General features: G+C 34.9%; 1 protein-coding gene across 1 annotated transcript; it reads left to right on the forward strand.

Moving 5' to 3' along the window:
- The first annotated feature begins 17,797 nt into the window (after nucleotides 1-17,797).
- LOC129938580 (uncharacterized) lies at nucleotides 17,798-46,148 on the forward strand. Its single transcript, XM_056046225.1, has 5 exons — nucleotides 17,798-18,665; nucleotides 18,720-18,904; nucleotides 19,115-19,433; nucleotides 19,542-20,362; nucleotides 45,792-46,148. Exons 1-5 carry the CDS (start codon nucleotides 17,798-17,800, stop codon nucleotides 46,146-46,148), a joined length of 2,550 nt encoding a protein of 849 aa, XP_055902200.1.
- The last annotated feature ends 25,941 nt before the right edge of the window (nucleotides 46,149-72,089 follow it).

Here is a 72,089-nt window from a genome sequence, read left to right on the forward strand (position 1 = left end):
AGTGGTTTAGTTATTCATTTCAATTTTCATTGTTTCTTCAAACTTCGAGGGAGTAAGTCGACCCCAAACGCGATTACCTAAACTAAAAGTGCAAAAAAAAAATTAGTATAAATTAAAAAAGTGCAAAAAAAGGACCAAAGGATAAAATATTGGTATGTACATAATTGTGTTTTTATACCAACCCTCCTAATGGTTTCAACTATAAGATTGAGAGGAGTAAATAAAAAAGTTTGGCGACCATCGAAATCGGAGGTAAGGGATAAGAATAAAATCAGTGGAAATCAACATCAATAAATACCAGCCATTGAGTGGTTCAAGATATTTATCTTTACCAAGAAATATTGCGGGCAAGAAAGCCATTGTCAATGTAGAGAACAAAGATGAATTTTGTTTAAAATGGGCAATTATATCTGCTCTTCATACAGAGCTTGAGTCACAGGTTGAGAGAACATCTGCCTACTATCCAGTATCTGATATATCCAGAGATATAATTGCCCTTGACAATATCATTCTGGATTTCACAGGGCTTTCATTTCCCCTTGAACTACCAGAAATAAAAATGTTTGAAACTAAGAACAACATAAGCATCAACGTATGAATTTCTGAGGGAGAAAAATCACAAATTGAGGGCCCATATTACATGACAATGCAAGAGAAATACAATCATGTTAATCTCTTACTCCACATGGATAAAGCATATCAGTCGGTTGATCCCAAGTGAAGTATTGGAAAGTTCAAGAAGAAGATTATTGTTCCGTAATACTTGCTTGCAGCTTTTTTACAATGACCGCTCATTTGATAAACACAAGGGAAATGCTCCAATGAAATGCTCCTTTGATGAAACCGAAGACTTAATGCGGACTTTTATAGGTAATATTTAATAATAACTTTTTTTTTATCAACTAAATTCTTATATTTTTTTTAGGGGAAAACTGTGCTAGTAAGTTTATTCACAGTTTAGTTGGAGATACAATTCATCAATACAATAAGCATATTAAATCCGTGACACCGATGAAATCTCTCTCAGCGATGCAGGCATCTTGCTTTGAGAAGGCAACAATATGCATAATATGCCGCAACAAAATCAACATACTACTAGGAGAAATAAAGGTAAGGGATCATTGCCACTTAACAGGTGAATATAGGGGGGCAGCCCATAATCTTTGTAACCTTAAGTATAAGATGCCAACATTTTTTCCAATTATGTTTCATAATTTATTTGGTTATGATGCACATTTATTTTTCAAATCGCTTCGAGAAATCGATGGTGAAATTAAAGTGATACCACTTAATAAAGAAAAATATATTTCTTTTTCTAAGAAAATTTCTATTGATGAAAAACATTCAATAGAACTTAGTTTCTTAGACTCTTTTCGCTTTTTGGGTGATAGCATAGATAGTTTAGCTAGGAACTTAGTATCTTCAGACTTTACAATAACCCGAAACAGAGCAAAGTCTGGAATTAGTTAAGAGAAAAGGAGTATTTCCATATGATTTAATGGATTCTTGGCAAAAAATGTCTGAGCCATGTCTTCCTGAAAGAGTGAAGTTTTTCAACAAACTCACGAATGAGGAATGTTCATTCGAGGATTATCAGTTGGCCATAAATATATGGAATCATTTTAACTATAATAATCTAAAAAATTGTATTGAAATATACTTAAAAAGTGATGTTGTATTGTTAGCTGGCATTTTTGAAAATTTCAGAAAAGTCTGTAAACATAGATACTCTCTAGATCCTTGTCACTACTATACAGCTCCTGGTTTATCTTGGGATGCTATGTTAAAAGTGACAAAAGTGGAACTGGAACTCTTGACTGACATTGAAATGTACAATTTCTTTCAAAAAGGGATAAGAGGTGGTCTAACCCAATGCAGTCATAGATATTCCAGAGCCAATAATAAATTTGTTGAGTCCTATGACTCTGAAAAACCATCTTCATACTTGGTTTATTTAGATGCCAATAATTTATGTGGATGGGCAATGTCTCAGAATCTTCCTTGTGGAGGTTTTGAATGGCAGAATCCACAAGATTTTTCTCTGACACATATAGAAAGTCTAAATGATTTAAATGTTGGATATGTTTTAGAAGTTGATTTAGAATATCCCGAACATCTTCATGATATTCATAATGATTTGCCTTTTTGCCCAGAAAATATAGCAATACCAGGCTCTAAATTCAAGAAATTGGTGGCAAGTTTTTTACCAAAAGTGAACTATGTTATTCACCTAGAGAGTTTAAAGCAAGCTCTGAAACATGGTTTGATTTTAAAAAAAGTCCATCGTGTGATTAAATTTAGACAATCAAAATGGCTAGAACAATATATTTCCCTTAATACCGAACTTAGAAAGAAAGCTAAAACTGATTTTCAGAAAAGGTTTTTCAAGCTAATGAATCTTTCTATTTACGGAAAAACAATGGAAAATATTGAGAAGCGTACTGATGTTAAAATTGTTACACGATGGGAAAATAAAAGAAAATCACTGGGTGCTAGAGGTTGGATTGCGAGACCAAACTTCCATAGTTCCTTACAATTTGCCCATGAAGATGATCGAGTATGTAACCCATTGTTGGCTATACAGATGAGTAAATGTAATGTTACACTTAACAAACCGATTTATCTAGGTTTCATAGTACTTGAGCTCTCAAAAATTCTTATGTATGAATTCCACTATGACTATATCAAACCAAAATGTCATGAAAATGCTCTTCTCAACTATATGGATACTGATTCCTTTATTTATAATATAAAATGTGAAGACTTTTATTCTGATATTTTGGATGATATACCATTAAGGTTTGATACATATGACTTTGATCCCAATAACCAACATAATATTCCTAGGATGAATAGCAAATCTTTAGGTATGTTTAAAGACGAGACCTGTGGGAAAAAAATGTTGGAATTTGTTGGTTTGAGAGCTAAAATGTACTCTTTCACCGTACAAAATGATAAATCTGTCCAGAAAGTGAAAGGAGTCAAAAGAACTGTCAGCAAACGATAACGATTAGATGACTATAAAAGGTGTCTATTTAATAAAATTGAAAGATAAATAAAAATTGTTTACCTTTGGGAGTAAATTACATACCCAAAAAACCCAAGCAACAATTTAAATCGCCGGGTATAACTTTACTGTGGGTCAAAAATAAACCTTCAAAATCTCTGGTTGTTATATGGTGTTAATTAAGTTATTTCAACACTCTAAGTTTACTTATAGTCTAAAATAAAGCTTAATTATAATTCTAGTTTCACCTGGGAAAAGTTATTACATCATTCTAACTTTGAAGTTTACCTGGGGTAACGTTTTCACCCTATCATAACATAAATTAAATTTCCGTTAGTGAATTTGCATTTTATAACTTTAAGGTTAAATTATGGAATTTTGTTTACTATTTCCTAACTGTTCCCTTTTTTTTTGGTTTAAGGCCAACCAATTATAAATCTACATTTGATAAGAGTGATTTTTCCTCTCATTTCTAGACAATTTGAAATTAGCAAAGCTTCATCAAAACTTCCCTCCTTGTTTGCGGAGTATAATAATTTAATGTCGACGATGCTAGCAGACTCAGGTAGGCAAAAAGTTGTTACAAACAAAATTTAACTTTTATAATTGTTATTATTGTACTATTTGTACTAGAATATCAGCTTATTTTATATTTAATTTACCAGGAAATCAATCTTTCCACCCCTCCGATGACACCCTAGAAGCCGATGTTTCATGCACACCCTCTCCCTCGTGTCAAATCGAGGATCGTCCTCAAATTTTGAGTGTAATTAAAGGTAACAAAAATAATCTGTTAATTATTAAATATTCCTTATTTATAGTTTATTTCCATCTTTTTTCAGTTCCTGCATCTCCTCTTTTTGCTTGCTTTGACCAATACGAAACCATTCAATGCTGATACAGCAGTTAACTATCCATTCGGATAATTAAATCATTTCCCTTTACAATTAAATCCTAAACACAATCCCAATAATAATCTTATGTAAACAGACAAAATAAAGTATTGCATTCCATAAATACTAACAATAACAAAATTAAATATATAAACAACTGAAACCATATCCCATTAACTTTTTACGGCTCTTGAAAATATAAATATGTGTGACATAAAAAAATATAAATGTAAACATCGATCGTTGCATTCAAATACGATCGATGCTCTGAAATAAAGATATTGATTAAAAAAATAAAAAGTCGAGTTATATTTTTATTAAAGATTATAAAAAGATCAATAATAAAACTTGCTCCAGGGGCATCTGAACAAACACAGGTCCAGCTTTTAAGTGAAGTTAGAAAACTGGCAGTTGAGGTGGAAGCCATAAAGTTACTGCTGCAGCAGTTTATGGCAAAAACTGAAGTCTCCCTCACCTATATAGTGGAGAAAATTTGCCAAAATGTCGGCCGAGAAATTGTGGCGGATCACCTCCGCTGAATGCTGTCAAAACACTTAGAACAATAGCAAAGTTATTGTTTAAGGATGAGCTGCTATCACTGTTCACGTGGAATGGAACATACAATAAAAAATGTTTCCACCACAACCATTCCATTTTTTCGGCCATTGTGGAAGCGGTGAGGGTTCGATGCTCCAATTTTACGGATGTGGAGGGCGCCACATTTTTTAAAAATTATATCAAACATGCACCTTTTCGCATGAGCAAGCCCCAACTGTAAGTAACTTATGTGTTTTTAGTTCCTTCAATTCAATAATTTTTCTTTATGTACTTAACACTCGGTAAATAATAATTCAATAAAATATTTATTGTTTGTGTGTGCTTTTTATTTATTTAAAGCAATAAATCAGCTTATAGAGTTATATAACACAGGTTAATGGACGGTCTATTTACCGTATTTCAACTTCAAAAGTTGGCTCTAAGTTTTAAGGACCCAAAAAGATTTATGTATGCAGATAACATCAGCATCCATATTTTCTTTATCTTTTCGTGTCGTGTACCGTGGATAAATGGCCTCAAGGCCTCCAAGACAACCAATACGACCTCTTTTATAAAACCACAGACAAAGACCAAGGTAATCCCAGAACTTGTATTTTAGTTAAGAAACATTTAAAAGGTTTGTTATGTCCAAATTTTAGCACTCCCTATTTGACAGTTGTCAGATTTGAAGATAAGAATACACAGGGTTTGCTGTTGACCTCTTTGTACTCTGCCCATAATGCACCATCACCTCCAGTGGAGGTGTGCAAAATCAAAAATATTATATCATATTGTTAAATCTCTGTTAAAAAGGAAGATTGTTTGAATACAAGTTAATTGAGTGGAGATCCTATCTAGGTATCGGAGAGAAGCAAATTGATAACAAATATCAACAGAAAACTTCGATTAACAGTCAGGGCCTGTTTCATGTCTCAGCCCTTCATATATGTCCTTGGAGAAGATGTATTGAACTTTCAAGAGATATATGTCCACTTTGACGGTGTCAAATTTCCATTCGTATCGTTTTGTAGGGCAGTAGACATTTGCTTAAAATGTTTGTTTTTTTTCTTGACTTAAAGTTTCCTACTGCATCTTATAGCTTTTGGAATTTTATTGAATCCTTGTATTTCAGCAGTAAAAAAAATCAATGTTCAAAAACTCATATACTGCTCAACGCAATAAAACTGATATATGTATGTGTATGTGACTAAAAATATGTTTTTTACTTTCATATTTTTCAGAAAAGTATTCCAGAAAACTTATTGGACGTTGCTATAAGAAATTCACTTGGATATATTACAGAAAACGTATTGGACTTTTCTAGAAAAATTACTTGGCTATATACAAAAAAACGTTTTGCACGTTTATATAGTAAAGGAAAACAATTTTGCAAATTTAAACATTATTTAAATGTGAAACTAAATGTGTAGAAATAATATAGAAAAATATTATAACAGTTAGACTAATTAGTGCTTTGAACACGGAACCCTTCATTTCTAAATTTGGCGGCGAGTAATCGCTCTATTCAATTAGAATCATAACTCTAAATGAAAATATTTCGACTCTGAACAAAATCAACGACCAATTTTTGGCCTATGGCAACAAAAGTCTTGACGCAAATATTGATCATGAGCACGGTGTTTCGATTCCGAAGAAAACAAGAAACTCCAGAGAAAATCGAAAAAGTTTACTATCGATAACCACGAGTCAATTTGTACATTAGATGTGAAGCAGGCAACTAACATTACAGTATTCTAAACCGTAGATGAGAGTAAAACTTCAGTCGATTATTATTGTTGTCGGTTAAAAGTTAAATTTTCAAGACTTAAATTTTAATTTAAAAAGTGATAATTAGTGATAATCAACTTAGGAATTTAAATACTATGATTTAAATACAGTAAATAATAAAGATATGAGCAAAATAAATGATGTTATTAATAATAAATAAAAAGTAAAGTGAAGTAGGCACTTTTATTAAAGAAAATAACAATTCGAAAAACACCACGTCGAACGAGAACGGCAGCAGCGACGACGACGATCGGTGCAATTTTCTCCTCTAGTTAGTTTAGTTGCATATAAGAAGCAAGCGAAGAAGCACGCTACAGTGAAAACAAACAAACGTAAAAATAATATTTGGAAATTAAAACATAAGTTGGATTTTCGGAATATTTGTTAATTTCCATCAATTTTTGAAAATTATTCAGCACTTTGTTAACTAAGCACTCTCTTTACGAGCTCAACGTTTCTAAAACAAGATCCCCTAAAATAAAAGGTTGAATTCAATGTTATGTTGGCAAGTTTGTAGTCAATTTAGACTGAAAGAAAATTTCGTTGTTACCGAGCACAGTTTGTTACGATAATTAAGAAGCCAACATGTATTTTGAAGAAGAATATTCCAATAGAGGCTAACGAAATAATCAATTTCAAACCATCAAAAAAAATATCTCTTTACGAGCTCAACGTTTCTAAAACAAAATCCCCTAAAATAAAAGGTTGAATTCAATGTTATGTTGGCAAGTTTGTAGTCAATTTAGACTGAAAGAAAATTTCGTTGTTACCGAGCACAGTTTGTTACGATAATTAAGAATCCAACATGTATTTTGAAGAAGAATATTCCAATATGGGTTAACGAAAAAAGCAATTTTAAACCTTCCAAAAAAATATCTGAACGCGTTGGCAAGATCGCATTGTCGCAGATCTTGGAGAGTTTGTAGTTCGTAAAAAACAAAGAAAAAAATATATACATTTTTCTGGTCCTGGGGACCAACCTCTGCCCTGAGTTGGCCCACACAGATAGGACACACGATTCCTTAATTTGAAACCTGGTCGTCCTCACTTCACTTGATAAACCCCACAGACTCCCGACCACACGGATCAATAAGCCATATATACCAATCCACGATGACGGAGAAAGATGAAGAGGTGACAATAAGAACTATGCCTGCGCCTAACTCGACTTAAATTCCTGGCTCAACAGATACAGTTCTCTTCTTGATGGATGCGTCTTCTACATCAGTGCCTTGGGACATACAAATCAGAGAACTCAGCATCCCAGTCTATACAGGGAAATACCCTCCTTCACTAAACAGAGCTGCAAGAATCTGCTCTTGTCAACTTCGTCACCGCCTGGAAAGATAGTATTCAACAGAAAGCATACAAAAAATAAAGTAATTTGTAATTTATTTATTTCTAAGGACTTTTCTACCTCAGAGATGTTCCCAACTGTTGGTAAGCACCATGACAACAATTGGGGGAGTTGGCTATGTCTTAGAGATTGTAAGTTAAATCGGTTCATCCCATGAATTAAAATTTATGAAAAGTAAATAATAATCCAATGTTTTTCTTTGTATGGTATATGCGTACAAAGAATAAGTATATAGATATGAACCAATATAAGAGTTCGATACTTAGAAATGTCTGGTAGTTTACTTGAGACCACAGTAGCGTTTGCAAGATAAAGAAAAAGAAAAAAATGGAAATTGTGAACGATGAAAAGTACCATAGAAGATTCCAGGGCATTGAGGAACTAGATTTGTACTGTCCAAATATCAACCAAGAAAGAGTGGATTTGGGACCAACTTATCGGTACGAAGAATCACTTTTTAACCCATTCACTAGACATGCTACAATAAAGCAGCTAGAAAACGAATATGGACCAAACTATTTTGATCCTGATGAACTCTTCGGCGATGAGGAATACAAAACAAGTACGCTTCTGGAGAAAGTAATACTGGCAAAGTTTCGTCCAAAAAGGAAAGAAATTCCAGATCCTTTATTGAGAAAATACCTAGGATATGATAAAAAAATAAAAAAATTATAATATTCATTTGTAAATAAAAGACAAAAAATGATCACTGTAACAGCGATGCTGGTTACTAACTAAAATATGTAGTGCTGCCTGGAGGAACTCCTAGCTAACACTGTAATTTTAAGTTTCGCTGTAATATAGTTCACACTCTGTGTTCACCTCAATATTATTAAATAATCATAGAAATTGTATTACATGAATTCGAAAGTTATTAAAATAATACCTTTTTAAAAAGTATTAAGATTTACTTTCAATTTTTTGGAAACGTTTTAAAATTTTAATACCTAGTTAGTCCGGAGTTCCTTCCGACGACCAGTATACAATTCATAAAAAGGGCAGTGTTAGCTAGGAGTTCCTCCAGGCAGCACTACATATTTTAGTTAGTAACCAGCATCGCTGTTACATCACGAAACCAAAGTGCTAACAGTTTATAAGGAGAACGTAAATAAAGAATTCATTAATTAAAAATTGTGTAATTTCCCTCTCAGTTCAAAATAAAAATGAACTGGATGCTAAGATATTTCTTAATTCGAATAAACCAATGATGCATGAAATTTTAAAAAATCTTTACCAAAAAATAAGTGAACACCAGTCTATAAAATTCAACTTGGAACTTTTTGCACAGTACGTACAAATAAGTCATGAGGAAATGAAAGCAGTTTTTCTGGAAGTGGAAATAAATCCTATTCAAGGAAATGTTCAAGATTATCCTAATCAAAATGGATGAATTGCAAGAAAGGGATAGTAGATAGACAGTGATAAGAATAAAATCAGTGGAAATCAACATCAATAAATACCAGCCATTGAGTGGTTCAAGATATTTATCTTTACCAAGAAATATTGGCAAGAAAGCCATTGTCAATGTAGAGAACAAAGATGAATTTTGTTTAAAATGGGCAATTATATCTGCTCTTCATACAGAGCTTGAGTCACAGGTTGAGAGAACATCTTTCTACTATCCAGTATCTGATGTATCCAGAGATATAATTGCCCTGGACAATATCATTCTGGATTTCACAGGGCTTTCATTTCCCCTTGAACTACCAGAAATAAAAACGTTTGAAACTAAGAACAACATAAGCATCAACGTTTTTGGAATTTCTGAGGGAGAAAAATCACAAATTGAGGGCCCATATTACATGACAATGCAAGAGAAACACAATCATGTTAATCTCTTACTTTACATGAGCGGTGAAGTTACGCACTTTATGTGGATAAAGCATATCAGTCGGTTGATCCCAAGTGAAGTATTGGAAAGTTCAAGAAGAAGATTAGTGTTTTGTAATACTTGCTTGCAGCTTTTTTACAATGACCGCTCATTTGATAAACACAAGGGCGAGTGCAAAAAAATTGCAAAAATGCCAGCAAATGATAACAAGATGATCAAATTTTCAAGCTATGATAAACAAATGATGGTTCCATTTGTAACATACGCTGATTTTGAATGCATCATAAAACCGATTGATACATGTTTACCGGACCCGTCAACATCCAACCTGCAAGAACACGTTCCGTGTGCATTTTCATACTACATGAAATGCTCCTTTGATGAAACCGAAGACTTAATGCGGACTTTTATAGGTAATATTTAATCAACTAAATTCTTATATTTTTTTATTTCTTTTTTCTTTATAGGGGAAAACTGTGCTAGTAAGTTCATTCACAGTTGTGTAATGTGTATTTGAAAAAACGCGGCGTCAGTCCTCAGTGGTTTAGTTATTCATTTCAATTTTCATTGTTTCTTCAAACTTCGAGGGAGTAAGTCGACCCCAACCGCGATTACCTAAATTAAAAGTGCAAAAAAAAATTAGTATAAATTAAAAAAGTGCAAAAAAAGGACCAAAGGATAAAATATTGGTATGTACATAATTGTGTTTTTCCTGCATAGATAAATAAACTGTAGACAATTTAGTGTGTGAAAAAAAAATCCAAGCTAGGTATTTTGCTCTAATAAAAAAAAAATCGTCATCTACTCGGCATTTCGTTTTCCAGTGACAGAAAATACAAGCAATATTGGAGCATTCCTGCTTATACCAACCCTCCTAATGGTTTCAACTATAAGATTGAGAGGAGTAAATAAAAAATTTTGGCGACCATCGAAATCGGAGGTAAGGGAGAGCTTCATCACTCATGTATACAGTGATGCTGAAGTCGATCAATCCATTTCCTTGAGGCGGGAGGAACTTCAAGAACTTGGTCTAACACTGCAGCCTTATATTTTGATTGTAGGTACGTCTCTTGACAAAATTAAAAGCTATTTTGTAGTTATAAATGAGATAAAGTATGTTTTTAATTCCATTATTGAAGCGGTAGATATATGCTTCAAAATTATATTTATGATAAACGCAGAATATCCAGCGGAATCCAAATCTACATGGATGTTTATTCCAAAAGCTTTTTTTAAATTATCAACAACTTTCGATAAAGAGTCCACCGCCGCCAACACCATGCTCGCCCAATTGGGAATCGACGAACAATAAGACAAACTCCGTTTGTTTCTTACATTTAAAGAAAATAACAATTCGAAAAACACCACGTCGAACGAGAACGGCAGCAGCGACGACGACGATCGGTGCAATTTTCTCCTCTAGTTAGTTTAGTTGCATATAAGAAGCAAGCGAAGAAGCACGCTACAGTGAGAACAAACAAACGTAAAAATAATATTTGGAAATTAAAACATACGTTGGATTTTCGGAATATTTGTTAATTTCCATCAATTTTTGAAAATTATTCAGCACTTTGTTAACTAAGCACTCTCTTTACGAGCTCAACGTTTCTAAAACAAAATCCCCTAATATAAAAGGTTGAATTCAATGTTATGTTGGCAAGTATGTAGTCAATTTAGACTGAAAGAAAATTTCGTTGTTACCGAGCACAGTTTGTTACGATAATTAAGAAGCCAACATGTATTTTGAAGAAGAATATTCCAATAGGGGCTAACGAAATAATCAATTTCAAACCATCAAAAAAATATCTGAGCTGAATGCAAACATTAAATACACAGCTTGTTACGATAATTAAGAATCCAACATGTATTTTGAAGAAGAATAGTCCAATATTGGGTAACGAAAAAAGCAATTTTAAACCATCCAAAAAAATATCTGAACGCGTTGGCAAGATCGCATTGTCGCAGATCTTGGAGAGTTTGTAGTTCGTAAAAACAAAGAAAAAAATATATACATTTTTCTGGTCCTGGGGACCAACCTCTGCCCTGAGTTGGGCCACACAGATTGGACACACGATTCTTTAATTTGAAAGTAATTTGTAATTTATTTATTTCTAAGGACTTTTCTACCTCAGAGATGTTCCCAACTGTTGGTAAGCACCATGACAACAATTGGGGGAGTTGGCTATGTCTTAGAGATTGTAAGTTAAATCGGTTCATCCCATGAATTAAAATTTATGAAAAGTAAATAATAATCCAATGTTTTTCTTTGTATGGTATATGCGTACAAAGAATAAGTATATAGATATGAACCAATATAAGAGTTCGATACTTAGAAATGTCTGGTAGTTTACTTGAGACCACAGTAGCGTTTGCAAGATAAAGAAAAAGAAAAAAATGGAAATTGTGAACGATGAAAAGTACCATAGAAGATTCCAGGGCATTGAGGAACTAGATTTGTACTGTCCAAATATCAACCAAGAAAGAGTGGATTTGGGACCAACTTATCGGTACGAAGAATCACTTTTTAACCCATTCACTAGACATGCTACAATAAAGCAGCTAGAAAACGAATATGGACCAAACTATTTTGATCCTGAGGAACTCTTCGGCGATGAGGAATACAAAACAAATACGCTTCTGGAGAAAGTAATGCTGGCAAAGTTTCGTCAAAAAAGGAAAGAAATTCCAGATTCTTTATTGGATGCAAAGCGGTTGACAGCTAGAAAATATTTTAAAGGAGAAAATACCTAGGATATGATATAGCAAATAAAAAAATTATAATATTCATTTGTAAATAAAAGACAAAAAATGATCACTGTAACAGCGATGCTGGTAACTAACTAAAATATGTAGTGCTGCCTGGAGGAACTCCTAGCTAACACTGTAATTTTAAGTTTCGCTGTAATATAGTTCACACTCTGTGTTCACCTCAATATTATTAAATAATCTAGAAATTGTATTAGATGAATTCGGAAGTTAATACCTTTTTAAAAAGTATTAAGATTTACTTTCAATTTTTTGGAAACGTTTTAAAATTTTAATACCTAGTTAGTCCGGAGTTCCTCCCGACGACCAGTATACAATTCATAAAAAGGGCAGTGTTAGCTAGGAGTTCCTCCAGGCAGCACTACATATTTTAGTTAGTAACCAGCATCGCTGTTACATCACGAAACCAAAGTGCTAACAGTTTATAAGGAGAACGTAAATAAAGAATTCATTAATTAAAAATTGTGTAATTTCCCTCTCAGTTCAAAATAAAAATGAACTGGATGCTAAGATATTTCTTAATTCGAATAAACCAATGATGCATGAAATTTTAAAAAATCTTTACCAAAAGATAAGTGAACACCAGTCTATAAAATTCAACTTGGAACTTTTTGCACAGTACGTACAAATAAGTCATGAGGAAATGAAAGCAGTTTTTCTGGAAGTGGAAATAAATCCTATTCAAGGAAATGTTCAAGATTATCCTAATCAAAATGGATGAATTGCAAGAAAGGGATAGTGGATGGGCAGTGATAAGAATAAAATCAGTGGAAATCAACATCAATAAATACCAGCCATTGAGTGGTTCAAGATATTTATCTTTACCAAGAAATATTGCGGGCAAGAAAGCCATTGTCAATGTAGAGAACAAATATGAATTTTGTTTAAAATGGGCAATTATATCTGCTCTTCATACAGAGCTTGAGTCACAGGTTGAGAGAACATCTTTCTACTATCCAGTATCTGATATATCCAGAGATATAATTGTCCTGGACAATATCATTCCGGATTTTACAGGGCTTTCATTTCCCCTTGAACTACCAGAAATAAAAACGTTTGAAACTAAGAACAACATAAGTATCAACGTTTTTGGAATTTCTGAGGGAGAAAAATCACAAATTGAGGGCCCATATTACATGACAATGCAAGAGAAATACAATCATGTTAATCTCTTACTCCACATGAGCGGTGAAGTTACGCACTTTATGTGGATAAAGCATATCAGTCGGTTGATCCCAAGTGAAGTATTGGAAAGTTCAAGAAGAAGATTATTTTTCTGTAATACTTGCTTGCAGCTTTTTTACAATGACCGCTCATTTGATAAACACAAGGGCGAGTGCAAAAAAATTGTAACAAAAATGCCAGCAAATGATAACAAGATGATCAAATTTTCAAGCTATGATAAACAAATGATGGTTCCATTTGTAACATACGCTGATTTTGAATGCATCATAAAACCGATTGATACATGTTTACCGGACCCGTCAACATCCAACCTGCAAGAACACGTTCCGTGTGCATTTTCATACTACATGAAATGCTCCTTTGATGAAACCGAAGACTTAATGCGGACTTTTATAGGTAATATTTAATCAACTAAATTCTTATATTTTTTTATTTCTTTTTTCTTTATAGGGGAAAACTGTGCTAGTAAGTTCATTCACAGTTGTGTAATGTGTATTTGAAAAAACGCGGCGTCAGTCCTCAGTGGTTTAGTTATTCATTTCAATTTTCATTGTTTCTTCAAACTTCGAGGGAGTAAGTCGACCCCAACCGCGATTACCTAAATTAAAAGTGCAAAAAAAAATTAGTATAAATTAAAAAAGTGCAAAAAAAGGACCAAAGGATAAAATATTGGTATGTACATAATTGTGTTTTTCCTGCATAGATAAATAAACTGTAGACAATTTAGTGTGTGAAAAAAAAATCCAAGCTAGGTATTTTGCTCTAATAAAAAAAAATCGTCATCTACTCGGCATTTCGTTTTCCAGTGACAGAAAATACAAGCAATATTGGAGCATTCCTGCTTATACCAACCCTCCTAATGGTTTCAACTATAAGATTGAGAGGAGTAAATAAAAAAGTTTGGCGACCATCGAAATCGGAGGTAAGGGAGAGCTTCATCACTCATGTATACAGTGATGCTGAAGTCGATCAATCCATTTCCTTGAGGCGGGAGAAACTTCAAGAACTTGGTCTAACACTGCAGCCTTATATTTTGATTGTAGGTACGTCTCTTGACAAAATTAAAAGCTATTTTGTAGTTATAAATGAGATAAAGTATGTTTTTAATTCCATTATTGAAGCGGTAGATATATGCTTCAAAATTATATTTATGATAAACGCAGAATATCCAGCGGAATCCAAATCTACATGGATGTTTATTCCAAAAGCTTTTTTTAAATTATCAACAACTTTCGATAAAGAGTCCACCGCCGCCAACACCATGCTCGCCCAATTGGGAATCGACGAACAATAAGACAAACTCCGTTTGTTTCTTACATTTAAAGAAAATAACAATTCGAAAAACACCACGTCGAACGAGAACGGCAGCAGCGACGACGACGATCGGTGCAATTTTCTCCTCTAGTTAGTTTAGTTGCATATAAGAAGCAAGCGAAGAAGCACGCTACAGTGAGAACAAACAAACGTAAAAATAATATTTGGAAATTAAAACATACGTTGGATTTTCGGAATATTTGTTAATTTCCATCAATTTTTGAAAATTATTCAGCACTTTGTTAACTAAGCACTCTCTTTACGAGCTCAACGTTTCTAAAACAAAATCCCCTAAAATAAAAGGTTGAATTCAATGTTATGTTGGCAAGTATGTAGTCAATTTAGACTGAAAGAAAATTTCGTTGTTACCGAGCACAGTTTGTTACGATAATTAAGAAGCCAACATGTATTTTGAAGAAGAATATTCCAATAGGGGCTAACGAAATAATCAATTTCAAACCATCAAAAAAATATCTGAGCTGAATGCAAACATTAAATACACAGCTTGTTACGATAATTAAGAATCCAACATGTATTTTGAAGAAGAATAGTCCAATATTGGGTAACGAAAAAAGCAATTTTAAACCATCCAAAAAAATATCTGAACGCGTTGGCAAGATCGCATTGTCGCAGATCTTGGAGAGTTTGTAGTTCGTAAAAACAAAGAAAAAAATGTATACATTTTTCTGGTCCTGGGGACCAACCTCTGCCCTGAGTTGGGCCACACAGATTGGACACACGATTCTTTAGTTTGAAAGTAATTTGTAATTTATTTATTTCTAAGGACTTTTCTACCTCAGAGATGTTCCCAACTGTTGGTAAGCACCATGACAACAATTGGGGGAGTTGGCTATGTCTTAGAGATTGTAAGTCAAATCGGTTCATCCCATGAATTAAAATTTATGAAAAGTAAATAATAATCCAATGTTTTTCTTTGTATGGTATATGCGTACAAGGAATAAGTATATAGATATGAACCAATATAAGAGTTCGATACTTAGAAATGTCTGGTAGTTTACTTGAGACCACAGTAGCGTTTGCAAGATAAAGAAAAAAATGGAAATTGTGAACGATGAAGAGTACCATAGAAGATTCCAGGGCATTGAGGAACTATATTTGTACTGTCCAAATATCAACCAAGAAAGAGTGGATTTGGGACCAACTTATCGGTACGAAGAATCACTTTTTAACCCATTCACTAGACATGCTACAATAAAGCAGCTAGAAAACGAATATGGACCAAACTATTTTGATCCTGAGGAACTCTTCGGCGATGAGGAATACAAAACAAATACGCTTCTGGAGAAAGTATTGCTGGCAAAGTTTCGTCCAAAAAGGAAAGAAATTCCAGATCCTTTATTGGATGCAAAGCGGTTGACAGCTAGAAAATATTTTAAAGGAGAAAATAGTAAGTACAGTCTGTAGATATGCATATGTTGTTATTATTGCTTACTACTCTACTCGTTGTTAATCTTGTTGTCGTAGGTTCGTGTTCGGTCAGTGCGTGGTAATTTACTTTCGTTTCGATGGTGCGGTATATTTTATTATTAAATAATTAAATTCAGTGAATTAAATCAGGTAGTTATTTTATTCATGTTGAATGATTAATGAGAAAATGTATGCATATTTGTGTTTACGAAGTGAGCGCGCGCGCATTCGGTTCCGGAATTAATTTTGTACGCGATCGCGGTATGTGCTGAGTTGTGTGAGTGCATTTTTGTTTGTTTGTTTGATATTTTAAAATATATTTTGATTATTATTTGGCTGTCGATGCCTATTTTATTAATATAAAATCAAATTAACATATTCATATTGCACAAGTAGAATAAGTCAATCACTCTCGACCATTAGGGAAGAAAGGTTTGTTCACACCAGATTCAGGAGAATAAATGTGGGTTTTTTTCTATCCCTTTTCCCATAGAAAAGTTACCGTCTTTTATTTCGATCGGACTTTATAATGGTGCGGAACATTATGGAAGTAATCCTATATACCCCCACCAAGCCATGTGCAAAGAATATGTTGACGATCCAATAAGTTTTAAAGAATCAAGCATTATAAACAACTTACAAAATGATTTGTCATTTTCATAAAATAAAGTTTGCTAGTTAGCATTCAACACTTAAACAACAAGGAACTTCAAAAATGGACTCTGTCAAAATAATAAAAGATATTTTCGATTTTTTAAAAACAATGAGGAATCAATATTGGATGAACACTATGAAGAATATACTAACTGTATTTCAATGGTAAGTAAATTTAAAAATACTACATACACATACAAGTTATTGGTTTTCTTTGTATGGTATATGCGTGTAAGGAGAAGGTTTAGAGATATGATCCAATATAAATAGGCTCGGCACTTTCAAATGGTTAGAAGTTTACTTGGGATCACAGTAACGTTTGCTACAACAAAGAAAAAGAAAAAAAAATGGAAATTGTGATCTATGACGAGTACCATACAAGATTCCAGGGAATTGAGAATCCAGATTTGTACCGTCCAAATCGCAACCAGAAAAGAGTGCACTTTTTAACCCCTTCATTGGACATGCTACCATAAAGCAGCCTAGGGGACGAATATGAACCAAACAATTTTGATCCTGAGGAACTCTTCGGCGATGAGGAATACAAATCAAATACGCTTCTGGAGAAAGTAATGCTGGCAAGTTTCGTCCAAAAAGGAAAGAAATTCCAGATCCTTTATTGGATGCAAAGCGGTTGACAGCTAGAAAATATTTTAAAGGAGAAAATACCTAGGATATGATATAGAAAATACAAAAATTATAATACACATTTGTAAATAAAAGACAAAAAATGATCACGAAACCAAAGTGCTAACAGTTTATAAGGAGAACGTAAATAAGGAATTCATTTAAAAATTGTGTAATTTCCCTCTCAGTTCAAAATAAAAATGAACTGGATGCTAAGATATTTCTTAATTACAATAAAGCAATGATGCATGAAATTCTTTACCAAAAAATAAGTGAACACCAGTCTATAAAATTCAACTTGGAACTTTTTGCACAATACGTACAAATAAGTCATGAGGAAATGAAAGCAGTTTTTCTGGAAGTGGAAATAAATCCTATTCAAGGAAATGTTCAAGATTATCCTAATCAAAATGGATGAATTGCAAGAAAGGGATAGTGGATGGGCAGTGATAAGAATAAAATCAGTGGAAATCAACATCAATAAATACCAGCCATTGAGTGGTTCAAGATATTTATCTTTACCAAGAAATATTGCGGGCAAGAAAGCCATTGTCAATGTAGAGAACAAATATGAATTTTGTTTAAAATGGGCAATTATATCTGCTCTTCATACAGAGCTTGAGTCACAGGTTGAGAGAACATCTTTCTACTATCCAGTATCTGATATATCCAGAGATATAATTGTCCTGGACAATATCATTCCGGATTTTACAGGGCTTTCATTTCCCCTTGAACTACCAGAAATAAAAACGTTTGAAACTAAGAACAACATAAGTATCAACGTTTTTGGAATTTCTGAGGGAGAAAAATCACAAATTGAGGGCCCATATTACATGACAATGCAAGAGAAATACAATCATGTTAATCTCTTACTCCACATGAGCGGTGAAGTTACGCACTTTATGTGGATAAAGCATATCAGTCGGTTGATCCCAAGTGAAGTATTGGAAAGTTCAAGAAGAAGATTATTTTTCTGTAATACTTGCTTGCAGCTTTTTTACAATGACCGCTCATTTGATAAACACAAGGGCGAGTGCAAAAAAATTGTAACAAAAATGCCAGCAAATGATAACAAGATGATCAAATTTTCAAGCTATGATAAACAAATGATGGTTCCATTTGTAACATACGCTGATTTTGAATGCATCATAAAACCGATTGATACATGTTTACCGGACCCGTCAACATCCAACCTGCAAGAACACGTTCCGTGTGCATTTTCATACTACATGAAATGCTCCTTTGATGAAACCGAAGACTTAATGCGGACTTTTATAGGTAATATTTAATCAACTAAATTCTTATATTTTTTTATTTCTTTTTTCTTTATAGGGGAAAACTGTGCTAGTAAGTTCATTCACAGTTTAGTTGGAGATACAATTCATCAATACAATAAGCATATTAAAACCGTGACACCGATGAAACCTCTCTCAGCGATGCAGGCATCTTGCTTTGAGAAGGCAACAATATGCATAATATGCCGCAACAAAATCAACATACTACTAGGAGAAATAAAGGTAAGGGATCATTGTCACTTAACAGGTGAATATAGGGGGGCAGCCCATAATCTTTGTAACCTTAAGTATAAGATGCCAACATTTTTTCCAATTTTGTTTCATAATTTATCTGGTTATGATGCACATTTATTTTTCAAATCGCTTCGAGAAATCGATGGTGAAATTAAAGTGATACCACTTAATAAAGAAAAATATGTTTCTTTTTCTAAGAAAATTTCTATTGATGAAAAACATTCAATGGAACTTAGTTTCTTAGACTCTTTTCGCTTTTTGGGTGATAGCATAGATAGTTTAGCTAGGAACTTAGTTTCTTCAGACTTTACAATAACCCGAAAATGCTTTGAAACAGAGCAAAGCTTGGAATTAGTTAAGAGAAAAGGAGTGTTTCCATATGATTTTACGGATTCTTGGCAAAAAATGTCTGAGCCATGTCTTCCTGAAAGAGTGAAGTTTTTCAACAAACTCACGAATGAGGAATGTTCATTCGAGGATTATCAGTTGGCCATAAATATATGGAATCATTTTAACTGTAATAATCTAAAAAATTATATTGAAATATACTTAAAAAGTGATGTTGTATTGTTAGCTGACATTTTTGAAAATTTCAGAAAAGTCTGTAAACATAGATAATCTCTAGATCCTTGTCACTACTATACAGCGCCTGGTTTATCTTGGGATGCTATGTTAAAAGTGACAAAAGTGGAACTGGAACTCTTGACTGACATTGAAATGTACAATTTCTTTCAAAAAGGGATAAGAGGTGGTCTTACCCAATGCAGTCATAGATATTCCAGAGCCAATAATAAATTTGTTGAGTCCTATGACTCTGAAAAACCATCTTCAAACTTGGTTTATTTAGATGCCAATAATTTATGTGGATGGGCAATGTCTCAGAATCTTCCTTGTGGAGGTTTTGAATGGCAGAATCCACAAGATTTTTCTCTGACACATATAGAAAGTCTAAATGATATAAATGTTGGATATGTTTTAGAAGTTGATTTAGAATATCCCGAACATCTTCATGATATTCATAATGATTTGCCTTTTTGCCCAGAAAATATAGCAATACCAGGCTCTAAATTCAAGAAATTGGTGGCAAGTTTTTTACCAAAAGTGAACTATGTTATTCACCTAGAGAGTTTAAAGCAAGCTCTGAAACATGGTTTGATTTTAAAAAAAGTCCATCGTGTGATTAAATTTAGACAATCAAAATGGCTAGAACAATATATTTCCCTTAATACCGAACTTAGAAAGAAAGCTAAAACTGATTTTCAGAAAAGGTTTTTCAAGCTAATGAATCTTTCTATTTACGGAAAAACAATGGAAAATATTGAGAAGCGTACTGATGTTAAAATTGTTACACGATGGGAAAATAAAAGAAAATCACTGGGTGCTAGAGGTTGGATTGCGAGACCAAACTTCCATAGTTCCATACAATTTGCCCATGAAGATGATCGAGTATGTAACCCATTGTTGGCTATACAGATGAGTAAATGTAATGTTACACTTAACAAACCGATTTATCTAGGTTTCATAGTACTTGAGCTCTCAAAAATTCTTATGTATGAATTCCACTATGACTATATCAAACCAAAATGTCATGAACATGCTCTTCTCAACTATATGGATACTGATTCCTTTATTTATAATATAAAATGTGAAGGCTTTTATTCTGATATTTTGGATGATATACCATTAAGGTTTAATACATATGACTTCGATCCCAATAACCAACATATTATCCTAGGATGAATAACAAAGCTTGAGGTATGTTTGAAGACGAGACCTGTGGGAAAAAAAGTTAGAACTGGTTGGTTTGGGAGCTAAAATGAAATGTACTCTTTCACCGTACAAAATGCAAAATCTGTCCAGAAAGTGAAAGGAGTCAAAAGAACTGTCACCAAACGATTACGAATAAATGACTATAAAAGATGTTCATTCAATAAAAATGAAAGATATGAAAAAAAGTTTACTTTTAGGAGTAAATTACACACAATTTACACCCAAAATTTAAACAAGTTGGCTCTAAGTTTTAAGGACACAAAAAGATATATATGTTTAGATAACTTCATGTCGCAATATATTAAAAATAAAATGTTAAGTATTTTAGCAGAAAAAACATTAAACAATACCAATTAAATTGAGATTACTTCAAAAGTATGCGAAAATTTTCCTATAGCTCAAAGCGTTCAGGTTTTGTACGAGAACATACAAATCATCCACGTTTTATTCTCGAACACAAGAGAAGCAGACGCCTAAAGTTGAAGAACCTTCTCAAACATTTTCTTCTTCTTTTCTTGCGATACATTAATGATTGTTGTCGATGAACAAAAATGCCAGTATTTTTAAGTTTGGGGGCTTCAACCATGATTTTGTTGACAGTGTTGGTGTTATCAAACTTCAGAACCATTGTAGTTTTTTTTGTTTTGCGGTTAGTGAATTCTTGTGAATTTTGTATATTCAAAACCGTATTTTCGTTGAGACCAAGAAGGCCTTTTTACATGAAATATCGGCAGGTTTAGTGTTAATATTTTGACGTTGCATTATCAAAAATATCATTCACTCTAAACAATTTATTTAATATGCGAAATTATTTAAGCAGGGAACCGATGATGAGGACATGCTATCTATTAACTCAAAAATAACATTTTGGCAAAACGTATTTACGATGCATTAATATTCTATTGGAAAGGTAACGAAATTGCATTGACACTTGCATTTTCGGGAATTGCTGCTACATTATTAGAAGGTGGTCGGACCGCACACTCTGCATTAAAATTGCCATTGAATGTACGGGTGATTGAAACTCCAACTTGCAATATATCGAGAAATTCTGCTATAGCAAAAGTTCTGCGATTAACGTCAATTATTTTATGGGATGATTGCACAATAGTGAATAATAAATCAATAGAAGTATTTAATGGAACAATGCAAGATTTACTCGGTAATCAAATTGCTTTTCGGTGCGTCATTCCTCGATTAAGTCGTGCTTAGTAAGATAAACGCCTGTTCTAAGTTATTAGTTCTTTGGAGATATAGGTTCAACTATTCAACCATTTATTGTATGTAGGTGGTCAAGATGACTACAGTATTCATGAATATTATGTTTATTTAGGCAAAACATTGTTTTTTAATAGTTTGTTGGAAGTGAAAGTCTCAATTACGGATGCGCTGGAGAGTTTTGCATTGAGGATTCCATCAATTCAAACATTTGTTGTTGTAAATGTTGATATTGAGTTGTGGATTGTATTTATTCAAAATGAAGTTGATCAAAGATTATTTTATTATAAAATTTACAATGAATAGAAATTTCAGAGTAGATTATTGTAATATTCGTTGGCTAAGGCTGTTCAAGCACAAAAGTCGAGCTAAGTTATTTCTTGCACTCCAACATCACTTCAAGAGAAATGTAACTCATGATATTGTAGAATTAAAAATATTATAGTAAGCTGGACTAAAACTGAGCGCACGATGTCCAGATGCATGTTTGAAGACATTTTGATCATCGAAAAGGGAGATTAACTAACTTTAGCAATGCGGAGGGATTCGCATACATAAAAACGTACTTAAAACAGGCCCATTTCAGGCTAGGAAAAAAGTAAGTGATTTTACCATAATTTCTTTTTATATATAAGAAATCCGGTCTAAGTTAAGTTTTAGGCAACCAAGAAGAGCGTTGTTGTCAAATTCATAGTTTCAAGTTCACAGTAGTCATTCTTGTTCCGAAGAGATTTTAATACGAGTTATCCTGATAGAATTAGACATCTAAACAGGAGCTGGTTAAAAAGAAAAAACTTTTGTTTATGTGAAAATAGGCTGAAGGAAGCGATTTTAAAATCGCAAAATAACAAGGGCAACAAACCGAAGGATATTCATACCAATGCCATTAATTTTCAAGGATTCCATCAATTCAATCATATGTCAATAAAAGTGAACTGGTAAACAAATATAACATGGGTACAACTATTCAACCATTTATTGTATGTAGGTGGTCAAGATGACTACAGTATTCATGAATATTATGTTTATTTAGGCAAAACATTGTTTTTTAATAGTTTGTTGGAAGTGAAAGTCTCAATTACGGATGCGCTGGAGAGTTTTGCATTGAGGATTCCATCAATTCAAACATTTGTTGTTGTAAATGTTGACATTGAGTTGTGGATTGTATTTATTCAAAATGAAGTTGGTGTAATTTGTAAACAATTATTGATCAAAGATTATTTTATTATAAAATTTACAATGAATAGAAATTTCAGAGTAGATTATTGTAATATTCGTTGGCTAAGGCTGTTCAAGCATAAAAGCCGAGCTTAGTTATTTCTTGCACTCCAACATCACTTCAAGAAAAGTGTAACTCAAGATATTGTAGAATTAAAAATCCTATAGTAAGCTGGATTAAAACTGTGCGAACGATGTCCAGATGCATGTTTGAAGACATTTTGATCATCGAAAAGGAAGAGATTAACTAACTTTAGCAATGCGGAGGGATTCGCATACATAAAAACGTACTTAAAACAGGCCCGTTTCAGGCTGGGAAAAAAGTAAGTGATTTTACCATAATTTCTTTTTATATATAAGAAATCCGGTCTAAGTTAAGTTTTAGGCAACCAAGAAGAGCGTTGTTGTCAAATTCATAGTTTCAAGTTCACAGTAGTCATTCTTGTTTAGAAGAGATTTTAATACGAGTTATCTTGATAGAATTAGACATCTAAACAGGAGTATAAAACGCTGGTTAAAAAGAAAAAACGTTTGTTTATGTGAAAATAGGCTGAAGGAAGCGATTTTAAAATCGCAAAATAACAAGGGCAACAAAGAAAAGTGTGTCAAATTCAAAGTTTCAAGTTCACAGTAGCCATTCCTAACCAGGGGTATACGTCAACATCCGCATATCTTGCAGTTTCATGGCATGCATGCTGTTGAGAATGTTATCTTACCAAAAAATTTCTATGGAATGGTCGCTGGTCTTGATTGATAGTTAAAATAACAATTACAAAAACGAATATCATCTGTATACAAGTATTCTGTATCATCTCCTCATTTAGTATACAAGTAGAACAGTTGTATAATTATTTTGAAGTCTAATTTTGGTTCACCCAAAACATCCGGGTTTCAACTCCAAATTGTGTCTTCAGTAAAAATTTACCTATTTCAAAAAATTCTCTTAAAAAAAAAAACAATGTAGAAAAAAGGTTGAAAGAAGCGGTTTGAGAATCTCAAAATCGCAAAAAAATAAAAAAGTATTGTCAAATTCATAGTTTCAAGTTCACAGCAGTCATTTCGATTTGAACAAAAGACTAGTATAGTTACCAAAGACTTTGAAAAAAAAAACGCATTACTATGCACGTTAAAAAACAATGCAAAAGGCAATTCCAAAATCTCAACAAAAAATTAGATTAGATAACAAAGATTTAAAAAAAAATTTATCTTAACATATGTAAAAAAGACTGCATTTTGCAAAACGTAAAATATTATCGAAAATCCATCAATAAATATTTCTTGAAATCAAAAAGATCTAAGTACCTATTTCATCATAAAACAAATCATATAAATTTGCTATGATCATTCGAAAAACTTATCATAATGTGCAGTTTCAAAAATTAATGAAAATCTCCCGATAGTAATTCCAAAGCTAGTTTTGTATACGGCTTTAACTTAAAATTGTAGTTCCTTAAGCATGAAATATAAAATTATACTATGAAATTATTTATTTATCATTTTTGTGTGATTATTTAACCTATTGATTCTAATTGTTTGTTTAAACTTTAATAAAACAAAAATCGAATGAAAACAACCAAGTATATTCATTAAACTACAAAAAATTTCATAAAGAGAAAAGTCTTGATGTGACCTTTGGTCATGCATCCAGTTGGGCGAATCACATTAACAACAACGAACAGAACTCAAAATTGGGAGAATCACCCCCGACCAACTCCAGACATTAAGCTACTACTCACTACCACAAAGTTGAAACTCCACCAAGTGATGAAGCCATGTATACTGGCAACGAACGAAGCAGTAAGCCAGTCCAAAGAACAATTGGCCAGAATTTTGATTTCGCTGGATTCATACCTCTTGTAAGACAAGTTCACGACCGTATTTAAGTTGAAGGCCAACGGTTGAGCCGTTCACTCTGTTCCCTATATTCCATTACGCAATGTTTGTATTTAAACAAACCCAATTATTCACTTGTTGAAGAGAACAACAACAAATCTATTACTTTAAGCAGATGCAAACGAACTATCAAATTTTTCAAAATGATTTCTGCCTTGTTCTCACAAGCAATATTTCGGACGCGCAAACTATTTACCGGCGTCAATTTGTTGTTACACCCTATATACCACATTTTTTTCACTCACAAGCCAGACATACAAGAAAAAGAATTTTTTCACTTTTCTTCGCGTCATCATGCTCGTCTCTATCTTTTATTTGTTGTAAAAAATATAAAAAGAAGAATTGAAATATATTAAAATCTCTAGATGCAAAATTTAATTCAATCAAATATTTTAAATCACTGTCTATATTTTATATAGCTCTTTTATTATAATAGGTATTGTGGTACTAAATTTATTTGAAAAAATTTCGACTTATGTTCTTCAATAACGATCGATTTTTCTAAACCACAATCATAATGAAAAGTAGTATGTAGGTACGAGTATACTTACCTGACCTATTTTGAGACCAAAGACTTCACTTAAATGTTTTTTTTTTTAAAAGTATTTCTTTAAATAAATTTCTTCAGCCCGGTGTGTCTATTATAATTATAACTGTTTTTATTTAATGCCATCACTTTGTTTCGCACTGAACATAATTAAATGAAGATATGTCTTCCACGCCACGTTTAAACTAAAACTGAATACATATTCATCGAAGTTTGTTCTCTTTTGAGCGTGATTAAAATTTTCAACGTTGGAGTATTGAGACAACATGGCAATGGTATTCACATAAGTTAGATAAAATGAGAAGGGTATATATGTTCCTGCGAATATACATGCATACACACAATGTAAATGTTGAAGTAGTATACCAGGCTGTAGCTGTACAATATATATACGAATTTTGTATACGCTGGTTGTTTGTATTTGTAGTCGGCGCTATACCTACCCCAATACACAAAACACAATGGAGTAATTTCTTCAAATACTTGGCCATCTGCAGGGAACATACTATTTTACTACTACTATTTTTACTATTATAAATTATAGCGTATCATGGTTCTCGCTTGGTTTTTTTATTTTAATCAAATATTTCTTTGACATAATAATGTTTACTAAAATTATATGCATTTGGTGGCAAGTTATGTTTTTGTTAAAAAATACCGATTTCAAAAACTTTCAAAATCATTTCCGATAAAGATCTCGCTCACAAATCTACACTTCAATTATTTTTCACATACAGAAATTACTTTTCAAAAGAGACAAACTCTCTGATATGCATTCAATATACATTCATACATAAGCAAACATCAAAGTATTAAAATAAATACATAAAAGATGGCAATCATTTTAGAGCCGGTTTCGTGAACACGATGGTCATTATCATACAGGATTGCCAGTCTATTGCAATTACAGTGCATATAAAATGAATAATGTTGCTTATGAATTTAATTTTTATTCAATGAGTTTTCCCAAAAATTTTATAAATTTAGAACAAGATATTGTGAATATTATGTTTAATGATTTTTTTTCTTAAATTCACCATAAAACTTTGAGTATCTATTTTATTTGTTTAAAAAAAGAAATCCACGACGATCGATTTAATGTATTCATTTTTTTTCTCGTTAGAAGTTATTTTATGAACAAAGGCAACCCTGTTACAGTATGAGAAAATTAACGAGCTCCGAAGTATTGGTGTAGTTTAAAAAAGACCCCGGCTGTCTCTTTCTCGTGAAATAGGGAAAAGTCAATCTATTTTGGCAGAAGGCAGATGGACAAAAAGAAACAAAATTGAATGGAAAATTTTTAAAAAAGGATTTTTAAAAATGTCTTGGGTTTATTACCTGTCAATAACAGGGATGTGTGTACGATACAAATAAAATGTGGGATCAGATCCAAACAGGTATAAGTGATTCGCTTGATTTCCATATCCTTCCTACCTGAATGGGTGCAACTAAAACCATTATTTTTAAGTATTTTCAATTTTACATTAAACACAATAGAAATCAAGACGATAGACAACATTTTAGAAAGTTATGTAAAATGTATGCCGGATTTGGGTCTATCATTTGTATGTGCAGTTTCAAAGATAGGTATATTGAGTTGAATTCTGTTTTCGGCAGGTTCTAGCATGAAATGCTATTAGCTGACGAAAACAGGAATATGTCTACGATACAAACGAAATGTGGGCTCAGATGCAAGCAGGTATAAGGGCTTTGCATACTTCCTACCTGCATAGGTGCAACTAAAACCATTTTTTTAATTTTACACCAAACGCAATAAAAATCAAGATGATAGACAAAATTTTAACTTGAATTTTAGTTTTATTACGGATAACGAGTAATGAAATTGAGAACAATCAAAGGTATCCTTCTTGACGTAACAATCAAAAAGGATGTACCTACATCCAGTTATTTACCCATATCGTCGCATTCAAGTTGCTTTAAAAAAAAAAGTTTGAATCAGCTGTTGTCGATGAAAATATTGTAGGAAACTTGACATGATCTTATATGATCAATGGCAAAATCCCACATCTATCATTTCTCATATACCATAACTTCCATTTAACTTAAAAACTTTCAAACAAAAACATAAACATCTCAATTATCTGTTTTACAATAAATAATGCATAAAATGTATGTCAAACAAACGTCATATTTGAATATCTAAAAGTATTTAAAAAAATAACACGTGTTAAGAAATATGAAACTGTCAAAAAATATGACACATATCGAACCCTTTAGTGCAAGAGAGCGTTAAGTTGAAAAATGGCATTCATCTAATAATAAAACTTTATTTTTCTTTTAAATAACTTTTTCACTTAAATCAATCTTTTTCTATAATTTAGTTTAGACTTATTTTAAGTTGTAGCTGTATTACACTTGAAAATACTTTAAATGCAATACGAGTTATTTTGGTTAAGAGATCTTTGTACTAAAATTTTGAATAGCTTTTGTGAACTATCTCAAAAACTTGATAAAAAATATAACTAAATTATTTAAAAAATACAGCATAGTTAGATTTATTTTGCCTCTTAATGGAATTTTAACATTATCGAAAATGATGTCGATTTTTGCAGTTGCCTTTTTTTGAAATTACGTTTTTGAATTAACGATCTTTTGCACTGAGGGTGCGAAACGGAAATACAAAAGTATCTAAAAAAATATGATATACTGATTTAACATTCAAAAGAATCTGAAAATATGATAAAAAACAAGAATTTGAAAAACTTAAAGGCTAAAGCTAAAGTAAAAGATTTAAGGTACAGTAGAAAACCTGTATCACTAAACCGATTCTGAATTTTAGTTTGAGGGCTTAGATTGAATAGGAATAAGCTAAAGAATAGAGCATTATGTAAATTTTTCCATTCAATTCGAAGATTAATTTTCAGCATTTAAGAAAACTTAAAAATCAAATTGCGATTAAAAGATCTAGTTTTGGTTTATGGGAAACAGATCTACTAACATCATTTAACAACAAATTAATTTAACAATGAAAAAGTACATCAATTAACCGAGTTTAAAATTGAACTTTTAAAGAGGAGAAAATTGAATGATATATTTTCTTTTTGTTACAAAATATATGGCTACCTTACCTTAGGTATAAGAAATGCTGGACACTTTGCATTTGCGTGTGCCGAAGTAAAATCTGAGTATTATGTCACTTCGAAATGTTAGGCCGTTCACCGCTTTGTGTAAGATGTCAACAGATCGAGACTGGAGAGTCTGTTTGCCAATAGTTCGAAACAAGCTAATTGTGTGATCTGCTTGTTTCAAAAATGTCCACTGAAATTAAATGCAGAGTTCAAAAAAAAAACAATAAAAGACGATTTTATTATCACAGATACGATATTGGTGAGAGAATTTAGACTGGTGCGGTAACCATGGAATTTTTGCCTGGTGCAACAAACAGTGGAAGGGTTACACTCTGGAACTAAACATATTTTAAGTTCCTGAAGAAATTATATTGTTAATTCAGGAAAAAGTACTTGTAACAAATTTCCAGTGAAGTGCAGTCTGCTATGTATTTTGGTATAATTGTAGACTCTACGCCTGAAATTGCACATTTTGATCAGCTTACTATAATTATCAGATATGTACGTGATAACGGTGAGATTGTTGACAGGCTTCTATAATTTCTACCAAATATCGGCCATAAAGCTAAATGTATTGAGGATGCTTTGTTCAAATCTCTTGAAAATAGTGGTTTGGACATAATGAACTGTCGTGGTCAATCTTATGATAATGCAAGCAATATGTCAGGTATATATTCAGGCCTTCAGATACGAATCAAAACAATTAATCCTTTAGCAGATTACGTTCCTTGCGCCGCTTATTCTTTGAATTTGGTAGGATCATGTGCAGTTGAATCGGTAATAGAAGCAGTCGACTTCTTTTCTACTTTGCAAGAACAATACAATTGTTTGGAATGTAATTTTAGATCGTAATTGCTACTAAACGGTGATTTTTTAAGAGCTTGAGAACTTTAAAAAACGCATCAAATTTGCAAAATCTCATCGATTCTTTATTTGAAACGTTAGATTGGTCCATGACATTTACTTTTTGAAGATAATTTCATTTAAATGTTGACCGCGGCTGCGTCTTAGGTGGTCTATTCGGAAAGTCCAATTTTGGGTAACTTTTTCGAGCATTTCGGCCGGAATAGCCCGAATTTCTTCGGAAATGTTGTCTTCCAAAGCTGGAATAGTTGCTGGCTTATTTGTGTAGACTTTAGACTTGACGTAGCCCCACAAAAAATAGTCTAAAGGCGTCAAATCGCATGATCTTGGTGGCCAACTTACCGGTCCATTCCTTGAGATGAATTGTTCTCCGAAGTTTTCCCTCAAAATGGCCATAGAATCGCGAGCTGTGTGGCATGTAGCGCCATCTTGTTGAAACCGCATGTCAACCAAGTTCAGTTCTTCCATTTTTGGCAACAAAAAGTTTGTTAGCATTGACGATAGCGATCGCCATTCACCGTAACGTTGCGTCCAACAGCATCTTTGAAAAAATACGGTCCAATGATTCCACCAGCGTACAAACCACACCAAACAGTGCATTTTTCGGGATGCATGGGCAGTTCTTGAACGGCTTCTGGTTGCTCTTCACTCCAAATGCGGCAATTTTGCTTATTTACGTAGCCATTCAACCAGAAATGAGCCTCATCGCTGAACAAAATTTGTCGATAAAAAAGCGGATTTTCTGCCAACTTTTCTAGGGCCCATTCACTGAAAATTCGACGTTGTGGCAGATCGTTCGGCTTCAGTTCTTGTACGAGCTGTATTTTATACGGTTTTACACCAAGATCTTTGCGTAAAATCTTCCATGTGGTCGAATAACACAAACCCAATTGCTGCGAACGGCATTTCGACATTTCACGGTCTTCAGCAACACTCTCAGAAACAGACGCAATATTCTCTTCTGTACGCACTGTACGCATTCGTGTGGTTGGTTTAATGTCAAATAAAGTAAATTGAGTGCGAAACTTGGTCACAATCACATTAATTGTTTGCTCACTTGGTCAATTATGTAGACCATAAATCGGACGTAAAGCGCGAAACACATTTCGAACCGAACACTGATTTTGGTAATAAAATTCAATGATTTGCAAGCGTTGCTCGTTAGTAAGTCTATTCATGATGAAATGTCAAAGCATACTGAGCATCTTTCTCTTTGACACCATGTCTGAAATCCCGCGTGATCTGTCAAAGTGCATATGAAAAGCTTTACGAAAATTTTAATTTTTTTGATGATTTATCCGAAATAGATACAAACAAATTGAAAAATCTTGCCAATAAACTAGTCACTAAGTATCCTGACGATTTGGAAGAGACGTTAGGCAATGAATGTATTCATTTACATTTTCAACTGAAAGATTCCTTAGATTCACGGAGTCTTCGACATGTTTATCCGAATGTTAACATTGCTCTCTGTATTTTTTCAGAATTCCGGCTACATATTGTTCAGGAGAAAGATCTTTTTCCACTCTAAAACGCGTAAAAAACCTATTTACGCACAAGCATGATTTATATTTTATCCAAATTAATGAAATTCAATTTATCAAAAAGGGCGGCGCTTCGAACGGGGCCTAGGACGACAGCAAGCCTAAATCCGTCACTGAAACCATATCTAATTTGTTCATCAGAATATCGAAAAAAGTAATGAATTGTTAAATAAAAATTGTATGAACCCGAACTTTACGTTTTGAACTTATATTAATTTGGTTTTGGTTTTAGATTCTTCTAAAGCACAAAATGCATCAAGAGCTCCTGAAATAGAAGAAACTCATAATGAAGATTCTAATGAACCCAACGAATTAAATAATATCTATTCATCGGATAGAGGAAATTTTGGTGACAGTCTTACTGAATGTGAACGAAAAATTATTTTTAAATTAGGCTCCTTTCAACCTGTAGGACCTTTTCCAAACAATTCGGAAGCAACTTGATGTTTTTCAAACTTTCATTACTAATATTCAAATAAGCCTGGTATTCGAATTGTTGGCCCATGGTTATGTTATTCTAATATTATGAACAAACCTTACTGTCACTTCTATTGGTTGTTAGTCGTCCAAGCAAATCACACTCTTGCGCATTAATAAACGGTGTCCTAGTTAGAACCAATTTGAATTTAAAAGTGCTGAGAACGGAGTAATTTTTTTTAGAGCTTGAGGCCCGCTGCCAAAAACTTTTTATTTTTCCGATTTACATAAACTGCTACAACTAAAAAAGAAGAGGCAATATACTCTAAGCATAGTCAAAATATACTTGTGATAGGTGATTTAAATGGAAGGACTGGTAATTTGGAAGGTGAATGGAACATGAGGCAAGGAATTAGAAGAAACTCGATAGATTCAACCATTAACACATGTGGTCGTAAGCTGTTGGATTTCTTGGACTCTTTGACCTTGAGAATTGTGAATGGAACTTCAAAGTCAGACCAAAAAGGAGAATTTACCTATGTCAAAGGCAAACATTGAACTTTAATTGACTATTGCTGTATAGGAGAAGATTGGTGCTCCCTTATTGCAGATTTTAAAGTCGATTCTTTCCCATAGTTCGGCCATCTCCCTATTATTGTCCTACCTTAGGTCGTTTATAAAATTCAATAACGCAACTTTCCAGGAACTCTACAATACAGCCAACAGTCACTACAAGGAGTTACGACGAGCAAAAAAAAGTAACATTTTGAATCGGAAGCCAAAAAACTTGCAACCTGCAACAATCCTTCGGATTTTTTGAAAGCAGCAAATAAAATAAAAGGAATTAAATCAAAGGTAAACATTGAGTTAAAAGTCGAAGCTCTTAAATGTCACTTCCAAAACCTTTTACAGTAGACTAAACCATTTTAATGAAACCTTAGATTAGCCAATTCGGGCGAAGGATCTAAAAGCTCCAGGATTAGACCGAATACCCATGGAATTTTATATATATAGTTCAACAGAATTCAAGAACACACTAACTGAAACATTTAATAATATATAAGAAACTGGAAAGCAATAATTTACCCGGTTTTTAAAAAAGGAGACTCAAAAGATCCAGCCAACTACAGGGAAATTTCACTGTTGATCTCATCAGCTAAAATTTTTATAAGTATTCTCCAAAACCGGCTAGAACTTTGGATCAACGAAAACAAGCTTCTGAAAGAGTTTCAAGCTGGATTCCCCCTGGTTATGCCACGGTCGATCACATTTTTTTGTTACGCAGCATATAGCCGCAAGTTTTATTGCTAAAAATCAAAATTTATATGCTTTCTTCATAGACTTTAAAGCTGTTTTTGGCACCATTGATCGCAAATAAATTTTTACAAGCTATATAACTATGGTTTGAGCCACAAATTTTGTAAAACCTTAGAAAGCTTGTACGATGAAACTAAATCAGCTGTATGGTGCGGAAGCGATTTGTCATAGTAGTTTACAACAGATGGTGGAGTCAGACAAGGATGCAACACAAGTTCATCAATTTTCGCCCTTTACATCGAAGACATCACCTCTCAGGTGGAATCAAATGATGATTAATCGAGTTGCGGAATACTGTAATCTTTGGGACCTTGAGCTTAACCTAAGCAAATCAAAAATTATGATATTTAAAAGTGGTGGAGGTAGAATGTCCAGAGCAAAGAAATGGGTATCTGCGAGAGAATCAGTCGAAGTAGTTAAGCAATACAAGTACCTACCTAGGAATGATTTTCACCTCAAATTTGAATATGGAAACTCATCTAAGTGTGGGATTAATTCAACATGGAGAAATTGTTCCCAAAATTGTGTAATGGCACGCGATTAGTTGTAAAAAAAATCGAGGGCAACATTCTTGAAGCCAATATTTACTTACTTTACTTACTTAAGGTGGCGCTACAGTCCTGTGTGAACTAGGGCCTCACCCAACAAACTTCTCCATCTAGCTCGGTCCCTAGCTAGATGTCTCCAGTTTCGCGCTCCAAGTTGGGTGAGGTCACCTTCCACTTGTGCGCGCCACCTGATCCGCGGTCTTCCTCTACTGCGCTGTCCTGTGAGTGCGGATTCGAAGACTTTCCGGGCCGGAGCATTGGTATCCATGCGCTCTACGTGACCCAGCCATCTTAGTCGTTGGACTTTTACCCTTCTGGCTAAGTCTACGTCGCTGTACAGCCCGTACACCTAGTCGTTCCATCTTCTCCTCCACTCCCCTTCGATGCATACGGGACCGTAGATCACACGAAGAACTTTTCTCTCGAAGCGACCCAAGGTGCTTTCATCCGCTTTTGTCATGGTCCATGCTTCTGCACCGTATAGCAGGACGGGGATGATAAGGGTCTTATATGGCAACACTTTGGTCCCTCGAGAGAGGACATTACCACTCAATTGCTTTCTTAGTCCAAAGAAACAGCGGTTAGCAAGAGTTATTCTGCGTTTGATCTTAGCGCTGGTGTTGTTTTCTGCGTTTACAGCGGAGCCTAGGTAGACGAAGTCCTTGACTACCTCAAAGTTACGTCTGTCGATTGTGACGTTTTGACCAAAACGTCGGTGTTGTATGTCCTTTCTAGACGACAGCATGTACTTTGTTTTGCCCTCATTAACCGTTAAACCCATTTTCGCCGCCTCTGCCTCAATACTCACAAAAGCCCCATTGACATCACGCTGAGTTCTTCCGATTATGTCAATGTCATCAGCATATGCCAGTAATTGGACAGACTTTTGAAAGATAGTGCCTCTAGTGTTGACGTGTGAGCTCTGCACTATTCTTTCAAGCACGATGTTAAAAAAATCGCATGACAGCGCATCACCTTGTCTAAAACCTTTTTTGACATCAAAAGGTTCTTTTAAGTTGTTTCCAACCTTTATGGAGCAGCGTGAATTCTCCATGGTCATCCTGCACAAACGGACGAGTTTGGCAGGGATGCCAAAACTAGACATGGCTCTATACAGCTCGTCCCTGTAGATGCTGTCATATGCGGCCTTGAAATCGATGAAAGATGGTGGGTGTCGATTTGGTGCTCTTGAGTTTTTTCCAGGATCTGCCGTAATGTGAATATTTGATCAACTGTGGACTTTCCTGGTCTAAAACCACACTGATAAGGACCTATCAGGTTGTTGACGATGGGCTTTAGACGTTCACATATTATGGCAGAGAAGATTTTATAGGCGATGTTAAGTAGACTTATTCCTCTATAGTTGGTGCAGTTTAGAGGGTCTCCTTTTTTCAGGATCGGGCAAACAATACTGAGGTTCCATTCATCGGGCATGTTTTCTTCCGACCATATCTTACAGATACGTTGGTGCATGCTCCTAACCAACTTATCTCCAGCTGCTTTAAAGAGCTCGGCATTCAAGCCATCTGCTCCAGCGGCTTTATTAGACTTCAACTTAGATATGGCAATCTTTACTTTGTCTAAGTCGGGAGGACGGGATTGTTGGCTTTCGTCGTCTATATCGAATTGGTCATCCTGCCTGACAGCGGAATTCAGTTCTTCATCGCCGTTATACAGTCTGCAGAAGTGGTCCTTCCATATCCTCAGCATTGACTGCGGTTTCCACTATGATGTTTCCACTTTCGTCTTTGCAGCCTTCGGGTTTAGGTTTATGTACCTGTGAATTTCGTTTCACCTGTTCATAAAACTTTCGAACTTCATTCCTGCTTTTATACCTCTCAACATCTTCGACCGCACGCTTCTCATGCCCTCTCTTTTTCTTTTTGAAAAGTCGGCGTTCCTCTCGCCTCTTCTGCTCATAGAGCTCACGAGCAGCTCTCGTCCTTTTATGCAGCGCCGCTTTGCGTGCCTGTTGTTTGGCTGCATTTGCCTGCCGACATTCCTCATCAAACCAGGGGTTCCTTGTTGGTGGCTGTTTGAAGCCCAGCACATTAGAGGCGGCTTCTCTGATTGCATCTTGGCAATGTTGCCACTGGTTTTCGATACATGGTGTTGGCGGCAGAGAACTTCGAGAGAGGTTACTTGTCACTCGGTCGGAAAAGGACTTGGCGATCTCTGGCGATTGTAGCCGTTCGACGTTGTATCTTCTCCCAGCATCTCCCTTTTTTGCCTTGGGTCTGGAAATCCGAAGTGCTACCCTGGCTACAACGAGATAGTGGTCCGAGTCGATGTTAGCTCCTCGGAAAGTTCGTACATCCGTAATGCTGGAAGCGTGTCTGGCGTCGATCGCAATATGGTCAATCTGGTTGACGGTAGATTCATCTGGAGAAGTCCAAGTTCCTTTGTGGATGTTGAGGTGTGGAAAACGCGTACTGGCTACCATAACGTTTCGCCCCGCAGCAAAATCTATGAGCCTGAATCCATTGTCGGAAGTGTTGTCGTGCAGGCTGTTTTTCCCGATTATTCCACCAAAGATGTCCTCCTAGCTTGGCATTAAAATCGCCAAGGACTATTTTAATATCGTAACTAGGGCACTGCTCATATGTTTTGTCTAAGAGCTCGATGAACATATCTTTGGTGTTGTCGTCTTTCTCTTCTGTGGGGGCGTGCGCGCATATCAGGCTAATGTTGCCGAATTTAGCCTTGATGCGTATGGTCATGAGGCGCTCATTGATGCACCTATAGCTCAAGACTTCTTGCCTAAGTCTGGCTCCAATGACGAATCCGCATCCAAATAGGCGCTGTTGGTTTTCGTGGTAGCAGTCACCATAGTAAATATCGCAGTTTTTCATCCTCTTTTTGCCCGGCCTATCCCATCGTATTTCCTGGATGGCGGTGATATCTGCTTTATAGCGGTCTAGGGCCTCCGCTAATTCTTCGGCCGCACGTGGTCTGTTAAGGGACCTTACATTCCACGTGCATATCCCAAGTTCGTTGCCCTTAATTCGTTTGCGTTGGTTATCAACAGTAAATCCGTCCGTATCCGAGGCTTGTTGGTGCTTCGCAACTATGAAAGCTTTTACGTGGCCAGGAAGTCACCCCTACGCACAACCTCCAACCTGGAGGGCCAGATCCTAGGTATAACTCCAAGGACGGGGAGCCGGATAAACCGCTTCTTACAGGCCTGGGCTCCGAATATGTCGAAGAAGCCCTATAAGGTGTTCACTAAGGAGTTTAATATTACTGGAACTGTAGACGCCACCGTTGATTCCATCTCGGGAATTCCTCCGCTGCCGTCTGGATAAGGAGAGGTGCCTTAGTGGAAACACCTCTCCCCACCTCTCTCGTTTGCTGCCCCCAACAACTTTCCACTGGGGTTGGAACCCAATCTAAGTTGAGGTACTAGGCACCCGATGTTCACCACGTGGAGGTGAGAGTAGGAGTTGATAGACAGAGGTTGGTTTTAAGAAAAAACCTGTGGACGCTTGTGTCCTCTTGAATGCACATGTCTACCATTTGAACATCTGAAGCCACTATTTTGAGTGGAAAATTTCAAGGTGAAGTTGTACTTTTGCCACGGATCACAATGATGCCTTCAGATTCGCCTATACCATTCAAACGTTTACAATTTCCAATCCGATTGGCATATGCTATGACTATAAATAAGTCACAAGGCCAAACAATGACAATTTGTGGCTTACTCACGGCCAATTATATGTTGCGTGTTCCAGAGTTGGAAAACCATCGAATTTATTTATTTATACACCTCAGGGTTTAACCAAAAATATTGTACATCCAATGGCATTACGATAAATTAAGTTTTTGTAAATAAAAAAATATATTTTTTAAATAAAATAGTTTGAGTGTAAGCTTTTTTACCTTTAATTAAAACAAGTTGAAGATTTCATTACACATACTCACACGCTATCGATTAGTCTAATTGTAACAAATTTACATGTAATGCCGTTAGATATTATCATAACATTTGAATAATAATTTTCATCAAAATGGTCCAGAATGTTTTAGCTTATTAAAAAAAGTTTGAAATTTTCAAATTAAAGACGTGTAGACAGGACAACGTCTGTCGGGTCCGCTAGTGTTTATATAATATTATACTGTTAATAACATTTCTTAAAATTATGCTTCAGTTTATAATTCTTAACTCTTAAAATCATACCTAGTTTTATACCTAATGTTTAGCTCCTAAAAATATACCTTGTTTTATAGTTTAAAAAATCGTAAGAGTTGGATTATTTTTTTAATCAAAAAAGAATTAAGGAAGGTTTTGGGAGCTATTAAAGACGGCAGACGTTTTAGACCTTTCACATTTTAAAAATAAAGGCTAAACATTTTTGCTTCGCAATCTTCAGGTTATGTGAGTAATTCTTTATATCTGCACGGGATTTTTGGATATGAGATAATAGTTTTGAAGAGCTTAAAAACGCAAAAGAAGTTAGGTTGCTCTCACTTTTTGAGGAGAAATTATATTTCCATAAGTGCATTTCGTTTGATAGGGAAGCCGTCTTGAATCTGGTTTACCGTCCAAGAAAGCTAGGTAAAGACGAATATTATCATACATTTTGTGGTCTCTAAGACCGGACATAAAATATCGATCATTAGTATTGGCCTCAGATAAATGTTTAGTTAACTTGACATTTGGAGAGATCATTGGGTTAAGGAATCCTTGTAGTTCTTGGGAAACTGGTGAAGATGATGCAAGGTTAAAGGTGTGAGAATGGATAAGATTTGGATACGTGGATGTTTTGACAAGAGGATCAACCATAGGAGCCCGATAACCAAGACCTGGATAAGAAGTGCTGAAAGAAACTCGTTTGGAAGGAGGCTTGATAGAGGAAGGAGACGTTTTTCGTTTAAGGGACGAAAGTTGGTTAGGGAGAGAAAACTTTGGAAGGATAAGTGTTATAGTTGGTTGGTCTTAATAATAATTATGAGATTTGATTTGGGTTTTTTAGACTTAATTAAATGATTATTGCTACTCATTATGGAAAGCCGTATTCGACCAAGTCGTATTGTTTCCTCCTTGGTGATGAAACAACCAATTGTATTTCAAGGAAATCAGGATTTTGAATTTTCTTCCAGGTAATTGATGACATTCGCAGATATTGACACAGAATTCTCGTTTAGAGAAGGAGCGAATCCGTAGCATTACCATATCCAGGACAATTATTCAGCACGAACCATGTTTTGTTAGCAGATTCAAGCCTGCTTAGTCTTAAATTCCAATCGGATAACTTCTAGGAATGGCCACATTTGTTGATTATTCCGTCTTCTACAATGTTATTTACTGAGGTGGTTTGTTGCAGAGGGTCAGAAATCAGGTTTCATCACGAATGAAGGAATGGAGAATGGAGGTTAACGTATGCCGGGTTTTTTGATGACGTCGTAGAAAAGCGATTCAATTTTCTGGCATTGATAATTTAGGCTTTCAAGTTCACGTTGTACACTTATAACGGAAGTGTTTACTATTCATCTGGGTCAATTCAACAGAAAATCAACTGTGGGAATGCAAGTATCAACGAAAATTCCAAAGTTGCATTTATCCTTTTAAATAAGTAAGCAACAATAAATTGTAAATTTATTCTTAAATTAAGTTCTAAAAAAAATCCGAGAAATAAAGGTGAGGGCAACCTTCTCTCTCGAAGAAAAATATTTTTTTCAATAATTAAAGTGGTGTTTGATTAACTGTTACTTTATGATATGCTTAACGGTAGAAAGATTGTTGTCAAAAGTGGCAATGTTACTTCTACCACAACATTCTCAATTAAAAATGGTCTTAAACAGGGAGCGGTGAATTCGCCGATTCTCTTCAGCATTTACACCAGCGGTCTGATAGGTAGTCTTACAAAGGCAATTGCCTACGCCGACGATCTAACTGCGTACAGAACGGCCCGAAAGGTTGAGGTTATTAGAATTCTCTTGCAGCGTGATTTTGACAAGATTCAGCGATATTGCGACGACTGGAAACTGAAAATAAATGTCCAGAAGTCAGAGACAATTCTGTTCTGGACTCCAATGGCTAGGGCCACGAGGGATATGTGCAAAAATTGGCGTAAGATGATCATCGTTGATCTTCACGGGCAGCGATTAGCGAGCAAAAGTGTAGTGAAGTACCTCGGTATCTGGTAAGATCAGTATTTATATTTCGACAGACATATAAATGCTACTCTGACCAGTGCCAGACGAGCCTTCGCTCTGACGAAACGGCTGTTTTTTAGCAGCCGGCTTGACCCCAGAGTGAAGGTAATTTGCAACATGGCCCTCATACGGCCAATGATCGTTTATGGTTATCCTGTGTGGTTCAACGTTTCCCCTTTCCAGATGGAGAAGTTTCGGGTATTTGAGTGGCAGTGTTACCGAAACTGTACCGGCTTATATCGAAGAGCCGAATCTTCTTACGTGCATTACTATTCCAACGAGGTCCTATACATTGGGGCTCGAATCAACAGAATTGAAAATTTCGTGATAAAACTCGTTCGAGGTCACATTGCAAGAGCTATGTCTTCGACCAACAATTTAATTTCCGGGGCGTTCTATCCGAACGACGAGTATTTTGAAAGTGCACGCTTGAGTGGCTTAATTACACCAGAGGCATTCCTCTTCTTAGATAGATGAGGTCTGATACAGGATATGGCAGTTCCGCTAATCTACCACGTCAGACGAAGAACCGTGTTTTGGCGACTTCTTTACAATCGGGACGTCATGGCACAAGGTTTCGGTTCAGTAGGGCTGTGTCCGAACGGGACAGAACTGATAGGGTGAAGCAGGAGAAGCAGTTTCGGTGGCTTCAATCGGCACTTTACAGTTCGTAGTCGGGATAGGGTTTTAAGCTTTGGCCGGTTTAAAAAACATTAAAAAAACATGGAATAAAAGAAAAAGACAACAAAATATGAAAAGCTTTAAGTTTTATATTAAGGACCTTATTTTAAGTAGTTTGTAAAAATAAAAAAGGATCTTGATATTAGTTTTTTTTTAAATTGTCTAAAAAATAGAAAAATAAATACAATTTAAATTAAGGAAGGATGTTCTAAAACAAAATTCGAAATGCAGACGGTTTTTGGAAAGGCTTACAAGTATGTCGAATTTTTTTTCACAATCTACAAAAAGGTATGCATATGTATAAATAAGGTTTCCAAAAGCTGCACCAAAAAGGTGGAGATATAATTCAAAGCTTGTGTCTGTGGCTAAGAAGTGCAGAGAAAGTTTTATCGAATATTTTCAGCCAATTTTGGACAAAGATGACGCAGACTGCGATGATATGTCTTGGGACTGCAATACTGTCAATTTGGCGCAAGGTTATTTACAATTTTTGTTTGACTTTGAATCGCAATTTTTGTTTTAAAGTATTTAATTCAATGTTCAGTTTTACTGATATTTTATACAATGTCTTAGAAACAAAATCCCTAAACATGAGTTCATTAAGAGAACAATTTGACCAATATTTATGTAAAAACAAAGAACTTGACAATATTCAATATTCTAAAAATTTTCCCACTTACCGCAACCTATCAACATCACGTTGTTATCGGTTGGCACAAAGACACTTGAAGAGTAAGCTAATCTCGCAGATATACGAAGCATCTCAGGGTGCGAACATTTTCAGTGTTAACACTCTTCCACAAAATAGCAATTCAAAAATGGAATTTGAAAAGAGACTCGATAGAATTGACTTAATGATCGAAGTTTTTTTTCCATTAGATCGTTTCAACATACAAACCGAAAGAACTAACGCTGTAAATATTTCCAAGAAAAATCATGCAGGTGCAATAGAAGGATGAAAAAGAGAGCATCCAACAAATCCCACGATTCATTATGCTGACTTAACAGCTTGACCAATATTGCAACTGGCAAACCTAGGTTTCATTATTTCTAAGAGAATAAATGTAAATCAGTGTAAGTTCTACTTTGCTCAAATAAAGATGTGTTTTTTTTAACTAAATAAATATAAAAAAAAATTAATTGGCGCCCAACCGGTGTGGCTCAAGAAAAACTTAAATGTAAATCAGTTTAAGTTCTACTTTGCTCAAATAAAGATGTGTTTTTTTTTAACTAAATAAATATAAAAAAAATTAATTGGCGCCCAACCGGTGTGGCTCGAGAAAAATTTAAGTCGACGTTAAGAACTGTTAAGCAAATCTCAGACCTGACTATTTGGCAGCATTGACAATTGGTCCAAGATTGAAATGTTACTTTGGTAGCATTTTTTATTGTACGATGAGATGTAAATTGAAAAAGAGTTAAGTTAGTCTACTAAGACATTTTGTGCTGAGCAGTAGCCTCCAAAAAGACAATTGCATTTCTACGAATAAAGAATAAATAAAAACGTTTTTGTGTACTAGCTTTTTATTACTATATGAAAAACTTTTACATTACTTGTCCTTGGAAACAAATTAAACCAGTTTTTAAGAAAAACAGTCAATTTAAGATGAGTCTTCCAGAACTTACACCACGCCCGCCGCCGCAGCGCCAGACAGACAAAATCGAATCCACCAGAACGCTTTGGATTCACAAAAAGTGGCTTTGGCGATGAAGCGGTGGCAGATAAAAGTTTGGAGTTGACGCAAATTCTAAGAGAATTAAAGGCAACAAAACTTCAACTCGAAGTAACATTGCTTCTTAATAAAGAAGCCAATTTGGTTTCAGATATCTTTAGGGCAACAGATAGACGGGAATCCGTTAGGAATTTAAACTCAAAGCGGAACAGTGTGTGTGGAGATGCAAATCCTTTGGAAGTATATGTGCCCCAAGACGACGACGGCGAATATATCCCACATCGTGATATATTATGTACTTCTCAAAGAGAAAACACATACAAGCGTGTTCATATGGTGAGTAGTCTACCGCACATTTAAATACGCAAACCTCAAAACCAACCCCTGCCAAGCACAAGCAAGCAGATGTTAGATAGAGAAGTATCTAGATACGATGAAGAAGAAAATTTCATTGAGCGAGACAGACATCAGCAAAGTGAAATAAATGTACATCAGTGGCTTCAGTTAAACAAAGCCACCCATAGTACACCGTTTGCGAAAAAAGACAGAGATACAAATGACAAACAAACAGATCGTTTACCTGTCCTGTCACAAAAAATATATTAAGAAAATGCAAATTGCATCAAAAAGAACCAAATGCTAAAGTCATTGGTCACAAAGACGACGAAAGAAGAAATAACCTGCAGTATCTGGACATGATGAACACCTTTGTTGCTCGACAGACAAAGATAGATTTGCCAAAGTTTAATGTTAATCCGGAAGATTGTCCGCTCTTTTGCAGTGAGTTTGTACGAACGACTGATTATGGAAAATTCACTATTCAAGAAAATGTGACACGATTGAGAGCAGATCTTAAAGACGAAGCGCTAGAGGCAGTAAAATCCCTTCTCATCCTTCCAGACACTTCAGATAGGATTATGCAAGTTAACGCATCACTTTCAATACGCAACACGATCTCAACTTATAACCATAAATCCAAACCCATAAAACCGAAATATAATATCTAGAACCAAGGATCGATAGTTCTGCCCAAGCACCGCGACATCACGTACCCAGGAATATCCACTCTGGATCTAAAAATAGAACCATCATCGATTTGTGCACACCACACCACACCGCATCACGCTGGACACAACCATAGCTCAAGATGATCAGGAATTAGAATCATATTAGGGGAAAGTATGCAGCGTCGCATGCACATTCACAGTTCATCGATTCCACTAGACACTTGTCGTAGTTTAAAAATTATAATTGTTATTTTGTGAACTATTTATATATTTTTTTTAAATAATTTTTTTTTCATTAAAACGAAATAATTAAATATTAATTGGGGGCTCAACCGGGATGCCCAAGTGTTAAAGGACCAATTCCTTCAAAAATAAGTAAATTCTACACTCAGTGGTTCCTGCCAAAAATATATGCCAAAGTAAATAGCAAAGAGCAACAAAAAGGATCATCAGTGAAAGTACCTGTCAACAAGCTGAGAAACCCGTTCAAGACGATCCATCCATAAATTTATAGAGCATCTAGGACTAAATGTGTAATTAGAATTACATATTCAAAACACTAAGAATCTCGAAAACGAATGTATTCAAAGTAAGGTGGAAAATTTTGTGAAAAATATTGAATCTCGTTGGAAGAAATCAACCAACCAACTATCGAGCTAGATTTTTGAGACTCAATAAAACTTGGCTTGAAACCAGAATGAAATTTTCTTTTAATGAGGGTGCGGATAATCAACCAGGACCTCCAAAGCTTGACGGCCACCAACAACAAAAAGTAAAAAATATTGTTGCCAACAATTGTTTGGAAAATCTTTCAAGTGCAACTCAATCTGCGTTATGGAAGAGTGGTATGCGAGATGACACTCATGTTGTTATAGAAGCTGTTAAAGAACCAATGGCATCTGTAAAAAAAGTAGGACCAGAAAAGTCAGAAAAAAAGAAGTACATCTGACATCAACTAGCAATTTATTTACTCTGGTTTGTAAATGGGATATAGACGGTAGCCCTGGTCAAAGCAATTATAGACAACTTAGTAGCTCATCAGCAGGAGACTCATCTGTTTTAATAATATCACTAGTGTCCTTACAACTACCGGATAGCCAAAATGATACGAATATTATATGGATGGATGGCAAGGTTTGTCACAAATTGACCGATACGAAGTTTACACAAAGCTGTTACATAAACCAACAGAATGAATAATCTACAAAATGTGACTCACAAAAATCCCAAGGTTGAAAATCAAGACTTAAGGCAGTCAACCTTACATTCCTGGATGAGGTTCTTTGAATGTTGCTTGCATATATCATATAGATTGCACATCAAATCTTGGGAATACAAGTTTCGTAGAGTCAAGGAAAAAGGAAATCGTATATAAATTGAGGCAAGAATTGGGCATTATAGTTTACCAGCCGAAACCCGAATATGGATCAACAAATACGGGTAATACGGAAGGAACTTTTTTGAACATTATAAAAAGTCGGCTGTAGTGAATGGGTTAGATGAGAATTTAATTTATCGCTTCTATATTATTCTGCAATAAAACAGATGTCACTAAATTTAATGAGTATTCCCTGGAAACTGCAAAACAGTACGTGTCTTTGTATCTGTGGTATAATATGCCGACAAGTGTTCACAAAGTACTCATTCATGGATCCAAAGGAATTCAGCAAGCAATTTTGCCTATTGGACAGTTAGGAGACGAAGCGCAAGAGGCCAAAAATACAGATTTTATGTTCATAAGAGAACATAGAAGCAGAAAAGATAAAGCAGAGCATATAACGGATCTCGTCAAAACTCCGACCCTAAACCAATAATACCGCCTGGTGCAATTTTTATGTCTCAATACCACAACCACGTGCAGCCGGAGACCCCAGAACTTTGGTTCGCCATAGCAGAAGCTGACTTCACGGCAAACCGAATAAGCATCAACGTTTAAAAATATAATCAGCTCCTTACCACTGCATATCGCCAGCCAGCTGATCGATATTGTAAACAACACTCCAGCACACGACAAGTACAAGACACTCAAAACTGCAATCCTCGAGCGTTTCTCTGAATCACGCCAAAAACAAATACAAAAGCTACTCCGAGGGAAGGTCCTCGGCAACAAAAAACCTTCTCAGCTTCTCAGAGAAATGCGAGAGTTGGCAAGAAATGTCGTGAGTGATGAAGTGCTACATCAGCTTTGGACAGAACGGCTGCCAGAAAAAAATAGTCCTCTGCTCGTCATCTCAGACAATTTCAGTGACCTTAAAGCCCTAGCGGACTACTGTTGATCGCATCATGGATGCATTGGGTGGTGCTTCGAACAACATGAACATCAAATTCACATGATGTCCTTCGACTGGAACGACAAATTCAAGACCTTACCATCACGGTCAAATCATTCCAGAACGAACTTCAAAGTTTACACCTGGCGCGTCAACAGATCCAAAACAAGCTCCTGGAGATGCAACTTCGGCAACAACAGCCATCGTCCATTGGAGCGCTGCCACAACGACAAAACACGCAGCAAGGTCAGTATGCGCAGAGAAGTCGTTCGAGAGGCAGGTCCACTACACCCAACCGCAATGGTATTTGCTACTACCACAATAGGTTTGATAACGAGGCTTGACAATGTACTCAGCCATGTAAATATACTCTTAGTTCGTCCAAGCAGGAAAACTAGAAATGCTGTCACTAATTGGAGCAGTTGGTGACAGCATAGCTACTTCACCTTTAAACGAAATCCGTCTGCATATCCACGAACACTGAACCCAACGAAAATTAATCATCGACTCAGGCTCGGTGGTATCCATTATTCCATCTAACTTCCTCAACAATAGACCAGAAAAAAACAGCTCACCCTCTATGCAGCGAATGCAACCCCTATAACCACTTACGGCTGCAAAACACTCAAACTTGACCTAAACTTCCAAAGAAGTTTTTCTTAGCCGTTTATAATTGCGGACATACCAACTGCAATTATTGGCGCCGACTTCTTGAGCCACTTCATCCTGCTCGTCGACCTCAAGAGCAAACGGCTGATCGACCCACTCACTTCGTTCTCAACCAGAGGTGAAACACTTGAGACGTCAACTTCCAATATTTCAACGATCGACGGACCACTTCCTGAACAATACGCCAAGCTTCTCAAGGAATACGTTGACATCACCAAACCTATCAATAGCCCAAACCTCACCAATGTACAGTACGCTCATCGCATTAAAACAACAGGTCCTCCAGTTTCTTCACGCGCTTACAAGCTTGCAGGAGAAAAAGCAGAAGCCGCAAAGACACAAATCTCCTAGATGCTGGAAGAAGGCATCATTAGACCATCAAGAAGTCCTTACGCGAGTCCTATCCATCTCACCAGAAAGAAAAACAATGATTGGCTACTCTGCGGGGACTACAGACAGCTTAACACCAACACCGAAGCCGATAAGTATGCGCCTCCACTTGTGCAAGACATCTTCCTTCGCCAAAACCCGAACCCGTCACCAGGATCGTACAAACAGGAATCGGTTGACAAACTGTAGCCCACGAAGGAGTGTGTGACCAATACCATTAGTAGCTGCAAAAGCAAAGAGGAGCAATGTTGATCATACCAGCGAGGGAGGAAGTACTCATGGTGTTTTTACTGTAAGACATATTTTATAAAAACTTTAAATCAATATTAATAACAATTAAATCTTAAAATTATTAAATTAAAACAATTACAAATTCAAACTGAACATATTTTTGAAATAATAAGAATTTCTAATAGAAATTAACATATCCGAGCACCCTTGAGCGCCCTAACAAATTTCAAACAAAGATAAGCCCACGAAAAACCTTGACTTTCAATTAAATACTTTGTAATAATTCTTCAAAGATGATGCAACGATAATAAACATAAATTGCATATCACCAATTCTTGGCCTTCAGCCTTGTGCAAGAGTATCAAAAGTATTTCACAATATTGAAAAGGGATCTTAAGATCTCTTTCTAGTTTTGTTTTTTTAGTAGTTTATCAACGTATAGCCGATGATTTCCCCCGACCAACGGTAAGGGATCTGACGCTTAAATAATAAAAGTGTTTTTGATTAAATATAAAACGGTCTTTTATTTCGGTTGCTCTGTTCCCAGAATAGGAAGAAAGATTTTTTTTGAATTTTTGAAAAAACCCAATTAAAATTGGAGCAGACGGTAGGATTAACTTAAATAGAGCGAACAGAACAATTCTATTTCCATTAAAACCCCCAACCATGGAGTCAGCACTTCATGAGATAACTCAAGCAGGATTAATCACACGACAAAATAATGACTTTAATAATGAAAAACAAAAGCACACTAACACTAATAAAAAAATTAAAAATAATAATTATAATTTTAAAAATCCTAATAATTCATTTGGATATCGATCCAAGTTCATCCCAAGTAAGGAGAGCACATGAAGCTAACTCTCGACTGAAAAGGTAAAATATCTTAAGTCAACTTAAGATGATTTGCTTTTTATTAATGGATCCTAATTCTTTTTTAAAGGAGTATAGATCTGTCCAATCCGTATTCTTTTATCTCACCCCTTTCGCTTTGTATGAAGAAAAAAATTTCATCTTATGTATTAAAAAGATATTGCTACAAAACGTAAAACATCTTAAGTCAATATTAGTTGTTGTCTTCAATCAAATTAATAAATTTTAAACAGACTTAAGATTATTTCATCTTGATCATTTGTTATAATTGTAAAAAAGTAAAACATATAAGGTTGACTTAAGATACTTTACTACGTGCAAAACAAAAAAAACTCGCCCTTAAGTTGACTTAAGATACATTTCATTAAAAAATTTCTTGAAAGTGAAAAAAAGCAAATCATCTTATCTTCATATAAGATTTTATCGTGAAATTCAATTTTTTTTTTCTGGAACCTAAGTAGACACAGGATATTTTACCGTTTGCAATATATAAAAAATACACGCAACTACGATGACATAAGATGGATTCAATGGCAGTTTAGTTCAGTATTTTGCTCAGAGCATATGTTCCTTAGATTAAAGTGCAGTTATTGTGTTTGAAAGATCCTATGAAATACAACGATAACTTCTAGCTAAACTTAAATAAAGAGACAAACAAACCGTCGGTTTATTGCGAAAAGTCACTAAGTACACTTTTGATGGATTTTAATCTAAAAATGCAAAGTTGTGAGTTTCAATCATAGCTATCGATTAAATAACGCTAAAAAAGCATCAGAACAACAGAAATCCTTTTAAATTGTAAAAAATGGTTTCATTAAGTACAAAATGTAATGATTTTTTAGTGCAAAAAGTCATTAAGTTACTTAGTGTGGCAACACTTCCAAAAGAAGAAATAAAAGAGAGATGTAAAAAAAAAGAAAAGAAAAAAACTATGTATATACAAAGAGAGACTGCCGGTTAGGTAGGGATATTGAGATGTGAAATAAAACATTGGTTGGTGAACCAGCAAATGAAACGGACGTGTTTTAATTATTTGTGTGACAAAATTTAGCTTACATTAGTGACTTTTTGCAATAAAATCCCGATTATTACATAGTGCGAAAACTCACTAAGTGGCATTTAATGACTTTTTGCACTAAAAAAGTTGGCCATGAGACATGTGTTTACTTAAAAAAACTAAAACCCCGTTCGATAACTGTCAATAAATACGTATTCTATTCGAATTCAAAGCAAGATTGTTGCAATTGTCGGTAAACTTAGTCACATTCGGAAGTTCTTAGCAGTTTCTTATAGATAAAGTGGTGAAATTTTAATGTAAAAGGTTCGGCATACTTGTTGTATTGTGTTGTGTGTAAGGTATCTAGTACACTGGGCAACTAAACATAGGTACATTGTAGGTATTTTAAACTTCAGATTGTCTTGAGATATTGCGAAATTTTTGTTATAAATACATCGAGGTCTATGAGAAAACTGAATTAACTTTAAACTAAGTGAATATTATAATAAATGTTATATGAGTTAATTTGGTCACCACAATATCAATGCCAAAATTAGTTGCCTAGTGTTATTATAAGGCCAGTCAGCCGAGATAAAAAAAAGCTCTTTTTTAATGCAAAAATATGCCTGTCAAATATTTTTACTATAAGGATGATGAATCGTTGTCGAGATATTAGTTGAAATAAAAGTATTACGAATAAAGATGCACCAACTTTTTAGTATACTCAGAGATGAGTTACCTTTTCCAATCATACAATTTGACCGGTATAGATTTGCAAGAGAAAATTCTCTGCCAATCAGCCTAAGTAGGTGTATTTATTTTTAGATTACAAAGAACCTGGATAAAGTTGAAGATGAAATAAAACAAAATAACGACAATAATATCCTGGAGGAAAATAATAACATTACTGTACATGCGGAATCTAACGAAAAAGCTTACCAGATAATTGACTTGAGTCCATCATTTGATATTATGAATCTTCCTGTAATTTTTGCTGAAGACGTTTCGTACGCAACAGAAAATCAAGAATCCTTGGATGAAACTTGGAATCCTGAACATCATAATGAATCCAGCAACTCTGAATCAGACCTCGAAGGCGAACCTCGTATGACTTCCTCGACATCAATGACGGCTGATATAGAAGTGCAAGAGCACCATGTTCCTGAAGGAATGGAAATTTCAGGACCTTCTTCAATACAGAGAAATAAAAGGAGAAAGAACTCAAGGTAGGGCATCCGAGATGAGGGCAATTGGGAGAGAAATGTCATTAAAAAACGTCGTTACGATTTGTTCCTTATACAACTAAAAGCGGCCATGAATTAATCAAAAATACAAAACCCATAGACTGCAGTAAATGTCGCTTTAAATGCAGCGACAATTTTTCTGAAGAAGAAAGAACAGCTATTTGCATTCGGTACTGGAGTTTGGCGAACTATCAAAGAGAAAAAGACTTTATTTTAAAATACGTGAAGCAAAATGATCCTCGGAGAAGAAAATGCGATGTAGAATCCAAAAGAAGGAAAATAAGCAGATCGTATCATTTTCAAAAGGACGATTTTGAAATAAGAGTTTGTCAGGCATTTTTCGAAAAAAACGTTATGCATTAGTAATGGACCGATAAATTTGGCTTTTTCATGCAGCTCTGATGGAGTGTTCACAGGATGTGATAAAAGAGGAAAAAAAACTCCTCACAATAAAACCAAAGAAGAGGACTTGAAATTTGTCATACTGCAACATTTCCTGCAGTGGAATCCCAATACTGCAGAAAAGAAAATAACAGGAAATACTTGGATTCAAAACTAAGCATAATGAAAATGTTTCAGCTATATGAAATTCAATGTGCAGAAAACAACATTAATCCAGTTTCGTCAGCGGTTTATAGAAGCGTTTTTTGTAAGGAATATAATTTGTTCCACGGAAGAACCAATGTGCATTGTGCAACAAGTTTAACGAGCTTAAAAAAATGGAACCTTAACTATGGAAACTACAAAAACATTTGAAGACCACATCAACAGGAAGACTGACGCTCAGAATGCAAAAGAAGTGGACAAAATTAGATCAAATACTGATCCCGGGTTCCTATCAGCCACCGTCGACTTGCAAAGTGTTTTGCAATTACCACATTCCTTGCTTAATTATACTCGTAAATTATGCGTCTACAACTTAACTATTTACGAGTCGAAGTTACCAAATGAGGCCTACTGCTTTATGTGGACAGAGTTGGATGGCAAAAGAGGTAGTTGTGAATTCGGGTCGGCCATAAAAAAGTGGATTGATGAGTTGCCAAAAACAGTTACTCATTTGTCATTATTTTCTGACACATGTGCGGGTCAGAACAGAAATCAGCACCTTGCAGCTCTGTTTCAATTTATGGTGCAGACGACGGATTTACATGTAATTGAACAGAAATACCTCGAGTCCGGACATTCTCAAATGGAGGTCGACAGCATGCACTCAGCAACAGAAAATGAAAAAAAATATAGATCATGTTACACTGTTACGGATTGGATGAAGATCATGAGATCCGCCAGAAGCTCTCGAAAAAGGAAGGATGTTAACCCTTACCATGTTAAGCAGTTACGTTATACTGATTTTTACGATTTGAAAGCCTTGTCTGCCAAACTAATTTCAAATAGAATTAAAGATGAGAACGGGGAGAAGATAAATTGGCTTCGCATAAAAATGCTCAAATTTTCTAAATCTATGCCGTCAGTTATAGAATTCAGCTATGACTATGACGAAAAAAACTACAAAAAAATTCATACATCATCGAGAGGTCGGCAACCACGAATAACAAGTGATTTAACAGTAACAAAAATGTATGAACTTTACTCAGAATCACATGAAAATCAGTTTCATACACAAAGTACAGGCAAATATTTTTGACGATGGGAATTAAGATGAAGAAACCCAAGACTGATTGCTGTAACAAGTGTGAAATTTTCAAAATGAAAATAAATTCGGCACAAGATGAAACCGAAAAAGAACAGCAAAATTTATGCAAGAAAAACACCACAAAGAAGCAGATGATGCCTATAAGGCCAAAGTTGCTGATAAGGCCATTGCGAAAGGAGTTCCAAGTCTTAAAGATTTTACGTTCGACCTTCAAAAATGTTTGCCAACTCCAAATTTGGAAACATCGGTATCATTTTATAAAAGACTTTTATGGACATACAATCTGACAGTTCATGACTGTATTTCTGGACAACCAATTTGCATGATGTGGCATGAAGGGATTGCAAAACGTGGTGGAAACGAAAAAGCCTCATGTATATTGCAGTACTTAAAGTCCATACGAAATGAATTCAGGGATATAATTTTGTATAGTGAATGAAAAATGAATTTGTGTCAACTATGTTTTCAACATTTATGCAGATTGAATCAACAATTCACACTATCGACCATAAATTTCTTGTTCCGGGACATACGCATATGGAATGCGATGTGGACCACTCCTTAATAGAACGAATTCGCACGCGCAGATTCATCATCCACGGGATTAGTACTTATTTATTTCAGCATTGGGAACCAAAAACACTTTCAAAGTGCATGAAATGGATCAATAAATGTTTTTGAACTTTTCAGCAGCCTTAAAAGAAAAATTTACTTGGCGAAAAACAAACACTACCGGAGAACCTTTTAAATGGAGTTCAGTAAGGTGGCTGAGATACACGAAAACATTTGGAATCATACAGTATAAGACCAATTTAGTAGAAGAAGAGGATTTCAAAATATTGAATACGAAGAAGAGGGGGATTGCCAAACTCACCATAAGTGATTTAGCATACAACGGACAAATAAATATAAGTGCTGCAAAGAAAAAGGATCTTGTTGATATGATCGATCTGATAAATCCAAACTATCATGAATTTTACCTTAATCTGCCATCTGATAATCAACAGGAAGAAGAAGCTTAGTTAAAAAACTAATAAGTTTATGTTTCATTAATTTTTATGAATTTCTTCCTACAAATTTATTTTTATTAATTTATGTTTTGAACTTCTAATTTTTCAATTTAATAAAAACAAAGAAAAAATATTATCTTATGTTTCATTTATCTTCACTAACGCCCCAATCTGGGTCGTTATAAAAGAAGACCACGCTGGTAATAAAGAGTGGCGTATAGTGATAGCCTATAGAAAATTTAATAATATAACCAAAGAATATACATATCCAATACCAAACATTGATTCGATACTAGACAAACTAGGACATGCAGTGTATTTCAGAACACTTGATTTAACAAAAGGTTTCTATCAAATAGAAGTAGAACCTAAAGATAGAGAAAAGACAGCATTTAGTACTCTATCCGGAAACTAAGAGTTCGTACGGATGCCATTCGGGTTAAAAAATGCACCCGCAACCTTTCAGAGACTTATGAATGAAGTTTTGAAAGACTACGTTGGAAAAATATGCTATGTTCACCCAGATGATATCATAATATTTTCCTCAAGCCTACAAGAGCATATGGATTAACTCCATAAAATTTTAAGTACACTTAAGAACGCAAATCTTAAAGTATCATTAAATAAATCTGAATTTCTACGTAAAGAAACAGGATTCTTAGGGAATAAAGTGACTCCAAATGGTGTCAAACCAATTCCGAAAAAATCGAAATAATAAAGAATGTTCCCATTCCCAAAACAGTGAAAGAAATTCAATCTTTCCTTGGGTTAACAGGATACTACCGTAAGTTCATTTCTGACTATGCGGCTATAATTAAACCAATGACCTTATGTCTTAAAAAAGATAGTAAAATAAATATAAAAAATGAAAACTATACAGAATCTTTTAATAAATTAAAAACGTTAATGACAAATGACCTAATAAATAGGAATCCAGATTTTACCAAAGACTTTAACTACTGACGGAAGTAATTTTGCTATTGGAGCGGTGTTAAGTCAAACACATGGACCCATATCATTTTCCTCGCGAACTCTTAACAAACATGAGTGCAGTTACAGCACAATAGAGAAAGAACTCCTTGCGATTGTTTGGGCTACAGCTCTATTCCGACACTATCTGTACGGAAGAAAATTTATAATTAAAACTGACCACAGGCCATTAGTATGGCTAAGTAATTTAAAAGCACCAAACAGCAAATTACAACGCTGTAAAATTAAGCTCGAAGAATATAACTTCGATACACAATATATACAGGGAAAATAGAATAAAGTGGCAGATGCATTGTCACGCATAAAAATTGAAAATAAAATTAATATGATAAATAACGATAACGATGATGATGACAAAACAAAGTGCTGAGTCAGATAATTCTAATTTAATTCCTATTAGTGAGAAAGCTGTTAATTTCTTTAACAGACAAATAATCCTTGAAATCAATGAAAATGATCATCAAGAAATTATTTACCCACATGTTGGAAAAAGAATAGTTATATTTACGCGCAAAGAACTTAAAGAAGAAGACTTCATAAATATAATAAAAGAAGTAGATATTACAATACTAAATTATATATATGTAAGTTAAGACAGAAGGAAATCAATACCCATTGCAGCATCAGCATTTTCATTGCTCTTAATCTTCAAACCATATTGCCACCCAAAAGTGATGATCAGCATTATCATGCTCCGAACAAACAATACGACAGCCAAGTGGGCAGTTGGTGATCATGAGCGGAGCAGTGCAGTGCCATCCCTTGTATTAATATTAATTATTGTAATATTTAGTATTTTAAGAAATAAAGATTTTTTTTTATTAAATAAAGAAGAATAAAAATAATTGGAGGCCCCGGCGAGATAGGCCAATTTTAATGTTAATTTGAAAAAATAAAGTAAAATTTAAAATCAGTGTCTTCGCCATAAACAAAAAACAGCCATATATTCAACAAAGATTGGAGAAAGTGCAGAATATATATTAGTAAGAAATTATATTTTAAAATGAATTAATGTCCGATACATTTAAAAAATTTATGAGTGATTACTAAAAACAAAAAAAAAGTTAAAATACAAACTGCAAACAAAAATTTAGATTCAAACAAAAGTGAAGAAATTAATAACAGAATGTCAAACGTACAGGAAGTAGAAGCTTTAATCGCGAAAGCATTATTAAATAACACAAACTTGCTACAAATCGAATATTCTAAAGAAATTGAACACTTAAATAAAAAACTAAAAGATTTAGGAGCTTCTAATGTAGTTAAGAATTATGAAAAGCAAACTATAGATGTAACAATACAAGATAACGAAGGGTTAGATGTTATAAAGTCGTTACCTGAATTTTCTGGCAACGCAAGTTCCTATGTAAGCAGGAGAGAAGGCGCTTACAACTCAATTAGCCTATATACAAAAGGCAGTAGGAGATTTTTCGCAGCACTTACCATTTTCAGAAATAAAATTCTGCATAGTGCAAATGACATTTTGACCAATCATGGTACAACACTAAACTTCGAAACAATTATGGCAAGATTAGATTTTGCTTACGCCGATAAAAGGCCACTGCATATGTTAGAGCAGGAGCTAAGTGTATTAAGACAAGGGTCTATGGAGATATTAGACTACTATAATAAAGTAAATGAAAAACTTACGTTAATAATTAATAAGACCATGATGACCCACGGAAATGAGTCACCCATTTCACATGAACTATGTAGGATTCATAGGCAAAACGCCTTGAGAACATTCATATCAGGCTTGTCTGGAAATCTCTCAGATATTTTGTTCTCAATCTGCCCCCCACATCTACCAAGTGCTCTAGCAAAAGCTCAAGAACTGGAATCAAATAAATCACGTGCTACCTTTGCACAAAGGTATAGTTCACCAAATGATATTAAGAAACTACCTAACAACAATTTAAGATTTCCTCCACGGAATATGCAAACAACACACAATGATTTCCCTCGATATCCAAATAATGATTACAGACAGTTGTCCAAACGATTTGAACCAATGGTTCTTGGGTCTTCAGTTGATCGACCCATGAATAAAAGTGACGTAAATCACTATAAACAAATACACGCTAATACAGCACAGAATCCATACAATGTACCACCAGGTCCAAGTAACTATAGACACAATCCTGAACAATACAATAAAAATCCAAACTGGCAATGGAAAAAACCTGATCAAAACTTATACAATAATCCCCAAAGACCTCTATTCAAGAGAGAAAAATATAACTATAGTGGACATTCCAATAGGCCACCACCAAACAAAAATGAAAGAATAAACAATTTAAACGAAGATTCAGATCATTTTTTAGACATGAGACGGGATTGCCCCACATTCAAAGAAGACTAGGAGATAAAAACATTCGTATTCTGTTAGATACCGGAGCTAATAGTAATTATTGTAAACCAAACATTTTTCAAGAAGAAATTAGCCTCCCTATATTTAAACGAGCCCTCACTCCAAATGGAGAAATAATTATAAAAACATATCACGAAGTATTAATATTTAATACAATCACGAGATTTTACGTGATAAACAATTTAGAATTCGACGCGCTTATAGGCATCAACCTACTTAGTGATATAAATGCAAAAATTGATTTAGAGAATAGAATTATAAAATATAATACAAAATGTGAAAAAATATTTTTACCGAAAAAGAAGTAAGTAAAAAGTTAAATAATATAAAAGATATTGACATAGAAAGATTGGTTGAATTAATGACTAAAAGGATTACGGATATCCACTCAAGCATTGATATGACTTTGCCATTTAGGACCGATGTTATTGCTGAAAACAGATACAGAAATTCCTATATGGACGAAACAATACCCCTACCCCTTAAGCGTTAATAAATTTGTGAACCATGAGATTCACGATTTATTAAATAAAAATATAATAAGGCTTTCCAAAAGTCCTTATAACAGCCCCGTTTGGGTCGTTCCTAAAAAAGGAACAAATGAAGACGGAACGCCAAAAAACCGCCTTGTAATTGATTTCAAAAAATTGAATGAACACACTGTATCGGATAAATACCCAATACCCGATACAAGTGTTATACTCTCTAACCTAGGGAAAGCTAAATATTTTTCAACCCTCGACCTTGAATCTGGATTCCATCAGTTAATGATGAAACCAGAAGACATAGAAAAAACTAGTTTTTCTATAAATAACGGAAAATATGAATATATACGACTTCCGTTTGGCTTAAAAAATGCCCCCTCTATTTTTCAACGAGCAATGAATGACATATTGCGTCCATACATAGGCAAAATTTGCCATGTATACACTATACATTGACGATATCATTGTATATTCAGATACTCTCGAAAATCACACGAATCACTTAAACGAAATAATTAATATACTAAAAAAGGCAAATATGAAAATTTCTATAGAAAAATCAGAGTTATATAAAGATCAAGTAGAGTTTTTGGGTTATATCGTAGCACAAAACGTAATTCGAAGTGAAAATGGACAAATTTCTACACATGTAGCAAAAAAAACTGAAATAATATTAGATAAAAATGCGGTCAAAGCATTTAACATTAAAAGACTACTTAATGCACGAAGTGGAGCTTACACAGCCAAACTTTGAAAAAAAAATGTACTTTAACAACCGATGCTTCTAATGATGCAATTGGTGCAGTTTTATCCCAAGATGGGAAACCTATCACCTTCATATCAAAAACCCTAAACAAAACCGAACAATGTTATGCCACAAACGAGAAAGAGCTCTACGCTATCGTTTATGCACTCAAGAATCTAAGAAATTACCTTTACGGTATCACAAACCTCGAGATCCACACGGATCACCAACCCTTAACTTACGCTGTTTCTAAAAGAAACCCGAATTCGAAAATGAAAAGGTGGCATAGTATCATCGAGGAATATGAACCAAAATTCATTTATAAACCTGGAACCACAAACATAGTAGCAGATGCATTATCTAGACAAAACATTAATCAAATATCTGACTCATCATCAAACCACGCTACAACACACTCAGCCGAAAGCAGTGAACATGATAACATTGAAATATTAAACAAACCTATAAATCAATTTAACCAACAAATTGTTGTTAATAAAGCTTCAGAATTCATCCATGAACAACTGAATCCATTTCCTAACAAAAAAAGGCACCTAATAGAATATTCAAACCCTTCACAATTAAAACAATTGTTCAAAGAATTCCTTAAACCAGGAACAGTACCATTATTTACTCATGCAGAGGTAATTTATGAATTAAAAGATGTTTTTAAAACATTTACAAATAAATTCATTCGTTGCAAACATTTTGCAATGATATAACAAATAAAGACGACCAACAGATAATTATAGAACAAATTCATACAAGGGCACACAGAGGCTCAAAAGAAAACATAAAGCAAATAGAAGAAATGTATTTTTGCCCCTTAATTAGAGAAGAGGTAAAAGAATATGTAAGATCATGTGAAATTTGCAATAGGAATAAATATAATAGGAAGCCCCATATTGAACCAATTGGTGAGGCACCAATTCCTAAGAACAAAGGGGAATCCTTACACTTAGATGTAATGATGTTCGAAAAATTGAAAGTCATAACTTGCATAGATGCATATTCTAAATTTTTAGTAATTAAAATCATAGAAAACAAACTTAACATGGGTATCAAAGTTTTAGAAATTTTACAAACATTTCCTAATTGTACTAACATAACTTGCGACAATGACCCGACATTTACAAGCCAACCATTCAAAACGTTAATGGAACGTCAAAAAATATATATGTATTATGTTCCAGCCAAACATTCATTATCAAATGGACAAGTAGAAAGAGTGCACAGCACAATCCAAGAATTAGCTAGATGCATTAGAGAAGAATTTAAAATAGTAGACTTAGAAGAAGTACTAATCAAATCAGCTTTAGAATACAATAAAACTATACATTCTGTTATTAATGAAAAACCTATGAATATAATATTCAACGAAAAAGACCATTCAGATACTTTCAATATATTAAAAACAGCACAAGAAAAAACTTTAAGAACATTTAATAAAAAAATAAAACAAATTCCACTAGAAGAAAATTGTATTGCATGGGGAAAAATAAAACCCAAATTCAAGAAAATTATTGTAAAAGAAGTTTTAGGTCATACTATTAAATTAAAAAATGAAAAGAAGAGAAATTCATAAAGATAATTTAAAAATAATTCAATAATTTCAGAAAATGTTCCTCTTACTGTTATCAATCACAGCTTGTGCAGCTCAAGTAATCGATTACTCAAGAGTAGATTACTTGTTAATTAATAATAACAATGTTTTAATATACGAAGATGATGCAAATCTTTTTCATGTTACAAATCTAACTAATATAAGAAAAATAATACGCGAATCCAAACAAGCTTTGATAAAGCATCACGATCAAACGGAATACCCTGGTACTCCATACACTGAAAAACACGAAATAGATTTCTCTATTATCGAAACCCTATTAGACCAATTAACTTTAACTAATCGTAATAAAAGAGCTATCGAAACAATCGGTACTATTTGGAAATATATTGCAGGATCTCCTGATCATAATGATAAAATAATAATCGAAAATAATATAAACGACTTAGTCGAGAATAACAACAAACAATTTATGATTAATTCAAAATTATTCAAATTAATGGAAAGTATATCAAAAAACCACATAGATGATATTGTAACCAAACAATGTAAAATTATCATCCTAGAACTACAAAACTTAGTGAACACTATATCACTATCTAAGCTTGGCAATTTAAATCCTAATATATTAAGTTTAAAAGAAATTAAAAATATAATCAAACATGAAAATGTATCACTATCTATTTCAGATTTATTAGATGTATCCAAATTTAAAATTATGCAAAAACAGAATATTATTGTAATTCTAATTAAATATCCTATTATAACATTAAACTATAAACTTTTTGAAGTTAAAGCAATAAGTCATATTGACGGAAAAATAATCATACCAAATCAAATTGCCCTCTGCAAAAATAACTATACAAATATTAAAGAATGTAAAATAGAGTTAAACAGATACTACTGTAAATTAGACCATAACGCCAACTGCCTATCAAACCTATTAAACAACCAAAAAACCACTTGAAGCAAAATCAAAGAACACAATCCACGGATAGAAGTCATATTGGAAGGATCCATATTAATTACAGGAGAACACATTGTTGATAACATCACTTATTACGGAACTAATTTAGTTACCTTCGAAAACCAAACTTGTATCGATGAAGTTATATACAAAAACCCATCTTACGAAATAAAACAACATCACAGCATCAGCATTTTCATTGCTCTTAATCTCCAAACCATATTGCCACCCAAAAGTGATGATCAGCATTATCATGCTCCGAACAAACAATACGACATCCAAGTGGGCAGTTGGTGATCATGAGCGGAGCAGTGCAGTGCTATCCCTTGTATTTATATTAATTATTGTAATAGTATTTTAAGAAATAAAGATTTTTTTTTTATTAAATAAAGAAGAATAAAAATAGTTTGTATGTCAAAGATGACGAAATATTTAAAAATTTCCAAGACATATGGAAAAAAGAGAACAAGTCAAATAAATAATTGTCATCTATGTACGACTTAAATCGAAAGAAATCCAATTAAGTTACCATACGAAAAGTCAGAAACGCCAAAAAATCCAAATGAACACTACCACATAGATATATGGTTCTTAAATCACAAAAACAAATATCTATCATGCATCGATAAGTTTAGTAAATATGCTGCTATCGAACCTATAAAACATAAAACATATACAGTGGTGGAAAACTAATTAGAAACAATGAAAAGAGTAGACATATGCTTATCATTGTTTGTGCTCTTCACACACAAATAATGATAAACGGTAAAATACAGTTCTCTTTTTGCTGCTATTGTGGAATGGGTAAAAACAAGAGCTGCACACCAGAGCTAAGGAAGATAATTATCCACAAGTACTGCAAGGAAAAAGCTACCATGGATAACATCGCCAAGGATTTGCTTTGCTCCAAAAAGATGGTATATGGAGCAATTAAGGTCTATAGGGAGACAGGCAGCACGAAAACTCCCAAAAGGAAAAACCGTACAAGAAAAACAACTGCCAAAGAAGACAGACTTATTTGTAGGCTTAGCAAGGCCAACCCTTTTGCGACCAGCAAGGAAATTCATTCAGCTGTGTCATGCCAATTAAGTACAGGAGTAACGTCTAGGACAATAAAGAATAGATTGCTGGAAGTAGGTTTGCGATGTCGCATTGCTTGGAAAAAGCCACACGTTTCAAAAAAAAAAAATGAAACGTCGATTAGCATTTGCCAAGGAACATGGACAAAAACCATTAGCATTTTGGAAAAAAGTATTCTGGAGCGATGAATCAAAATTTAATATGTTTGGATCTGATGGTAAAAGATATGTGAGACGCCCAATTAACAAAGAACTCGATCCTAAGTATACCATCAAAACGATCAAACATGGTGGTGTAAATGTGATGGTTTGGGGAGCCTTTTCGTGGCATGGCGTTGGTCCTATTGTGCGCATCGATGGCCGAATGGATCAGCATATGTATAAAAACATATTGGAAAATGTTATGGAGCCATATGCTTTTGATCATTTGCCAGTTTCATACATTTTTCAACAGGATAATGATCCTAAACACACTTCACGTTTAGTGAAGTGTTGGTTTGAGGAAGAAAACATCAATGTTTTAAGCTGGCCAGCACAAAGCCCTGATCTCAATCCGATCGAAAACTTGTGGGCTGACGTTGAGAGAAGTTTGGGAGTCAAAACTTCCAAAAACTCAAATGAGCTCTTCAAAAACATAGAAGAAGCTTGGCGGAATATCCCACTTCAACGCTGTCAAGATTTGGTAGCTAGTTTACCTAAACGGCGTGCAGCTGTAATTGCTAATAAGGGTTACCCCACAAAATATTGATTTTTTCAATCGAACAAAGGTATTTTGAAGTAGAAAATATAATTTCTTTACCTTTTATTTGTATTTTTCTTTTTCAGTGAACTGATGTTTCTAATTATTTTTCCACACTTTTATATTGTTTTTTTTTTCGAATATAGTGCTATTTATGTTATAGTTAATAACTTTTTCATAAAAGTTTATATAAAAGAACATCGTTTTTGTTATTTGTTAATATTTATTTAGTTTTATTAAGGTTTTCTACCTTTTTTAAATAAAAAAGTAAAACGAAAAATTTGTTTCTAATTATTTTTCCACCACTGTACATACGAGTTAACATCCTCATTTGATGATTAATCATCACAGTAAGCCTTAAGCATAAACGATACAATTCAAAGTACATATCAAATTACTCTTTCAGTTCAGTTCCCGATAGACATAAACATCTTATCGGAAGAACTTTTATTCTTTTTATTGTAAATCCATGGGAACTGCATGATAAGCAATATATCGTCATTTTGAAAGTGACATTGAATGTGATTGGCTATCGATCACATTATATTAATAAGAAATCATAACTGTATCCATCAGATCGGTCATGAAAGATATATTTAAGGGTTAGTTATAATACAGCACTAGAAGTAAGAACATATAGTTCTCGAGCAATATTATACTCAGTAAATAAAAATATTTTTTTTAAAACTTCAAAAAGTGAGTAAGAATATTAATTCGACGCGTAAGACGACGTTAAGTACCACGCCGCGCCGTGCTCGTAATATCTAGGAAAGTGCGCGTAAGCCAAGTAAAGTACCTCGCCGTGTAGTAAAAAAAATCAAAAGTAAAAAGCGCGTAAGCCGATGTAAAGCACCTCGCCGCGAGTGTAAGAATTTTAAAGAAAAAACTCACTAAGCCACAAACCCACAACCAGATCAGCAGTCGTTAGACAATCTGAAGCCAACGGGGGACTGCAGGACGAGAAAGCGCTAGTAGTAAAGCAAACGGAACCAACTTCCCCTGCCATCACTGGAAAAATATTTATAGTGTAACATAAATTTAAAAGCTACACATAATATCAAATCTTGCCAACAAGTGTGTTCCCAAGAACTAAAGTCAGTCAATAATATTAAGTAATTAATTAATAATTAATGTGAAATACAGAGGTTCTTCCACCAAAAAAATATATTTTTTTATAATAAAACAATACAATAACTTAATTTGCACAAAGAACCCAACAACCTTATGCGAATCCCAATCGCCAACAAATGCAGTATGTTCCAAAGCCTCAACCGGCACCAGTACAGATGGACACATTAACAATAAGGACAAATAACATTACTGTACAACAACAGAAACAAACCAACGAAGATGACACCAACCACAAACAGCACTACGTTGTAACAACAACACCAATATTAAAACCAATGTGACACTTCTAACAAAAAGCACTGCACGCGTTGTCGTCGTCCCGACGCAACGCCATGCACTTTTAAAAACAACATAATCATATTTAATTGAATTTCGAAATTGTATTATATTCATTTTTTGTCAGTATTTATTTATTTTAAAATAATTCAGTAAGCATTTATTTTGTATAAAAGTTGGAAATTCATTATAATAAACTTCACTTGCTATTAAAACGGCACCCTACCAGTTCATTATTTTCACTTCCCCCCACCAGTGGTAAGCAGTTTTTAATTTACGAATTTTCATTGGTCCTTCGAGCCGGATTTTCAGATTTCCCATGTTAGGGACTAACAGACTAATGCTGGGCAGAGACAGCTGGTAAGTTCCTCCTCTAGAATGACAGACAATGAGACATATTTAGGCACTGAAATATTAGTACATTGCATTGGGTGTGTCGTATTTACATTGGTCCTTTGAGAAGAAGAAACAGTGAAGCGTTACCAAGCCTTCTGACATTGGTATATATTTTAAATAACATATCTAAAAGAAGTTATCTAAATCGAAAAAAATTACCTACAAATTACGAACAAATACAAGTGAAGCTATTGTACGAAAATAAAACTACGCAACGAATAAATAAAATAAATTAAAACAAAATACATACAAAAAAAAGGTACGATAATCATGTTGGACGAAACTGAAGTTTTCTCTATTGTAGCCAAACAAAAAACCTTGGCTGAAGATAACGAAACATTGAACAGAAAAGTTGGTAAAGACAGTGCGTCAAGGAAAACCCTCAGATACAAAGATGAAAGACTCCAACGTCTAAGTGCACTATGGTCTGAGTTTGACTTAAACCATCAAAAAATAGTGTCCTTACATGCAAAGGGATACATATAACCGAGTGAAATCGGTGTACGAAGAACTAAGGAAAAAATTAGATGCAATTATCCCAGAACTGGAAAAAAGGAATGAAAGTGAAGGAAAACCCAAAGACAGTGCAGATGTTCTTCAGATGCAAAAGTTGAAAAAACTAAGGCTTAAAGTCACCGCCATAGTTGAGAACTTGGAAGAATTTGAGCAAACTTTCGATGACTACTTCAAGGAAATATATGAGTACAACAAAAAACGTTACTGGAACAACTTCGAAACATCACCAATCTGCATGAAGACTTTATCGGAGGAAGATCTGAAGGTACCGTATGTGGCAAAGAACGAGTATAAGGGTGTAAAACAGGACATTAATAGGTTCCTTCACCAAATGGCATCCAATTTAGTCAATGGCAACAATTATAACAAACCAAAAGAAGCGAAACCCGAATCAATGCTTCCGAGGCTGAAGATTCTGACCTTCAAAGGAAATTTCCTAAAATGGCAACCATTTTATGATCTTTTTTCCACAATCATACACAATAGAAGTAGCCTCAACACATCAGAAAAAATGGAATATCTGAAGACACATCTTGAGGAAGAGCCGCTGTATTTAATCAAACATCTTACATATTCAAGTGAAAACTACAATTGTGGAAATCTTAAAAAAACCGTTACAATAACGAAAGAAAAATTGTATCTATTCATTTAGAAAAGATGTTTAAGGCTGGACAGCCTAGTGACATTCCATCAGCAACGCCGATCAGAAACATATTTGATGCCATCAAAGAAGGACTGGCAGCACTCAAAAACATGGGTTTCGATACCACATCATGGGACCCAATTATAGTACACATGACGACTAAAATGCTTGATACCGAAAGCAGAAACCTGTTCGAACAAGGGCTAGCAGAAGCAAACAAAATGCCAATTTTAAAGACACTTTTGGATTTTCTAGAAAGGTGTTACCAAGCCCTTGATGTCCTTGCTCCCACAAAGAAGCAAAACAAATCTTTTGATGAACCGAAACATACACTTCGCAACTTTCACATCGATACCAAAAACCACCAATGCCCCATTTGCAAAGGCGAACATGTTATATACACATGTCAAAAATTCTTAAGTGCGACACCAAAAGAAAGATGGCAGATTTCCAAACAAGCTAAGCTCTGCTTGAACTGCTTACGACATGACAAGCAATTACAATGCTTTAGCAAAAGAAATTGCCATCATTGCAACAAAAAGCTGCTTCAACATATACCCCTGGAATTACAAAATCAACAAAAAATAGACGTCACGAAGGAAGAGACAATAAAAACTTTGGGAATCCACTGGAATCCTTTAAATGACACTTTCCAGTTCAAGGTCAGCTTGGACACAAGCGTGGATACCATGCTCACAAAACGAAAAACCTTATCCGAAATAGCCAAACTGTTTGACCCCCTTGACTGGTTGGCCACTGTGACTGTTAGCGCAAAAATCCTAATGCAGCGCATTTGGAAATCTGAAATCAACTGGGATGACCCACTTCTAATAGAACTTCAAAAACAATGGAACACGTTGAAAAGGAATTTAATAATAGTTGAAGACATCAGAATCCCAAGGTGGATAGAAACTACAAAGAACCAACATTTTGAGCTTCATGGATTCTGTGATGCATCCGAAGCAGCATATGCAGCAGTGGTCTACGCAAGGGTGGCTCTACCAACTGGTTATTTTGCTACAACACTCTTAACTGCAAAAACAAAAGTAGCACCAATTAAAAAGAAACTCCCTCTTCCAAAACTAGAGCTATGTGGTGCTCATCTGCTTTCAAAACTACTGGCCGAAACTTTGAAAACCTTTGGCTCACAAGTGAAAAAAATATTTGCCTGGACAAATTCCACGCCCATCTACTTGGAAGACATTTGTTGCAAACCGAGTTTCAGAAATACAAGAGGCAACAGACACAACTTGCTGGAGGCAGTACGATCATCCGACAATCCAGCTGATTTTGGTACAAGAGGCTGTTTCCCAGAACAAATGTCCAACAATCAGATATGGTGGTTTGGACCTGATTGGCTGCAATTCGATTCAGATCATTGGCCCTCACAAGAACAAACAAATGAATACAGTGATTGATATTCCTGAAACAAGAAAAGTCCTAACAATTGCAACAGAGGAAACTAGTGATATCACCAAAAGATTCTCTAACTACTATAAGTTTATAAGAGTAGCTGCTTTTGTAGGCGATGTAAGAACAACTGCAGAAGCGAGAAACTAAACAATTGAATTAAAACTGGTGTCTTAACAGTTCAGGAGTTGAACATCGCGACAAAAGGAATTTTACGATATATTCAAGAAAAGGTATATTCCGAAGAACTAAAATGCCTACGAAGTGGAAGGAACATCAGCAAAAGGAGTAAAGTACTCTCCTTAAACCCACTTTTAAACGAGGACAATATTCTTGTTGTTGGCGGCCGAATACAAAATTCGGAGCTTAATAACACAGAAAAACATCCAATCATCGTGCCTCACTAACAGTGGTTTACAAAACTGCTAATTGAAGATGTCCATGAACGAACGTTGCACGGTGTTATCAGACTAACACTTGCAAAACTAAGTCAGCGCTATTGGGTCATTCAAGCTAAAAGATGTATTCGACAAGTCATACATAAAGTTTATGAAATGCTTCCGTTTTAAAGCACAGCCAAAAACTCAAAAAATTGGACTACTTCCAGCAGCTAGAGTAACAATATCAAGACCGTTTACACACGCAGGTGTTGATTATGCTGGACCAATTCAAACATTAATCTCCAAGGGGCGAGGAAACCGATCGACCAAGGGTAACATCGCCATATTTGTTTGCTTCGCTACCACAGCAGCATTCATGGCTGCATTGAAACGATTTACTTCAAGAAGAGGTCTTTGCTCGCATTTCTACAGTGACAATAAGTCATCGTTGATCTTCACGGGCAGCCATTAGCGAGCAAAAGTGTAGTGAAGTACCTCGGTATCTGGTTAGATCAGTATTTATATTTCGACAGACATATAAATGCTGCTCTGACCAGGGCCAGAGGAGCCTTCGCTCTGACGAAACGGCTTTTTTTTAGCAGTCGGCTTGACCCCAGAGTGAAGGTAATTTGCTACATGTCCCTCATACGGCCAATGATCGTTTATGGTTGTCCCGTGTGGTTCAACGTTGCCCCTTCCCAGATGAAGAAGTTTCGAGTTTTCGAGCGGCAGTGTTTACGACGCTGTACCGGCTTATATCAAACAGCCGAGTCTTCTCATGTGATTAAAATGGCAATGACATTATATCAAGTTCATGCGTTAATTTCAAGTACAGTTGCAGAGAGAACAGCAGCTCTACAAAACAGAGTAGATGAACTGCAAGGCATAATTAGTAGACTGACAACTGTAGACAATATAATCCCACATACAGACGTGCAAATTGACCCGAATAATACTATTAGAGAAAGCCTAGAACTAGCCAAAAGCTTACAACAGTTTGAAGGAGACAACTATGTTAGTTCGAGAACTTCAGTAGTACATTGTTTGAAAGCGTACAATCACTGTAAGTGAAGTTCGAGTTATTTCACAGCAAGGCAAGGCAGCAAAGGCAAATGATGTTTTAGCATCACACAGCGCACCCTACTTAACGGAGATGCAATTCAAGGAAGATTAGATTTGACTTATAATGACAAAAGACCTTTACACATGTTGCAAACGGAATTGAATAACGCAAGACAAGGCAAATACACACTACAGGAAATGTATGACAAAATCAGTAAACTTCTAACGCTAATTACAAACAAGACTATTATGAGTTACGGACCTAGAACGGCAGAGACAAATGTTCGTATAGATGTAGCATGAGGAAATGCATTAAGAATTTTCATAAATGGGTTACACTAACCCATGAGTAATTTAGTTTTTACACTAAGCCCAGGTGATCTACCGAACGCGTTAGCGAGAGCTCAAGAGATCGAAGTTAATCAATCTCAGAGAATAGATTATCAAACCCCAAATAGGGCACCAAGATTGAATAACAACTTTATAAGTCCCCAAAACAAAGTTACAAATTTACCCCACCACAACAAAGAATGGATTTAGGAACGTGGCAATTACCAACAAAGACCACAAAATAGAAGCTATAATAACGGTAATAATCAAAACAGAATTTTTAATAGTAGTAATTAATATAGGGTAGGGACTAACATTTAAATAATGCAGTTCGTAATAATAATAATCCTTTTAAAAAGGATAGATCAAATAACGACGAACTGTACGGGCTGTACAGCGACACTGACCTAGTTAGCAGAATTAAAGTCCAACGGCTTAGATGGCTAGGTCATGTAGAGCGGATGGACATCAACGCTCCAGCCTTGAAGGTCTTCGAATCCAATCCCGAGGGACGGCGCAGTAGAGGAAGACCGCTACTCAGGTGACGCACCCAGGTGGGAGAGGACCTCAACCAACTTGGCGTGCGAAACTGGAGACAGCTAGCTAGGGACCGAGCTGGCTGGAGACGCATGTTGGTTGAGGCCCAGGTTCGCCCCGTACTGTAGCGCCACCTTAATTAAGTAAGTAAGATCAAATAGCGATCAACAACCAATTAACAAAAGCCCAAGGCTAAATAACTTGAATGAAGGAGATAATTTTTTAGTATAAGAGACGACTTGCCCACCATTAAGCGAACAGATCCCAGGACAGGTCGTATACTTTTAACATTTTAATTGATACTGGACCCACTCATAGTTATGTCAAACCAGGATTATTTTCAAACAAAAACTTATAAACTACTAGCAGAGTTAGGAGCGTACACGGTACGAGTTTAATTACAAAATTTCAAGAGATAAATATTATAGGAATAAAGGATTCGTTTTATGAATTAAACGAACTTAAAGAATATGATCTAATTATAGGAATGAGGACCCTAAGGAAAATTAAAGGAAAAATAAATATACTCGACAGTACATTGGAATATGAAAGAGGCATAGTATCTTTAGTGTAGTGGAGTGAGTGAGTGAGTGTCGTGGGGTGCGCATCTCATTGTTACTTGATATCACCATGCAAATCACCATCGTATGTGAACAGCGCGCTGTTAGGTGTAATTTTAGGATATTAGCTCTTTAACAATAAACAACTAATTTAATCTTAAAACGAAAATAGACTTTCATTTCGATAGTAAGTCGGACGGTTGGGCTGGCCCCTCAGGGGCCGGCGTCCGCGTTTTTTTTAGGATCCTCCTTCAGAGAATCCTTAATTGTCTCCAAATAATTAATAATAAAAAGAATAACAAAAAGTGTAATAAATTGGCGCCCAACGTGGGGCTAAGTGGAAGAATTTTTGTTTTTTTTTATATAGGTATTTCAATCCAGGTGTTTCGTTCGAGTTGTTTTGGTTCCAGAGGATAATTATTGGAGGTGTTTTGTACTGGCGAAAAGAAATTGAAAGTGGTTTTTATTGAAGCAAACGTTCATCAAGGGATTAATCGAGGGAGTGTAATTTGTGTATGGTGTAAACTCGTATTTTTTTTACTGTGCAAGTTAACGCAAACAAAGTTCATTCACCAAAAGAACTAACGCTGTCAACATTTCCAAGAAAAATCATGCAGGTGCAATGCAATGATGAAAAAGAGAGCATCCAACAAATCGCACGATTCATTATGCTGACTTAGCGGCTTGACCAATATTGCAACTGGCGAACCTAGGTTTCATTATTTTTAAGATAATAAATGTAAATCAGTTTAAGTTCTACTTTGCTTAAATAAAGATGTGTTTTTTTTTAACTAAATAAATATAAAAAAATTTAATTTGCGCCCAACCGGTGTGGCTCAAGAAAAAATTAAAGCAAGCATAAGTCTACGTTAAGAACCTAGCCGCGTGTGTAAAGTAACAAAAGAATAAGACGACGTAAAGCACCTCGCCTCGTTTGTGAAAAACAATACTAATAAAGTGTAAGCCGACGCAGATCTGCCTCGCCACGTGTGTTAGTGTGTGAAAAACCTCTCATCCAAAACCCAAACCCGTCACCAGGATCGTACAAACAGGAGTCGGTTGACAAACTGTAGCCCACGAAGGAGTGTGTGACCAATACCATTAGTAGCTGCAAAAGCAAAGAGGAGCAATGTTGATCATACCAGCGAGGGAGAAAGTACTCATAGTGTTTTTACTGTAAGACATATTTTATAAAAACTTAAAATCAATATTAATAGCAAATAAATCTTAAAATTATTAAATTAAAACCCTATAAACCCTAAACCTCCTAACCCTCAATGAGATAATCTAGCTGGAAACCCAGCACTTACAAATCTTATTTCTTCGATATTAAGCCAAACCCTTCGAACGGAAGGAAGAAACTTAGTTTATTCAGTCTTAAATCCTAACGCTGATCAATTCGCTGGAATGGACCACGCTATTAAGCTCGACCAAAGAGGAAATGTTCATGACCTCGATAAAATACCAGACGTGGTAAGAAGCTGTCACAGCGACATCTTCCTGCATAAATTTTAACTTTTATTATTACAGCCCTTCTGGCAATACTTGATATTATTTTTGTTAAGTTGAAACACTGGAATAATAAAGCAATTTGAATTTTAACGTGATCCTAAAATATAAAAGACGTGTTTTTCTTAGTTATCCTCAAATAAATCTTTTTTTCGTAGAATTCCTCTCACGTGGCGCAGTCGGTTACTCGAACTTGTTAATCTCGCTCATTAATCACTAAAATATATAAATAAAAGACAATAAATCAAGTTAAACAAAAAAATAAACATAATGTCCCTTCTGGAACAATTGATCCAAACAACAACTGAATCCTCCGTTCTAAGTCGATTCACCTTAGATTTCCTTAAGGATGAAATTAAAAAAAGAGGACTGGAGGCAAATCCTTCGTACAAAAATGATGCAATCAAAATAATAGTTGAAAACAACACCCTTCTATGTAGCGTCCAACATGTCGTTCTTAATCCCGACATGACCCAAACAATCCAAAAATGCAGCCGCGAAATAGCAACGACAGTGAAAATTTTATAAAATGTATTGAGAAAGCAGCAAAAGTCAATGGGTGGAGTGATGAAATTATGCTCACTTTTGGAGGAAGCAAGCTAACTGGTATCGCAAAAAACTGGCAAAATGTCGAAGGTGAAAAGAAGAAGGACTGGTCATCATGGCTAGAAGCCTTCAAGACACGCTTTGTCAAGCCTCCAACCTTGCGCGAGTGGAACGAACGCGTCAACGCTCGGATTCAACAACCAAACGAAACATTACGCAGTATCTAAGCGGTAAGTTGGAAATAATACTTAAAACTCCTAACAACATCGCGATTCCTATAGCGGACCAAATTACTTACCTCATATAGGGCATTGTCGACCATTCAGATCGACGACTTATGCGCGTCTTCATCAGAAAGTGAGGAAGATTCATAGAATCAAAGATGTGAGTCCTGATAGAAGCAACGAGGAAGATGCCAAATGCATTTACTGCTGTAGTTTGTTTTCGGATGATGAGGGAGGAGAAGGTGCAATGCGTCGTATGCAAGATGTGGGCCCATGAAGCCTGCTTGGACAATCAAAATAAATATTTAATATGTGAATTTTGCAGCAATTAGGCTATAACATATTTGAAAACCATTGTTTCAAAAATGACCCACACTGGTCCATATTTGAAACCAAGTGGCCATAGTAGGAGTATTTTTTTTAAAAACTACGAAATGAAGTTGATTTAATTTTTTCTCAATATCTTTTTTTTTAGCTTACTATTTATGTTTTAAACTTGTAAAGACTGAACTAAAAATGATTTGTAATACATACTTACTTACTTAAGGTGGCGCTACAGTCCCGGCGGACCTGGGCCTCAACCAAAATGCTTCTTCAGCCAGCACGGTCCCTGGTTAGCTGTCTCCAGTTTCGCAAGCCAGGTTGGTTGAGGTTTTCTCCCACCTGGGTGTGCCACCTGAGTCGCGGTCTTGCTCTACTGCGCCGTAACTCGGGATGGGTTCGAAGACCTTCCGGGCTGGAGCGTTGATGTCCATCCGCTCTACATGACCTAGCTATCTAAGCCGTTGGACTTTAATTCTACTAACGAGGTCAGTGTCGCTGTACAGCCCGCACAGTTCGTCGTTATATCTTCTTCTCCATTCTCCATCTATGCGTACAGGACCAAAAATCACCCGAAGAATTTTTCTCTCGAAGCATCCTAAGACGCTCTCATCTTTCTTTGACAGGATCCAGGCCTCAGCGCCATAAATGAGAACCAGGATGATGAGTGTCTTAAAGATGGTGATTTTAGATACTCGAGAAATGATTTTACTTCTCAATTGCCTTCTAAGTCCAAAGAAGCAGCGATTTGCAAGAGTTATTCTACGTTTGATTTCAGCGCTTGTGTCGTTGTCTGCATTAAAAGCGGTGCCTAGGTAGACAAAGTCCTTAACTACCTCAACGTTATAGCTTTCCATAGTGACGTTTTGTCCAAGACGTCGTCGTTCAGTGTCCTTTTTTGTTGACAGCATAAACTTGGTCTTGCCCTCATTGACCACTAAACCCATCTTCTTCGCTTCCGTCGCAATGCTCAAAAACGCTCCACTGACATCACGCTTTGATTTTTCAATTATGTCAAGTGCATCGCCTTGTCTTAAACCTTTTTTGACATCAAATGCATCGGTAAGATCTTTTTCGACCCTGATAGAGCAGCGTGCATTCTCCATCGTCATTCT

This window comes from Eupeodes corollae, chromosome 1 (genome assembly GCF_945859685.1).
Source record: "Eupeodes corollae chromosome 1, idEupCoro1.1, whole genome shotgun sequence".
Taxonomy (NCBI): Eukaryota; Metazoa; Arthropoda; class Insecta; order Diptera; family Syrphidae; genus Eupeodes; species Eupeodes corollae.

Excerpts from the sequence above, each read along its gene's own strand:
- LOC129938580 (XM_056046225.1), top strand. The coding sequence starts at position 17,798 with ATGGATGAATTGCAAGAAAGGGATAGTGGATGGGCAGTGATAAGAATA. Across the intron at positions 18,666-18,719 it reads CTTAATGCGGACTTTTATAG|GGGAAAACTGTGCTAGTAAG; the intron begins GTAATATTTAAT and ends TTTTCTTTATAG. Across the intron at positions 20,363-45,791 it reads TTGCCCATGAAGATGATCGA|CCGTTTATAATTGCGGACAT; the intron begins GTATGTAACCCA and ends AGTTTTTCTTAG.